The sequence below is a fragment of the Spea bombifrons genome, chromosome 11 (genome assembly GCF_027358695.1).
Source record: "Spea bombifrons isolate aSpeBom1 chromosome 11, aSpeBom1.2.pri, whole genome shotgun sequence".
Lineage (NCBI taxonomy): Eukaryota > Metazoa > Chordata > Amphibia > Anura > Pelobatidae > Spea > Spea bombifrons.
Window position 1 is genome coordinate 6,730,433 of NC_071097.1, and position 60,948 is coordinate 6,791,380.

Below are 60,948 nucleotides of genomic sequence, written 5' to 3' on the forward strand. Positions count from 1 at the left end.
TATTTACAGCGATATGCTGCCACCTAGTGGTAAATGAGGGATCGTCGAAAGCGATCACGTGGAGGTGAGGGAGGCAAAAGCATTAAGGTTTTTGATATTCCTAAATAGCCAATCGGTGGCTGAGGCACGCTTGGAAGCTTCTCCAGCCAACCAACGAGAAGCATATATTAAAAAAAGCAACGCCCCCTTGAGGCAGAATGGTGCAGTTCACCATCAGGTCCGTCCAATACGCATAAAAGAAAGCGGGCCGGCCTTAGGCGAGTATTGTGCTGTGGAACTCGTGGGGTAAACGTGAGCATGTCTGGCCGTGGCAAAGGAGGTAAGGGACTCGGGAAAGGTGGCGCAAAGAGGCACAGGAAGGTGCTTCGGGATAACATCCAGGGTATCACTAAGCCTGCTATCCGCCGTTTGGCTCGCAGAGGAGGTGTAAAGCGTATCTCTGGGCTCATCTATGAGGAGACCCGTGGTGTGCTCAAAGTGTTTTTGGAGAATGTGATTCGTGACGCAGTCACTTATACTGAGCATGCCAAGAGGAAAACCGTTACCGCTATGGACGTGGTGTATGCCTTGAAACGCCAAGGCCGTACTCTGTACGGTTTCGGAGGTTAAGCTTGTTGACTCGTCACCCTGAAACACCCAACGGCTCTTTTCAGAGCCACCCACACCCTCTCTTAGGCTATGATCATGTTGTCCCAGAGTCTGCCCGCGTTTTTCTATGCACGTCTTGAAATAACCAGCTTAACAGTGGCTGGGTCTGGCTATAGATTGGGCTACTGGCAGGATCGGAGTGCTGGGAGTTGGGCCCGTTTGCAGAACATGTGCTGGGATCAGCAGCTGGTGTCCTCCAAAGGCTGGCCCATGGCTGGCTTGAAGTGGGGCTGGCTTGAAGGGGGGCTGGCCCATGGCTGGCTTGAAGGGGGGCCGGCCCAGGGTTAGTAGGTTCCGTCTGTGGCGTAGTTCTCTTATTCTGTATGTCTCAGTATGTGTGTGATTTTTATTATGACTTTTTCGTCCCCTCATGTCTTATCCTGTCCGTGTGCCACATGTCCGCACTACCGAGTCATGTCTTAGCGGGGTAAGACTCGGCGCTGCCCTTTTCAGGGCGGTAGAGCGCTGCATTGCTATACTTCCGTATACTACAGCGCCACCGAGGTTTCTGATGAGCTGTGTCCTCTGCTAGGATCACGCATTTTCCTTTTCAGGACAATAGCCCCACTTTGTAGCTCAGCTTCGGCTAGCCGCAGTGGTAAAGCAGCCCCTTCTCTCTGCAAAGCTAGTTTTGTCTGGCGGTGAAGGGGTTAATCCCTTAGATCCCAGCAAGAGAAATCAGCGATTAGCTGGAATACCCAGTCGGGGTACAGGTCGTTGCCATCACAAGAGCCCCTTCACCTTGGGCTTCTCTTCCCAGGCAGTCTGGTCGATGGGCACAATACCCCAGCTAACCTGGAGCGCTAACAGTCCGACAAAAGGGCTAGATCATTCACATAGCTCAGAGACAGACCGTGTGGGTGGCTCTCAAAAGAGCCTTTGTTTAAAGAGAGAGAACAAAGAACTTTACTTGGCACTGGTGTACTTGGTAACAGCCTTGGTGCCCTCTGACACAGCGTGCTTGGCCAGCTCTCCAGGAAGGAGGAGGCGTACAGCAGTCTGAATCTCCCGAGAAGTGATAGTGGAGCGCTTGTTGTAATGGGCTAGGCGTGAAGCTTCCCCGGCAATGCGCTCAAAGATATCATTAACAAACGAGTTCATGATGCCCATGGCCTTGGAGGAAATGCCAGTGTCTGGATGCACCTGCTTCAGTACCTTGTACACATAGATCGCGTAGCTTTCCTTTCTGCTCTTCTTGCGTTTCTTCCCGTCTTTTTTCTGAGTCTTCGTAACAGCTTTCTTAGAGCCTTTCTTCGGAGCAGGCGCAGATTTCGCTGGATCAGGCATCGCGTCTGTTTTCCTTTCAACACGCAAGGCAGGAGAAAGTGATGAACACTGAAGCGTTACTGCGCTGGGCCCTTCCCTTTATAGGCACCGCATGCAAATAAGGCCGTTCTGCTGTCTCGCGTCCGATTCGATGAGGTTGTCACGTGTGCAGATGCGGCCGCCCATGAACCGCAGTGCCTACACCGATTGGTGTCTCAGACTATGTCCACCCGATTGGATGTTTTGAAAAGGAACCAATCAGTGACGAATAGCGTCACGGGGGGAAGCTACAAATAGCTGGGTAAGTGTGCGGCGTTTCCTTTAAACGTGCTTCTTAGTCGGTTATCAGGTTGGTGGTTTGTTGAGAGATATCATGTCTGGCAGAGGCAAACAAGGCGGAAAAGTTCGTGCTAAGGCGAAGACACGTTCTTCCCGAGCTGGTCTTCAGTTCCCTGTCGGCCGTGTGCATAGGCTTCTTCGCAAGGGTAATTATGCCGAGAGAGTAGGAGCCGGCGCACCCGTGTATCTGGCAGCGGTGTTGGAGTATCTGACTGCTGAGATATTGGAGTTGGCTGGTAACGCTGCACGCGACAACAAAAAGACCCGTATCATTCCTCGCCACCTGCAACTTGCCGTTCGTAACGACGAGGAGCTCAATAAGCTGCTCGGAGGGGTCACCATTGCTCAGGGAGGTGTTCTACCCAACATCCAGGCGGTGCTCTTGCCCAAGAAGACCGAGAGCCACAAGCCTGCCAAGAGCAAGTGAGTGCGGTAATCGGTAACCGCAGGGCAATTAACCAACACCACCAAAGGCTCTTTTCAGAGCCACCCATAATCTCTGGAACAAGCTATATCTGTCTTGCTATAAACTTGCTGCAAGCTTCCCTAAAGGCAACTGCTTTCCGCTACAGTTTTTCAGCCCGATGTTTAGTTGCTGAGCTTCACGGTGGCTAAACACCATCCATACAAACTACATCATACACCACACCCCGTTTCAGGGCTAAAATTCGAGGCAAAGCTGCCAGCAGTTACACGGATAAATATGCTTCTCCAGGAAGGTGGGTGGAGAAGTGTTACCACACGGTGGCAGCATTGCATAAGAAATTGTGGTTTACCGCAAATTAATGTGGCAGAAGCCGGGGAATCCCTCAGCTGTGTGATGATCGTGTAGCTGGCAATGGTCTGGGGAGCGTATTAATGAATTTGATAATCATTCTGAGAGAGACCCGTGAGTAGCTCCACTGTAGACATCTCCCTTGCCTCTGAAAGCTTAATTGATAAGAAGGGATTAACCCTTCCTATACCCCAAAGTAGTGATGCGAAGTTCGGATCAGTAAAGTGAATCGGATCATTTCGAGTCGGTCATTGAAATGATCCGATTCATGATCCGAATCTTTTGCCCAGTCCCTCCCTGCAGTCAAACTAACGTTTGGCCCCGCCCCTTTCATTAGCGTCAATGAACCCTCCTGCCTGCCTACTCTAGCGATGTCACTGAAGGCAGAGAATCGTTCAGAGATTCGAACCATTCAGAGAATATCACTGACACCACACTTTTATAAATAAATACATTAATAATCTTCACTGCCCCCAGGATTTAGATTCCCCTTAGATTACCCACCTTAAGATTGCTTTTAGATTGCTTTACCTCTAACTGCACCTTTAGTTAACTTTGTTAAATTAACCCTCAGTCCTCAGCATTAAATTAACCCTAAACACCCCATTAACCATTACTGCCCCTAAATTAACCCTAAAGACCCCCATTAACCATAACTGCCCCGGCGCGGCTATCGGACCCATGCCGGCTCTCGCGGTCCATCTCGGGGGAAGCTTCAACCTACTGCCGCTTGGCTCCCCTTCCCGTCCTACCTCATCCATGTATCACCTGCTCTACCCATGGACTTCGGCTCTCGTAGCCCAGACACCCTCGCAGAGACTGGGGATCCCTTGTCACTGGAGCCGCTAGAGAGGTGGCAATCAGGCGGTGCGGCTATCGTACAAACGCCGGCTGTCCCGGGGAAACTTCGATTTGCTGCCGCCTGGGGTCCCTACGGATATTGCGGGGCTCGGTTGCCTAAGCGTGGTGCCGGACCGTCTGGGCAGGGAGGGAAGATGTGTGCCTGATTTATGACCTTTTTATCACCTAACCTGTATATAAGCCTGTGTGTTTCCCCAATAAAGTCTGTTACTTCCCTGGAACGTTAGTTTCGTCTAATGCTTCAGGGACCCGCTGGATCACTAATTGTCCTTTTCAGGACATTTACGGCACTGTACTCAGCTACGCCTCGGCCGGCTGCGGTGCCGTGAAGCTAGGGTCACCGGACCAGCTCGTGAGCCCTGCTCCGCTAGTGTCGGTGTGACGGACCGACCAGGGACCTCAGGTTCTCCCTCTCCGCCAAGAGCGACTTCTCCCTTCAGGACAATAATTCCCCGCAATCTGTAGGCAATATCCCCAAGCAAAGTAAAGGGATATCGCTATCCGGTACCCAAATAACCAGGCAAGACTAGTCTTTAGGTACAACAAAAGGAATAACTGTTTATTATGGGACAGGTGTCGCCTTTTATAGGTAGGGACACCACGAGGGGAGGAGGAGCAATACAACAGGACACCGGCACCACTAAGTCTGGGAGATAAAGAGCACACATTATCTTTATTAGATTATCTCTCAGACCTTAGTGTGCCGTGTGCAAACTTTTACAAAATAAGGCAATAATATACATTTTTATTGATAACACATTAAAGAGTTTCATGTCACTGGATAACATTATCTGAGGGGTAGGGTGACTCTAGGAACCATCACATTACTCCCCCCTTTGTTTCCAGTGACAGACCCGGCTAGACCCCAACGGGTCAGCTTAGGGCTGTTTCTTTGGTTAGGTGGCTAACTCCGATTGCCGAGACAACGCGCAAGCATAGTCCTGGAGGTCATCGAGGAGTCGATCTACCATCCTCTGGAACGTCGCCGGAGCGTTCTTCATCCCAAAAGGCATAATCCTAAATTGGTATAGTCCGAATGGGGTGAAGAAGGCTGACTTCGGAATTGCCTCCGCCGCCAGTGGTGTCACAAACCTGGGTTGAAAAATGCAGTTTAATATCATTGTTGTGATAGTTATGTATATCTATCTGTGTGTCTGTCTTCTGTGCCTTTGTTCTCCCTCCCGTGCTGCCCCTGTCCATGTCCCAAATGCCCTGCCCCCATACATTAACCCCTCGTATCCCGGACGCCATCAGCCCTCACCTACCGCACTATTTACCTTGCTATTAACCCACCGGGGGTGGGGTACGGAGCAAGACCAATTCGGGGGAAAAGCCTCCCCTGGATGCCTGGTCGCCGGGACTTCCGGAGGAGAGGAAAACGGCCGGCGCGGCTGCCGAATGCGTGCCAGCTATCTCGCGGTCCGTCCCGGGGAAACTTTAAACTGTTGTCGCTCGGGACCCCGTTGACCGATCACGTCGCTTTTTGGACCAGATCTTCCTGGTCCCCGACCGCCCCCTCGGCACCCCTAAGATCGCCGCTGCGCCATCATGATCACCCCGAGAACGATGAACAAATGTATACAGACATTGCGGGGCTCGGTAGCCTAAGCACGGCGCCGGACTGTCTGGGCAGGGCGGGAAGATGTGTCCTGATTTATGACCTTTTTATCACCTAACCTGTATATAAGCCTGTGTGTTTCCCAATAAAGTGTGTCACTTCCCTGGACATTAGTCTTGTCTAATGCTTCAGGGGCTTGCTGGATCACTCACTGTCCTTCTCAGGACAGTTACAGCACCGGATTCAGCTATGCTTCGGCGAGCTACGGTGCTCCTTCACCCAAGAATCCAAGCCGCATTCCTACTCCCTTCCCTGCTAGTATAGGCTACAGCTGGAAGTGGTTAACCCTTGTGGTTCCGGGAGGAAGCAACTAAGAATTGACAGGTGTACCCAGCCGGGGTACCCGAGGCCCGTCACAAGAGGAATCTGCCAGTACCCCTTGCATAGGTCGAGGGTGGATAGGAACTTACCACGAGAGATGCGGTGTAACAAATCATCTACTCGGGACATGGGGTACGTGTCAGTCACAGTCCGGTCATTGAGCCTGCGGTAGTCTCTCTTAGGCACTAGGACTACCGGAAAAGTCAAGGGGCTCTCGGACGGCTCAATCACTCCCAGATCGAGCATCTCCCTAAACTCCCTTAACATCCCTTCTCGGACAGACTCAGGAACTCGGTACGTCTTGGCGTAACGGGGTCTGCCCTGGAGTCTCCACGCGGTGGTGCATCCCGGGAGGGCAGAGAGTAAGCCGCCTCTCTGGTCTAACAGCTGGCGAACTTGGGCCATCTGGGATTTCCCTTACTGCGCCGCTAACTGTATCGCGCCAAGTTCCCTCGTCCCTGACGCTACCTGGGCAATTCTAGCAGCGTAATACCTCAGGGTCATCTATCGCCGGGGCGCAAATAACTGCTACTTCCTCGGGACGCTCCTGGTAGGCTTTCAACATGTTCACACGGAAGGTTCGCCTGCAGCTTATCCTGACGGGATGGTTTAAGCGCTAGGACCTTCTGCCCTACTTCAAAGGCGCGGCTCCGGGGCGGTCCGGTCGTACCACCGTTTCTGCCAAGCTTGCGCCACTTGAAGGTTTTCCCGGACCATGTCCGTGTGGTCCTTCAATCTATCCCAGAAGGCCAACACGTACTCTACTATGGTCGGCCCTTCGGTCCCTGCCAGTTCTCTCTAAGCAAATCTAGGGGGTAACGGATGGCATAGTCCACGACAGTGAGGATATATTTCCCTTCTTCCTACCGGTAGCATAGGAGATAGTGCCGCCTATCCGAATAGGGCAGGGAAGATTTAAACCCCCAGAACCTCCCCTTTACCCACAGTTCTTTCCTGCCCTATCCGGGAAGGTACATCCCCCGTTTGTTGTTTTCAGAGCTCGTGGGAGAGCTCTCCTGTCCAGCGCTCAGGGCCGGACTGGGACTGAAAAGCAGCTCTGGAAAAATTTGGAGACCAGCCCCATATACTTTATCTCACGGTGAAGCTCTTATACCCACACGCACCCCTTATACACACCCGAGTCACACTATGTGCCATTATTTTTATCTCATTATTTGTATGAAAATGCCAGAAAGCAAAAGTGTTAAAAGGCCCTAATAAATGAAATACATTACACAAAATGGGATCAAAACATTTACTACTGCGAACATTTTTAGATGAAAGAGTTCCATTTTATTCAGTGGAACAAAACACTGATCACATTATTCTTCACCATATTCTGGTAAGAAACTTTTATTTCTTTATTAATTCATGTAGACTATTTTTTTCCATATTTAATAAAAGCTATGATTGAGACATGTTTGGTTTTTATTTCCTTTCATTTGACAACCTACCCCCGAGTTATGCACCTCTGCCCCCAGGCTTGCCACTCTGCCCCCCTGATATGCCTTCTAACCCCCTATTTGCCACTCTGCCTCCAGAAATGCCTTATACCCCCTATATGCCACTCTGTCCCATGATATGCCTTCTAACCCCCTATATGCCACTCTGCCATATAGGGGGTTAAAAGGCATATCATGGGGCAGAGTGGCATATACGGGGATATAAGGCATTTCTGGAGGCAGAGTGGCATATAGGGGGACACACTTACATACACACATGCCAATTTTTTTGTTTTTAACAAATACAAAAAACATTATACAGTACAAAAAATACATTATTTTACTCACCTTCTACTTCTCTTGACTTCCTGGTAGCTGCACACTGTTCTCCTCTATGCTGACAGGATGCCACTGAACTGACATCCGGTGCTGCAGCAGTCTGAGTGCGAGGGGGCGGAGCTTCCACCTCACGCTGCTCCCATCACTATGCAGCCATCAGACTGCTGGGAATGTAATCTAAACGGCCGGTGCGTGCTGATGCCGCCGGCCGGAGCTACTTTAACACTTTTTTTTTATTATTTATATGGTAAGCTGGATCGGCTTGCCATATAAAGTAAAAAAAAAAGTATTAAAGCAAAGGCGGCCGGCGCCATCAGCACGCATCGGCCGTTCAGATTACATTCCCAGCAATCTGATGGCCGCATAGTGATGGGAGCAGCGTGAGGGGTGAAAGGTCAGTGCGAGGGGGCGGAGCTTTCACCCCTCACACTGCTCCCATCACTAGACGGCCATCGCACACGGCCGCTGGGTGCTGATGCCGGCCGGCCGCATCAGCACCCAGCGGCCGCTTTGATTAGATTTCGGGCAGCCTGGGGGGCAGCCCAGTGGCTGTCTTCATGGCCGCCCAGCCCACGGACCTTCCGGCCCACCGGGAAATTTCCCGGTATCCCGGTGGGCCAGTCCGGCACTGCCAGCGCTGCAGTCCCGATTTGGGTAGTGGGCAAGGGTTTTTCGCCCGTTTTAACCCTCTCCGGTCCGGTCCTCGGTAGGAACCTGTTTACCGGAGCAGGGAAAGGCTCCTTCACGCAGGGTCCTCGGAAGGACTCTAGCCTACTTACCTTTAGCAGCCCTTGGGCGGGCTAACTGGAAGCAGAACGCCGGGACTCTGCTTCAGTCTGCCGACATCAGCCAGGAAGCGTCTGATCTTTGCGGTGGCGTGCTTCCGGTTTCATCTCAGTCTGCCAGGAGGCATCTGAGGTCAAGAAGGGGGCAGATCTGTAAGCAGCTCTCAGGTCCGAGAAGGCTTTTTGGCGGTTTTCTGGACCTTTTTCCCTCGGTTTGGTAAGGTTTTTTATTAGCTTGTACTGCTTTTAGTTTGCAGTTTTCTTCTGATGAAGAGTCCTGGCTTCCTGAGATTTTCTGTTCTGGTGTTTTCTGCCTCTTAACCCAAGTAGGTTATGAGTCTATGGGAATTTGTCTGCGTTTGTTTTTTCTTTTTGTTTTAACCGTCTCCTATCCTTTATTATTAGGATGTCGCTAGATAAGCCAGACTTCCCTGAAGAGTCACCAGCTCCTAGGAAGGCTGCATCCAAGACGAAACATTTTGCCTGTAAAAACTGCAAGGCTACAATGTCTGACGCCTCTAGGAAATTTTGCTCATCCTGCCTCAAAGCCAGAGAGGAGTCCATTTCAGAATTCAAGGAATGGATGAAAGCTGAGCTTCAGTCCACTTTTCAGCAGATTAAAACCTCTGTTATGGATTCTTTACCTCAGCCTAGATCTGTGGGCCCCGACCCTCGGCCTGGGTTCCGGCCCTCTGGTCAGGAACCTTACACTTCAGATTCTGAAAAGAAATGGCATATGGAAGATCCCGAATCCCTAGAGGATGGGGAACTATCGGAAGAATCCTTCTTCTTTCCAGCAGAAGACGTAAACAAGCTGGTTATTGCCGTAAGGGCTGCTCCGGATCTGGAAGAAGAGCAGCCAAAAGACAAACCAGGGCTCCTTTAAGAAACCTAAGGTTTTTCCTATTCATGAAACCTTAAAATCCATAATCACTGACCAGTGGAAGGCTCCGGAAAGAAGGCTAACTACCTGTAAAAGGGTGTCCAGACTCTTTCCTTTTCCAGACGATTTCTCTGAGCTCTGTTCAACTCCCAAAGTTGATGCTCCAGTGGCCAGAGCCACCGGAAGATCTGCTATACCTTTAGAAGATTCCTCTCATTTTTCGGATCCCATGGATAGGAAGGCAGAAGGGGCAGCTAAGAGATCTTTTGAAGCCTCAGCAGCTATCTTTAAGCCAGGCACTGCAGCAGCCTCAGTAGCTAGGGCTATGCGCTTATGGCTTCAACAAATTGAAGATGATATCCTAAGCGGTGCAGGAGAAGAGGATATCCTCCGTGGCATCTCAGATGGGAAGAGCGCTGCTGATTTTTTTATGTGACTCAGCTATGGAATCCGTACGCATGGCTGCTAGGGCCTCTGCATTGTCGGTTGTGTCTAGAAGGGCTCTATGGCTCAAAGCCTGGTCAGCAGACTCCGCTTCCAAGCAACATTTGTGCGGGATTCCCTTTTCTGGCAAAGATCTGTTTGGGAAAGATCTGGAAACTTTATTGGAAAAGGCTACTGGGGATAAGTACTTCTTGCCTAAACGTAAACACTTACCTCGTTTTCGTCCAAGTTGTTCGTTCAGGTCCTCCAGAGGTCAAGATTCCGACCCCAGGCTCGGTTTCGTGGTAGGGGCAGACCCTTCCCATCTAAACATGAAGATGGAGCCGCTAAGAGACCTTGACGCCAGGAGTTGTGCGGTAGGGGGCAGGCTGAGAATTTTTTTTCCACCTTTGGGCTCTTGTTTGTCCAGACCTTTGGACCCTGGGGATCATTTCCAGAGGGTACGGTCTGGAGCTTGTCAGCACTCCCCCAGAGCGTTTTATGATGTCTACACCTCCCGCGGATCCTTCCAGGAGAAAGGCGCTTTTGGATCTGGTGCAGGATTTTGTCAAGAAACAAGTACTTATCCCAGTGCCTGCTGCCCAAAGAGGAAGAGGTGTTTACTCCCACATCTTCGTGGTTCCCAAACCATCAGGAGACTTCAGGCTTATCATAGACCTCAAGTTTCTAAATCAATTAGTGAGTTCCAGGAAGTTCAGGATGGAATCTATCAAATCCACCGTGGAACTTCTTTCCGAAGAGGATTTCCTGGCTACTCTCGATCTTCAAGACGCCTATCTCCATGTTCCCAACAAGCAAGATTCTCAGAGGTTCCTTCGGGTGGCCATTCCGTCTACATCAGGGATTCGTCATTTCCAGTTCCAGACCCTTCCTTTCGGTCTCGCTTCAGCACCGAGAATTTTTATGAAACTACTATCAGGGATCGTGGCTTTCCTCAGGAAATAATCAAGGTAGTCCCATACCTAGACGACTGGCTTCTATCAGCTGAGTCTCAACAGATTCACAGGACTGTTTCCATGCTTCAGGATTTGGGATGGATTGTCAATTTTCGAAAATCCCACCGGCTTCCCAACAGAATAATTCCCTTCCTGGGGTTTATCCTGGACACTACGTGTCAAAAGAACATTATCAGCCTTACCAGCTTGATTCTTTCCAGATGTCTTTCCAGTCTACGGCTTCTCATGTGACTTCTTGGACTGATGGTTTCTACAAGGCCTGCCGTGGCATAGGCGCTTCTGCATATCCGTCCTCTACAATGTCTCATCCTGAAGTCATGGAATCGATCTGTTACGGCACTTTCAAGGAAGGTCTCTCTTCCTCCCAGCGTCCGTTCTTCCCTCAGATGGTGGCTGTGACGGCCGCGGGTTAATCGGTACCGTCTGTAATAATTATTGTTTGTGATACCTGCATTTCCCAGTATATGTTGTGATTATGGTGTGTGCTTTTGTTCCCCTTGTTTGCTACCCTGTCCAGGTGCCACATGTCCTGCCCCCTCCCTCCTTACACAGACTACAGTAGAGACCCCCTACTGGGCTGAGTGCTAATGCTCAGTCATATGCAAAGGAGGGCAGGATGTAATTCCCTTGTGTCTATTGGACGAAATTCCCTTGTGTCTATTGGACGCAATTCCCTTGTGTGTCTATTGGACGTAACTCAATCCCTTGTATTGTTTAAATGCCCCTGTGTTCCCAAATAAAGAGAGTTCCTGTTTTACCTCACTACGAGTCCTGTCTTGTTATTGAGGTAAGCCTCGGAGCTGCCCTTATTAGGGCGGTAGGGTGCTGTATTGCTATACTTCGGTATACTACAGTACGGCCGAGGTTCCTGAAGAGCTGTGTTCTCTGCTATGATCGCATATTGTCCTTTTCAGGACGATAGCCACCCTGTGTAGCTCAGTTTCGGCTAGCCACAGACAACGAAGGGGTTAATCTCTGGTGCCCCGGTGGCCATGGGGCGAAGGAAGCAACGTTCGGCGGGCGTACCCAGTCGGGGTACAGGTCGGTCCCGTCACATTGGTGGCAGCGGTGGGAAGCTTCCTCAGTACAGAGACAGCCCAACCACTACTGGGACTAACAGGCTTGCTGACCACGGAGGTACAGCCACATCGGCGGCAGCTATGGCAGAAGAACTGAGCCGGTGTCGGGAACAGGCAACGAAGAAGTTCCGCAACAGATTACAGAGGAGGATGGCATTCTACGGAGCCACTCCATCTGCAGAAACAGTCTGTAGGACGGTAATGGAAATGGATCGGCAGTTCAAAGTGGACCTGGATCTACAGAGGAATGCGTCACGAGGAGCTGATGAGTATAAGTGGGAAGCTCCGTTATGGGACTTTGAGACTCGAGTTAAGGTCGCCCTGACGATACAGGGAGGGCCGATTCCAGAAGAAGTACGGCTGGAATGGAGAGCCCTGATTCGGCTAGAGCTGTGGGAAGATGCCATGGAAAACTGGTACAACTGCAGAAGCAAGAACCTGCCTACCCCAGAACAACGCTTCGGGGAGCTGTTTAAGCTGCGGCGTCGCCGGATGAGATGGCAGCCCACCGAGGAGGAAGTAGCCACACTGGAGAAGTTGGTGGCGAAGGAGCTCGAGCTCGGGGACCTATACCGAGCATTATATTGGGCTGCAGCCCAGCAGGAGTGGGGGTCCGGAAATCACTATTCTCCGGAAGGTGAGGACCTCTATGTCCCTGGCTTCGATTGGGAAGCTTTTGAAGCAGAAGACGACTTTGGTAGTTCGGAGAGCTACAGGTTCTGGGACCTGTACAAGGACCGCGAGGAAATGCTGCCGCTTTCCCAAGAACTGACCCTGACAGCTGACTTAGAAGGGCTAGTCTACAGGGAATGGTGCCTGGAGATGGAATACTTAGGGCTGCTGGAAGGCGGCCTTTCCATGACACGGGAGTCGACGGATCCTGCAGTTCCAGCTGAAGCACTGACAACAGGGCAGAGGGACGTTGTTCTCTGCCCAGCACCATGCGCCCCCCCTACTCCGGCTGAAATGCTGGCAGCGGGGCAGAGTGCCGCTGGCCTCTGCCTGCCCCGCGGTGAAGGGTCCCCGCTTGCTAGCAGGGACCCACCAGGGCAGAGCAACGCGATCCTCTGCCCAGCACCGCAAAATGCCAGACCGGGAGAAGAGCCGGCCACAGGGCAGAGTGCTTTTGGCCTCTGCTCATCCCCCAGCACGGTGTCCCGGCCGGCTAACGAGGACCAACCAGCAGAAGCGCTGGCACCTGTAGAGAGCATCGCTGACATCTGTCCTGCATCAGCAATCCTCGCTCAGGCTGAAGCACCGGCAATAGGGCAGAATGCTGCTGGTGTCTACCTGTCCCACAGCGAAGGGTCCCCACCTGCTAGCAGGGACCCACCATCGAAAGAGCTGGCGACAGGGCAGAGTGATGCTGTCTGCTACCCAGCACTGTTCCCCACACCAGCAGAAGCGCTGGCAACTGGGCAGAAAGTTGCTGACCTCTGCCCTGCCCCGCCTACATCCCCATCATCTGGATTTCCCCAACAGCCGTCACCAATCATGGGAGGAAGGGCAACTGGCGTTCCTCCCCAGCGGCTGGCAGATATCCCGGGAGATGCGGCAGCCGGCCCATGTCCTCAGCGGCAGAAGGAGCACCACGGAGGGGGTGCAGGCGGCATTCTTTCCCAGCGGCTGAGTGAGGACCCGGGAGATGGCGCAGCTGGTCAGTCTCCCCAGCAGCAGCTCACAGACCTGGGAGCGGAGGATCCGGTCCTCGCTCCCCAGCGGCTGATCCCAATGATGGGAGCTGAAGGTATCGTCCCTCCTCCCCAGCGGCTGGCAGATATCCCGGGAGATGCGGCAGCCGGCCCATCTCCCCAGCGGCAGAAGGAGAGCCAGGGAGGGGGTACAGGCGGCATCCCTCCCCAGCGGCTGATTGCATACTCGGGAGATGGCACAGCCAGCCAGTCTCCCCAGCGACAGCCCACTATCCCGGGAGCAGAGGAACCTGCCCTCCCTCCTCAGCAGCAGATGATAGCAAGGGACACCGTTCCCTCCCCCCAGCTGCAGGCCGGACCCGAAGATCCCTTAGCCCCAGCAGAAGCGCTGGCAACAGGGCAGAGCACCTCTGGCCTCTGCCCAGCACCTACAACAGGGTTCCAGGGAGATAAGGCAGTCGGCTCATCTCCCCAGCGGCAGAGGGAGCAACAGGGAGGGGGTGCAGGCGGCATCCCTCCCCAGAGGCTGGGTACCCTCCAGGGAGTAGGGGCAGTCGGCACCTCTCTCCAGCGAATGGTATACGCACCGGGAGAGGCAGACGTTGGCCGGGTAAGCGCTACCTTTGTAGGAGCAATCGAGCTAGGGGACTGTCACAGAGGCCTCCATGCCATGGGTTTCTGGAGGGGCCTGAGTGCCAGCCTTCTCCCTACAGACTATGGGCCCGGGTGCAGAGCGCCACACTCCAAAGACTGGGGAGCAGAGACAACCTAATGCCCACCTATCTTTCCCGGACAGCCCCAAGCCGACCCGTTAGGGGTCTAGCCGGGTCTGCCGGACTATGGGGGGAGATGTGACGGCCGCGGGTTAATCGGTACCGTCTGTAATAATTATTGTTTGTGATACCTGCATTTCCCAGTATATGTTGTGATTATGGTGTGTGCTTTTGTTCCCCTTGTTTGCTACCCTGTCCAGGTGCCACATGTCCTGCCCCCTCCCTCCTTACACAGACTACAGTAGAGACCCCCTACTGGGCTGAGTGCTAATGCTCAGTCATATGCAGGATGTAATTCCCTTGTGTCTATTGGACGAAATTCCCTTGTGTCTATTGGACGCAATTCCCTTGTGTGTCTATTGGACGTAACTCAATCCCTTGTATTGTTTAAATGCCCCTGTGTTCCCAAATAAAGAGAGTTCCTGTTTTACCTCACTACGAGTCCTGTCTTGTTATTGAGGTAAGCCTCGGAGCTGCCCTTATTAGGGCGGTAGGGTGCTGTATTGCTATACTTCGGTATACTACAGTACGGCCGAGGTTCCTGAAGAGCTGTGTTCTCTGCTATGATCGCATATTGTCCTTTTCAGGACGATAGCCACCCTGTGTAGCTCAGTTTCGGCTAGCCACAGACAACGAAGGGGTTAATCTCTGGTGCCCCGGTGGCCATGGGGCGAAGGAAGCAACGTTCGGCGGGCGTACCCATTCGGGGTACAGGTCGGTCCCGTCAGAGTGGCTTCAGGCGAAAAGGCTGGGTTCAGGTCTGGTCTGGACCGAGCCCTCTTGGACAGTCGTTTCCACGGACGCCAGTTTATCCGGTTGTGGAGCTACGATGGACAAAGAATTCCGTCAAGGTTTTTGGTCCAACCACGAGCGCCATCTTCAAATCAATATGCTGGAACTTCGGGTAGTGTGGAAAGCTCTCCTCTCATGGCAGTCCAGACTACGAGGGAAAGCGGTAAGAATTCTGTCGGACAATCGCACGGTAGTGGCTTTCCTGAACAAACAAGGTGGCACGAGAAGTCTTCAGTTAGGAAGTCTTCGTCAGAAGATCGGGAAGTGGGCCAAATTTCATCTTTCTCACCTTTCGGCAGTCTTCATCCATGGAAAGGAGAACGTCACTGCAGATTTCCTAAGCAGAACTTCTGTTCTTCAAGGAGAGTGGAGCCTGAGCTATGCGACGTTTCATCAGATCACGAAGATCTGGGAAGTTCCAGAGATCGACCTCATGGCTACTACAGCCAACAAGAAACTCCCTCTGTTTTATTCTCTGTCAGCAGCAGGCCATCCCTTAGCTCTGGATGCCTTTTCTCAGGTTTGGGCCTTCGACCTGGGTTATATCTTGCCCCCTCTTCCTCTCATCGCCTGGGACATATGTCGGGTGATTCTGATAGCTCCCGACTGGCCCAAAAGGATTTGGTACCCGGAGTTGATTTGTCTGTCCATAGAGAGCCCTCTAAGGTTGGAGATCAAACCAGACCTGCTCCAGCAGGGGGCTGTCCTCCACCCAAATCCCGCCTGTTTCAGTCTTTCAGTTTGGCTCCTGAAAGGGAGACTTTAATTCAGGCAGGTCTGTGAAGAACCATGTCTCATCTTCACTGTTATTATTATTATATTTATTTGTAACCTGTTTGAATGTAGCTGCAGCTTCAACCTTCAGAGACAATCCTGTAATCCGGCTGGGGCTCTTAATCAGCCAGCACAGCCCTGTCTGCCCAGGCGGCACCCGCACTATAGGGGGGATAACACAGGTGGGGGAAACCCATTGTATCTCTTAATCTCCTCACCCGATAAATCCCCTGGAAATTGATGGGATTTGTGATGGGATGTGGCTGATGGGATTTGTGATGGGATATGGTTGATGGGATTGGGGGTTGGGTTCGGTGCTCATTGAATTGAGATTGTATATAAATTCTGTGTGTAATAAAAGGAGAGTTCTGTTTTAACCTCAAAGCATGAAGTCCTGTCTCATGATTGAGCAAAGTGCTGGTCTGTGACTGCTTTCTTCGGACAGCCACAGCGTGTCCGCTGACTGGGAGAGGGAAGGAGCTGGCTGGCGGATGTGTCCAGTTTGGGGCACAGGACGATCCGTCACAAGGTCTCTCTAAAGATGTAGCTGATACCTTGATGAAGAGCCAGAATCAAGTTTCCAACCTCGGTTGCGACGCCGGCTGATCTCTGCTCTCCTGGCAGCCCCAGCAGCCGGTAATCTATAGGAGGCCTCTTCCCCGAACCACCCCTGGTCCGTGCCCCCACCACCCGTGGGGTATCTCACGGTCCGTCACGGGGAAACTTTGAACTGCTGCCGCTCGGGGTCCCAAGCTATCGGCACCCGGGGATCGCCGCCGCTCCTTCAGGATCACCCCTGAAAACACCGGTTTAATGTGGTACGGCCATTGCGGGGCTCGGAGGCCCTGATAAGGGCAGCACCGAGGCTTAACTAAATAGGAAGACGAGACTCGTAGTGAGGCAAAACGGGGACTCTTTATTTGGGAAACACACGGGCTTATAAACAGGTTAGGTACACCCGCCAGACGTTGCTTCCCTCTGCCCATAGCCACCGGACATACAAGACTTCGATTAACAGGAAATACAGCCTATCAGGAACCCCGTCAGCACTGTAGTATACGGAAGTGTAGTTGTCATGATTAACTCATATAATGTAGTGGATACATGGAAGGATAATCCAGCAGAGGTGGTTAATTCTTTTGTGTTAGCAATGTTGATCTAAATCAGTTTCTTTGTACATGCCCTCCATATCTGATCTGGCAAGAGGTGTCATCTTCCCAGGACCCCTGTGGTGATTCATGGCCTAACTGATAAGGATCCTTAGTTGTAGGAATTCCATTCCTATCTTAAGTGGAGGGGTTTTCCATCACCTTTACCCCACCATAATTTATTGGCACATCAAAGATGGGAACCAATTCTTGGAAAAGGTGTCATATAATTGGCCATGTGGTCAAAGGAATGTTTTCTTGAAACAGAATCTGATTTAGGGGCAATGCAGCGACCTCAAAGCAACATCATAAAAAAACGTCTGGATTTAAGGAGTTCCCACAGGCCAGCTTATTGAAGAAACTCGTGAGTGAGGGTCCTGTGTTTAAGTCCCATCGTTTTAAGAACTGTTTGCCATTTTGGTTTTCTTTTGTACGTCTTGTTTTTTTTGTAATTGTGGCACTGTGTAATCTTTCTCTTTTTGTTATTAAAATATTCATAATCCAAGTCTGTCTTTGGGCTCTAGTCAGGGCCGGCCTTAGGGGTGTGCGACCTGTGTGGCCGGGACTTAAATTAAACCATTGTTTTTTTAGTTTGTTTGTTTTTTTTTAACTTTATTTAACATCCTCCATGTTAAATACACTTTTTAACTTTATTTAACCCCTTAAGGACAATGGGCGGTCCCTAAACCCATTGAAAACAATGCATTTTGAGCCCGTACATGTACGGGCTTTGTCATTAAGGGGTTAACATATTTAACAACAAAAAAAAAACCCCAATGTTTTAATTTAAGTCCTGGGCAGGGGCGCCGAGCGACTCTTGTGAAGTTTTCAGCAACCGCTCGGTGCCCCTCACTCTCCGTGACTCCGTCAGGTGCCGGCGTTTCATGCTGAGCACCAAAATATGATGTCATATTCCAGCGCTCAGCTGTGAACATGCACCGCGGCAGATGGACGCCTCCCGCTCCCACCGCAGGACTCAACAAGGTAAGTAAGGATAATGAGAAATAGTGAGATGGGGGGGAGGGGAAGGCAGTGAGATGGGGCGGGGGGGAGGCCGTGAGAAGGGGCAGAGGTGGTAGATAGTGAGAAGGGGCAGAGGTGGTTGATAGTGAGAAGGGGCAGAGGTGGTAGATAGTGATAAAGGGGGAGAGGGGATGGATAGTGAGAAAGGGGAGATTTGTGACAAGATTTTTTTTCCTTTCTTTTTGGGGGATGGGGGGGCGTCAGAGGAGTAGTCCGCACAGGGCGCCAGAACACCTAAGGCCGGCTCTGGCTCTACTATAGATATCCACAAACCCTAAGAGAGGATAACACGTTACCGTATTGTTATTAAGTTCTAGAGGATATATACCGTATTGGCGCGAATATAGGCCGCACCCGAATATAGGTCGCACCCTAAAAATTAGGTGCTTTTTTAAAGGAAAAAATTCTGCCACCCCCGAGATATGCTGCCACTCTATCCCCCCCCCTTCCCGAGATTTGCTGCCACTCTACCCCCTCCGCCGTGGGAAGTACCGGAAAGGAAGATTGTTAAAGTACATCACGCAGATGTTCACCGGATGCGGCGACGCGAGCATAAACAACCTCCGGCAGGGGAGGCTGTCTGAGCGTATCAGAGAGTAGGATGCAGGTCCCCTGCACCGCTGGGGGGAATCTGTATCATAACGGGACGGGCATGTCCCGGGCGTCGGGCGCTAGACCCCGAATATAGGCCGCACCCCCACTTTAAAGACTTAAAGTGGGGGGGGGAAGTGCGGCCTATATTCGGGCAAATACGTGGTGGGTTGTTATATACATAGAGAGATAAATGTTCTAGTTCGGATTTCTCACAAATCCAGTATTAAAATCGTGAGTGGTGGCAGACTACCTGAGGGGATAAAGGCAGGATTTGGGGGTTCATTTGGTATAACTGATGCCTTGTTAAGTGGTGAAGATAGTAAATACAGAGGCCTGGTGCTATTAACCACTTCATGCCCAGGGCCGGCCTTTGGGGTGTGTGACTGCACAGGGCGCCACACTCCAGGGGGCGCCACACTCCAGGGGGCGCCACACTCCAGGGGGCGCCACACTCCAGGGGGCGCCGCTGCGGGGTCCGCCGCCGCCGCGGAGTCCTCATCCGCCACCGCGGGGTCCTCCTCCGCCGCCGCCGCGGGGTCCGCTGCCGCCCCCTCTGCACCTAAATGAAAACGTTGTTTTTTTTTGTTGTTGTTTTTTTTTAACTTTATTTAACATCCTCCATGTTAAATAAAGTTTTTTCTTACTTTATTTAACATGGAGGATGTTAAATAAAGTTAAAAAAAACAACAACAAAAAAAAACAACAATGTTTTCATTTATGTCCCGGGCAGGGGCGCCAAGCGGTTGCTCGGGAAGTTCTCAGCAACGGCTCGACGCCCCTTACTCTCCGTGACTCCGTCGCGGTACCGGCATCTCATGTTGAGCGCCGGACTATTCCGGCGCTCAGCATGAAATGCCGGCAGGACTCCTCAAGGTAAGTTAGGATAAGGAGAAGTAGGGAGGGGGGGGGGATAGTTTGAAGGAAGGGGCAGGGGGGTTTGTTTGAAGGGGCAGGGGGGGTAGTTTGAATGGGCAAGGGGGGTAGTTTGAAGGGGCAGAGGGGGGTGGTAGTTTGAAGGGGCAGAGGGGGGGTAGTTTGAAGGGGCAGAGGGGGTAGTTTGAAGGGACGGGGGGGTAGTTTGAAGGGGCAGAGGGGGGTAGTTTGAAGGGGCAGAAGGGGGTAGTGTGACGGGACCGACCTGTACCCCGACTGGGTACGCCCGCCGAACGTTGCTTCCTTCGCCCCATGGCCACCGGGGCACCAGAGATTAACCCCTTCACTGTCTGTGGCTAGCCGAAACTGAGCTACACAGGGTGGCTATCGTCCTGAAAAGGACAATACGCGATCATAGCAGAGAACACAGCTCTTCAGGAACCTCAGCCGTACTGTAGTATACTGAAGTATAGCAATACAGCACCCTACCGCCCTAATAAGGGCAGCACCGAGGCTTACCTCAATAACAAGACAGGACTCGTAGTGAGGTAAAACAGGAACTCTCTTTATTTGGGAACACAGGGGCATTTAAACAATACAAGGGATTGAGTTACGTCCAATAGACACACAAGGGAATTGCGTCCAATAGACACAAGGGAATTTCGTCCTATAGACACAAGGGAATTACATCCTGCCCTCCTTTGCATATGACTGAGCATTAGCACTCAGCCCAGTAGGGGGTCTCTACTGTAGTCTGTGTAAGGAGGGAGGGGGCAGGACATGTGGCACCTGGACAGGGTAGCAAACAAGGGGAACAAAAGCACACACCATAATCACAACATATACTGGGAAATGCAGATATCACAAACAATAATTATTACAGACGGTACCGATTAACCCGCGGCCGTCACATCTCCCCCCCCATAGTCCGGCAGACCCGGCTAGACCCCTAACGGGTCGGCTTGGGGCTGTCCGGGAAAGATAGGTGGGCATTAGGTTGTCTCTGCTCCCCAGTCTTTGGAGTGTGGCGCTCTGCACCCGGGCCCATAGTCTGTAGGGAGAAGGCTGGCACTCAGGCCCCTCCAGAAACCCATGGCATGGAGGCCTCTGTGACAGTCCCCTAGCTCGATTGCTCCTACAAAGGTAGCGCTTACCCGGCCAACGTCTGCCTCTCCCGGTGCGTATACCATTCGCTGGAGAGAAGTGCCGACTGCCCCTTCTCCCTGGAGGGTACCCAGCCTCTGGGGAGGGATGCCGCCTGCACCCCCTCCCTGTTGCTCCCTCTGCCGCTGGGGAGATGAGCCGACTGCCTTATCTCCCTGGAACCCTGTTGTAGGTGCTGGGCAGAGGCCAGAGGTGCTCTGCCCTGTTGCCAGCGCTTCTGTTGGGGCTAAGGGATCTTCGGGTCCGGCCTGCAGCTGGGGGGAGGGAACGGTGTCCCTTGCTATCATCTGCTGCTGAGGAGGGAGGGCAGGTTCCTCTGCTCCCGGGATAGTGGGCTGTCGCTGGGGAGACTGGCTGGCTGTGCCATCTCCCGAGTATGCAATCAGCCGCTGGGGAGGGATGCCGCCTGTACCCCCTCCCTGGCTCTCCTTCTGCCGCTGGGGAGATGGGCCGGCTGCCGCATCTCCCGGGATATCTGCCAGCCGCTGGGGAGGAGGGACGATACCTTCAGCTCCCGTCATTGGGATCAGCCGCTGCGGAGCGAGGACCGGTTCCTCCGCTCCCGGGTCTGTGATGTGCTGCTGGGGAGAGTGACCAGCTGCGCCATCTCCCGGGTCCTCACTCAGCCGCTGGGAAAGAATGCCGCCTGCACCCCCTCCGTGGTGCTCCTTCTGCCGCTGGGGAGATGGGCCGGCTGCCGCATCTCCCGGGATATCTGCCAGCCGCTGGGGAGGAGGGACAATACCCTCAGCTCCAATCATTGGGATCAGCCGCTGGGGAGCGAGGACCGGTTCCTCCGCTCCCGGGTCTGTGAGCTGCCGCTGGGAAGACTGACCAGCTGCGCCATCTCCCGGGTCCTCACTCAGCCGCTGGGGAGGAATGCCACCTGCACCCCCTCCCTGGTGCTCGTTCTGCCGCTGGGGAGATGGGCCTGCTGCCGCATCTCCCGGGATATCTGCCAGCTGCTGGGGAGGAGGGACGATACCTTCAGCTCCCATCATTGGCATCAGCCGCTGGGGAGCGAGGACCGGTTCCTCCGCTCCCGGGTCTGTGAGCTGCTGCTGGGGAGACTGACCAGCTGCGCCATCTCCCGGGTCCTCACTCAGCCGCTGGGGAAGAATGCCGCCTGCACCCCCTCCGTGGTGCTCCTTCTGCCGCTGGGGATATGGGCCGGCTGCCGCATCTCCCGGGATATCTGCCAGCCGCTGGGGAGGAGGGACAATACCCTCAGCTCCCATCATTGGGATCAGCCGCTGGGGAGCGAGGACCGGTTCCTCCGCTCCCGGGTCTGTGAGCTGCCGCTGGGGAGACTGACCAGCTGCGCCATCTCCCGGGTCCTCACTCAGCCGCTGAGGAGGAATGCCACCTGCACCCCCTCCCTGGTGCTCCTTCTGCCGCTGGGGAGATGGGCCGGCTGCCGCATCTCCCTGGATATCTGTCAGCCGCTGGGGAGGAACGCCAGTTGCCCTTCCTCCCATGATTGGTGACGGCTGTTGGGGAAATCCAGATGATGGGGATGTAGGCGGGGCAGGGCAGAGGTCAGCAACTTTCTGCCCAGTTGCCAGCGCTTCTGCTGGTGTGGGGAACAGTGCTGGGTAGCAGACAGCATCACTCTGCCCTGTCGCCAGCTCTTTCGATGGTGGGTCCCTGCTAGCAGGTGGGGACCCTTCGCTGTGGGACAGGTAGACACCAGCAGCATTCTGCCCTATTGCCGGTGCTTCAGCCTGAGCGAGGATTGCTGATGCAGGACAGATGTCAGCGATGCTCTCTACAGGTGCCAGCGCTTCTGCTGGTTGGTCCTCGTTAGCCGGCCGGGACACCGTGCTGGGAGATGAGCAGAGGCCAAAAGCACTCTGTCCTGTGGCCGGCTCTTCTGCCGGTCTGGCATTTTGCGGTGCTGGGCAGAGGATCGCGTTGCTCTGCCCTGGTGGGTCCCTGCTAGCAAGCGGGGACCCTTCACCGTGGGGCAGGCAGAGGCCAGCGGCACTCTGCCCCGCTGCCAGCATTTCAGCCGGAGTAGGGGGGGCGCATGGTGCTGGGCAGAGAACAACGTCCCTCTGCCCTGTTGTCAGTGCTTCAGCTGGAACTGCAGGATCCGTCGACTCCCGTGTCATGGAAAGGCCGCCTTCCAGCAGCCCTAAGTATTCCATCTCCAGGCACCATTCCCTGTAGACTAGCCCTTCTAAGTCAGCTGTCAGGGTCAGTTCTTGGGAAAGCGGCAGCATTTCCTCGCGGTCCTTGTACAGGTCCCAGAACCTGTAGCTCTCCGAACTACCAAAGTCGTCTTCTGCTTCAAAAGCTTCCCAATCGAAGCCAGGGACATAGAGGTCCTCACCTTCCGGAGAATAGTGATTTCCGGACCCCCACTCCTGCTGGGCTGCAGCCCAATATAATGCTCGGTATAGGTCCCCGAGCTCGAGCTCCTTCGCCACCAACTTCTCCAGTGTGGCTACTTCCTCCTCGGTGGGCTGCCATCTCATCCGGCGACGCCGCAGCTTAAACAGCTCCCCGAAGCGTTGTTCTGGGGTAGGCAGGTTCTTGCTTCTGCAGTTGTACCAGTTTTCCATGGCATCTTCCCACAGCTCTAGCCGAATCAGGGCTCTCCATTCCAGCCGTACTTCTTCTGGAATCGGCCCTCCCTGTATCGTCAGGGCGACCTTAACTCGAGTCTCAAAGTCCCATAACGGAGCTTCCCACTTATACTCATCAGCTCCTCGTGACGCATTCCTCTGTAGATCCAGGTCCACTTTGAACTGCCGATCCATTTCCATTACCGTCCTACAGACTGTTTCTGCAGATGGAGTGGCTCCGTAGAATGCCATCCTCCTCTGTAATCTGTTGCGGAACTTCTTCGTTGCCTGTTCCCGACACCGGCTCAGTTCTTCTGCCATAGCTGCCGCCGATGTGGCTGTACCTCCGTGGTCAGCAAGCCTGTTAGTCCCAGTAGTGGTTGGGCTGTCTCTGTACTGAGGAAGCTTCCCACCGCTGCCACCAATGTGACGGGACCGACCTGTACCCCGACTGGGTACGCCCGCCGAACGTTGCTTCCTTCGCCCCATGGCCACCGGGGCACCAGAGATTAACCCCTTCACTGTCTGTGGCTAGCCGAAACTGAGCTACACAGGGTGGCTATCGTCCTGAAAAGGACAATACGCGATCATAGCAGAGAACACAGCTCTTCAGGAACCTCAGCCGTACTGTAGTATACTGAAGTATAGCAATACAGCACCCTACCGCCCTAATAAGGGCAGCACCGAGGCTTACCTCAATAACAAGACAGGACTCGTAGTGAGGTAAAACAGGAACTCTCTTTATTTGGGAACACAGGGGCATTTAAACAATACAAGGGATTGAGTTACGTCCAATAGACACACAAGGGAATTGCGTCCAATAGACACAAGGGAATTTCGTCCAATAGACACAAGGGAATTACATCCTGCCCTCCTTTGCATATGACTGAGCATTAGCACTCAGCCCAGTAGGGGGTCTCTACTGTAGTCTGTGTAAGGAGGGAGGGGGCAGGACATGTGGCACCTGGACAGGGTAGCAAACAAGGGGAACAAAAGCACACACCATAATCACAACATATACTGGGAAATGCAGATATCACAAACAATAATTATTACAGACGGTACCGATTAACCCGCGGCCGTCACAGGTAGTTTGAAGGCACAGGGGGGGTAGTGAGGGGGGGCGCCAGAGGAGTAGTTTGCACAGGGCGCCGGAACACCTAAGGCCGGCTCTGTTCATGCCCACACCCTCCACACCGTCACAGCTTGGCAAGCAGTCCTGACCGTGACAAATGTGGTGTCAGTGGTGGGATAACTAAAAGATTTTCCATCTTTTTCTGTACCAGATTTCAGTGTTGCCCGATGTGACGGGACCGACCTGTACCCCGACTGGGTACTCCCGCCTAACGTTGCTTCCTCCTGCCGGGACACCAACAATTAGCCCCTTCAGCGCCAGGCAGAACCAGCGTTGTAGATAGAAGGGGGGCTTCGCTGCACCGGAGCTACCTTGGCACTGTGGCTAGCCGAAGCTTAGCTACACAGCGTGGTTATTGTCCTGAAAAGGACAATACAGGATCATATCAGCCCACCCCAAGCATCAGGCAACACTCATGTTGAGGTGAAAACAGGAACTCCCTTTATTTGGGAACACAGGGGTATTTAAACAGTACAAAGGATTGAGTTACGTCCAATCGACACACAAGGGAATTGCGTCCAATAGACACAAGGGAATTGCGTCCAATAGACACAAGGGAATTACATCCTGCCCTCCTTTGCATATGACTGAGTATTAGCACTCAGCCCAGTAGGGGGTCTCTACTGTAGTCTGTGTAAGGAGGGAGGGGGCAGGACATGTGGCACCTGGACAGGGTAGCAAACAAGGGGAACAAAAGCACACACCATAATCACAACATATACTGGGAAATGCAGGTATCACAAACAAGAACTATCACAGACGGCACCGATTAACCCGGGGCCGTCACACCCGATTTGCTAGTTAATCCAGGCACTAAAAAGAAATTGTTTCTCAATTTCCAAAGGCTGAACTCAGTGCATACTTAGTATATTTACACCTCAACAGTGTGATGGAGTGCTACCCACAGATTATGGACCCTGCCTTCCTGCCCTGGCGAGTGGGACTGTTGTCCTCGTCTGGGGTGTTAAAAGGCCACATTTGAGAGGTGTGCATTTTTCATATTGGAAATGTGACGTGTGGTCCCTGCCCCCCGTGTTATCTGGGACATTGTTGAACCCGGCCAATTCAATTTACCCATCGAATCATACGTTTAAAAAAAACACTAGAGAACCCATGGACATTTAACATGCTAGCATTTTAACTCTTTCCACGCAATAATTGTCTGACACCGGCCAAACCATTCTTTTCCCTGGAAATGTTGGCCAGTAATATGTAGTGGAGGTGGGGACCCCATTGTATTGTTAATCACTTTAATGGCCGTATTGCCCCTGGGAGTCCAAATTACCCAGATTAAGGGGGCGGTTCTGTAGCCGTTGTAATCCAATACCTGACTGTTTATGTTAATGTTCGCTTTGTTGGCTATATCTAGCCATGTGTGTAAAAAATAAAGTGTTCTTCATTTTTATATACCCTACACTGCTAGTGACTGGGGAATCTGGGAAGGGCGTGTTGTCCAAGGCTAAGGGAGCACAAGTCAGCGGAGGTAGTCGGTCGTACTAGCCAGCTCTGTGACATTACTGACATGGAACGACAAAATATTTTCACAGGAATGCAGGGGTAACTGGGGCCTGATCAGAGAATTAAAGAAGAGTCTGGGCATCTATCTGCCTTTACTAACTGTTACGGAGCTGGCTAGTCCGACCGACTACCTCCGCTGTCTTGTGCTCCCTTAGCCTGGGACAACACTCTTTCCCCGGTTCCCCAGTCACTCGCCGAGACTCAGTGTAGGGTAAAACCAAACGAAGACTGATTTATTTCTCACACACAGGACTGGATGTATCCAGCAAAACACACATTTACATAAAACAAGATATTGGGAAGCAAACCGCCCTCTTAATCTGCCTCCCAGAGACAACAGGGGCAGTAACGGGATTAACAATACAATAGGTGGGGGGGGGGACTGATTTATACAACATTAAACATCAAAGAATGGAGGCCTCTCCCTGGTGGCAGATCCTGGCTGTCTGCTGGAGATAATCCCCTCAGCCAGTGATGGATGATACTGCTGGGGGTAGCCACAGAAGTCTCTACAAACCCAGGGCCCATAGTCAATAGGGAGGAGGCTGGCAGTCAGGCTTCTCCAGTGGCCCCAGTGATGGAGGCTTCCATCACACTAACTATGGCATAACTTTTACAGTAAATCAAAGAAATACCATTGGGAAGCGACAATGAATATATATATGACAAACATGCCACAATTATATAATACTGTAACAGAATACATTAACATACTCTGCAGCACTGTATATAGTATGTCAGTGTTATTTATTATCCATTATTTAGTTGTCGAACAATACTACTACTCTGAGCCATCACATATAAATGGAACTAAGTCCGGATGCTTTGGGAGGGGGGGCCCGAGTGGCAGTCCGGAATCCTTGGGTGGGGGGCCCCCGAGGGGCAGTCTGGAGTCCTTGGGAGGGGGGATCCCAAGTGGCAGTCTGGAATCCTTGGGAGGGGGGCCCCTGAGAGGCAGTCTGGAAGCTGTGGGAGGGGGGACCCCAAGTGGCAGTCCGGAATCCTTGGGAGGGGGCCTCCCGAGTGGCAGTCTGGAAGCTGTGGGAGGGGGGCCCCGAGTGACAGTCTGGAATCCTTGGGAGGGGGCCCCCGAGTGGCCGTTCAGAAGCTGTGGGACGGGGTCCCTGAGTGGCAGTCCGGAAGCTGTGGGAGGGGGGCCCCCAAGTGGCAGTCTGGAATCCTTGGGAGGGGGGCCCCGAGTGGCAGTCCGAAAGCAGTTTGAGGGGGTCCCCCCATTGGCCGTTTGGAGGGGGCCCCGGGTGGCCCCCTGGAATCCTTGGGATGTGGGCCCCCAAATGGCAGTCTGGAAGCTGTGGGTGGGGGCCCCGAGTGGCCTTCTGGAGGGGGGGGGGGGCGAGTGGCCGTCAGGAAGCTGTGGGAGAGTGGCCCCCGCGTGGCAGTCAATCATCCGAGTCGCAGTCAGGGAGCTGTGTGAGCTTTCTCAATCCGCACGGAGAAGCATCCCCTCCTGTTACTGACAATTAAAGGAACGTTCGGCACCCTCTCCTCGCCGGCATTCATTTATCACAACACCAAGTCAATGAACGCCTGGACAGCTGCCAAACCGCAACCAATCAATACACCGGGACTGCTGCCAAACCGCAACAAGAACACCGGGACTGCTGCCAAACCGCAACAAGAAACCGGGACTGCTGCCAAACCGCAACAAGAACACTGGGACTGCTGCCAAAAAACTAAATACCTAAGGAGCGGGACTCGGCTCCCTATTCAAGGCAGGAATCCATTTAAAATGTTATTTAAAAAATATATTAAAAATGTAACTTCACGTCCATCCGCTCTCTCCCTCCTCCCAACTTTTTCTTGCCTTGAGCAGATCTGGGATCTCCAGAAGACACAAGAAAGGAAGGGGTTGATCCAAACAGACATTCGGGGGAGGGGCTAGGAGAATGAGAGAGGTAGTAGACGGCTAGATAGTCCCTCCCCTGTCTCTGTATTGGTGCCGGCTGCTGAAGAGGAAGCCCCGCCCTGTTAAGTAAGTCTGGTGCCGGCTCCCCCTTTCACAAATATACAGGCTTCGAAGGGCTGATTACAGGGCAGGGGGAGGGGGGCACGCTAGTCCTTGTCAACTCTGCTGCTCTGGGCCCCCAATATTAACGTATAGTCATAAGTCAGTCTGTGTGTTACTATACAGAGGTCCTGGTGTGTGTTTTATACAGAGGTCAGGGGGTTTTGTATAGAAGTCAGGCTGTGTGTTATTATACAGAGGTCAGTCTATATGATCGTAGATGTAAAGCTGTGTTTTACAGAGTTCACACACACAAACAATTCACAAGGATCTTTCCTGTTATTTTCCCTTTCTAGTTCTATACACTCGCACTCACGTTAAAGAAATAGTATATACATCATTAATACACAGTGGTGCATGCACACAAACACATTCTCACGCTTAACCCTTTCCTCACTAACGTATGCTCACGCGCTAATACACACAAACACACTCTCGCACATAAAACGTCCTGATAAGACAAAACCTAATCTTAATAATTACTTTTATTATTTTGAATAATAAATAAATAATATAATACGTTAATAATAAATAACCCCTAAGTAAACTCTTGTCAGCTACGAGTCCTAAGACAATCATCAGACCGGCAGGCAGCCAGGCACTAGCAGTAGATTTTATTTTAAATTATTTAATTGATTATTATTAGTTAAAAATATCCATCATTTTTAATGTTATTCTTTAATGTATAAATATTAGGCGATTCTTAAATAATAATAAATGATTGGGTTATATAAATTTATAGATTAAGTTTAAGGGTAAATTAATCTTTAATAGGTGATACCGTATTAAAGAATTTATTTTATTATCTGTATTCATTATTTTATTTATTTATTATTTCACACCTCTTGGGTGCTGTTCCCTGGCAGTTTTTTTTTTTCTTTCTTTTTTTTTTGGGGGGGGGGCTGCACGGTGTAGGACATCCAACTGCTTTGGAGTTAGGATCTTACCGCAAACGATAAATATATTTTCCTTTCAAACCCCCCTTCAGGGGGAATGTAAATCCAGCGATGCCCCGGCGATCGGCAGCATGGGGAGGTTTCAGAAACGGCGTCCAATCATAGGCTCGCAGGCTACCGCTCATGAACCAATGAATGTGCGGCAGCTCGTCTATAAAAGCCAAACTTCTGGCGGTTTAACCCCTTGTTTACGTGCGATTTGAACTGTTTTCTGGAGGGATCCAGGCATTGAGATGGCCGAGACAGCTCCTTCCCCTGCGCCTCTGCCGGCAGAAACCTCTTCCAAGAAGAAACAGCCGAAAAAGCCGGCAGCTGCAAAAAGCCGTCCTGTGAAGTCCGGTCCCAGTGTCTCCGAGCTGATTGTGAAAGCGGTCTCTGCGTCCAAGGAGCGCAGCGGAGTGTCTCTCGCAGCTCTTAAAAAAGCACTCGCTGCTGGCGGCTACGACGTAGAAAAGAATAACAGCCGCCTGAAGCTCGCTCTCAAGGGTCTGGTGTCTAAAGAGACCCTGATCCAGCTGAAAGGAAGCGGTGCCTCTGGCTCTTTCAAGCTGAACAAAAAGCAGCTGGAGAGCAGAGAGAAGACATCAAAGAAGAAGGAAATTCCCGTAAAGCCTAAAAAAGTAGCCCCTAAGAAGGTTGTGAAGTCGCCCAAGAAAGCCCCTGCAGGAGTGAAGAAAAGCCCGAAAAAGATCAAGAAACCGTCGGCCGCTGCCAAGAGTCCCAAGAAGCCTAAGGTTGTTAAAGCGAAGAAAGCTGGCAAGAGCCCAGCTAAGAAGGCCACAAAGCCCAAGGCAGCCAAAAGCCCCGCTAAGCCCAAGGCAGCCAAAAGCCCCACTAAGCCCAAGCCAGCCAAAAGCCCCGCTAAGCCCAAGGCTACCAAAAGCCCAGCTAAACCCAAGGCAGCCAAAAGCCCCGCTAAGCCCAAGGCTAAAAAGGCAGCCTCCAAAAAGTGAGAAGGGGGGGCGTGGGTTTTGCAGCGCCTCTGGTGTGTGCCGTCCCACTTAATTCCTCACACAAAAGGTTCTTTTCAGAACCATCATATCCTCCGAAAAAAGAAAAAGCGTTGAATCACCCGGCCGCGGCTATGTGGGCCACCCGCTGAAAGCCTAGCCCCATACTTGAGTGTTGTGCATGGATTCACATATTCGGCCAGCGCTCTCGCTCGGAGCTCTGTCCGTAACATAAGATAAGGGGCGGGCTTAAAGATTGTGCTTTGCCGTTACTCGTTATGCCCAGCCGGAGACTCGGCCGCTTAACGGCTCGCTCGGTAATGGGATAACGGTGTGAGATGTTTCAAGCTTGGGCGCGAGCAACAGGGTTAACTTCATGCATGCGAAGGGAAACACAAAACACAAGCTCATTTGAGTGATAATGTGGTGGCTCTTAAAAGAGGCTTTGTGGGAGGGTGAGGGGAAAATCGCGTTCGCCAACATCACGTTTATTTAAGCACGTTCTCCTCTGATCCTACGAGCCAGCTGAATGTCTTTTGGCATGATAGTAACCCGCTTAGCGTGAATAGCGCACAAATTGGTGTCTTCGAAAAGCCCCACGAGGTAAGCCTCGCTGGCTTCCTGGAGAGCCATAACAGCAGAACTCTGGAAACGTAGATCGGTTTTGAAATCTTGAGCAATCTCACGGACCAGCCGCTGGAAAGGCAGCTTTCTGATAAGCAACTCCGTAGACTTCTGGTAACGGCGGATTTCCCTAAGAGCTACGGTGCCCGGGCGGTAGCGATGTGGCTTCTTCACGCCGCCGGTAGCTGGAGCGCTTTTCCTCGCAGCTTTGGTCGCCAGCTGCTTCCGAGGAGCTTTTCCTCCGGTGGACTTACGGGCTGTCTGTTTGGTGCGAGCCATGCTGGTGCGTGCAGATCTGATTCAACGAGGAATACAACGTAATTGTAACGATTCTGTGGCCAACTCAAGCCCTTTATAGAGTAGCGGTGAATGTGATTGGATACGCTTAATCACGCCCCTCTTTTTCATAGGCTAGGATGATGGTTTGAAAAAGCCAGCCTTTGATCAAGAGACTTCGGTGTGGAGCGTTATCTTTTTATATATTTATTTTAATTACATGCTCGAATCGTTCATTTATTCGTTAGCTGCGGTTCTTTTTTTATTTATTTCTTCTCCTCTCTTTTGGTCAGCCTCCTACCTAGTGAACCTGTGTACTGGCTGACCGTTAACAGCGATACGGCAAAAGCTAAAAGCCCGCCTTTATCTTGGTCTCCGTTTGGCGTTTATTTACAGCGAAATGCTGCCACCTAGTGGTAAATGAGGGATCGTCGAAAGCAATCACGTGGCGGTGAGGGAGGCAAAAGCATTAAGGTTTCCCGCGGGCGGGCTTTTGATATTCCTAAATAGCCAATCGGTGGCTGAGGCACGTTTGGAAGCTTCTCCAGCCAACCAACGATAAGCATATATTCAAAAAGCAACACCCCCTTGAGGCAGCATGGTGCGGTTCCCCATCAGGTCCGTCCAGTACGCATAAAAGAAAGCGGGCCGGCCGTAGGCGAGTATTGTGCTGTGGAACTGGTGGAATAAACGCGATCATGTCTGGCCGTGGCAAAGGAGGTAAGGGACTCGGGAAAGGTGGCGCAAAGAGGCACAGGAAGGTGCTTCGGGATAACATCCAGGGGATCACCAAGCCTGCTATCCGCCGTTTGGCTCGCAGAGGAGGTGTAAAGCGTATTTCTGGGCTGATCTATGAGGAGACCCGTGGTGTGCTCAAAGTGTTTTTGGAAAATGTGATTCGTGATGCAGTCACTTATACTGAGCATGCCAAGAGGAAAACCGTTACCGCTATGGACGTGGTGTATGCCTTGAAACGCCAAGGCCGTACTCTGTACGGTTTCGGAGGTTAAGCTTGTTGACTCGTGACCCTGAAACACCCAACGGCTCTTTTCAGAGCCACCCACACACTCTCTTAGGCGATGATCATGCTGTCCCAGAGTCTGCCCGCGCTTTTCTATGCACACCTTGAAATAACCAGCTTAACAGTGGCTGGGTCTGGCTATAGATTGAGCTACTGGCAGAACATGTGCTGAGATCGGCAGCTGGTGTCCTCCAAAGGCTGGCCTCGCTTGAATGGGGGCTGACACGTCCTGGGGTTAATAGGCGCCGTCTGTGGTAGTTATCTGAATTCTGTATGTCCCAGTATGTGTGATTTTTATTATGACTTTGTCGTCCCCTCATGTCTTATCCTGTTTTCAGTACAATAGACCCACGATGTAGCTCAGCTTCGGCTAGCCGCAGTGGTAAAGCAGCCCCTTCTCTCTGCAACGCTGGTTCTGTCTGACGGTGAAGGGGTTAATCTCTTGGGTCCCAGCAGGAGAAATCAGCGATTAGCTGGAATACCCAATCAGAGTACAGATCGTTGCCATTACAGGAGCCCCTTCACCTTGGGCTCCTCTTGCCAAGCAGTCTGATCGATGGGCACAATACCCCAGCTGATCTGGAGGAGTGAGGAGCACATTTCAATGCTCACAAATGCTCTTCCCAGAGCTAGAAGTACAACAAAAGAGGCTACATAATTCACATAGCTCTGAGACAGACCGTGTGGGTGGCTCTCAAAAGAGCCTTTGTTTAAAGAGAGAGAACAAAAAGAACTTTACTTGGCGCTGGTGTACTTGGTAACAGCCTTGGTGCCCTCTGACACAGCGTGCTTGGCCAGCTCTCCAGGAAGGAGGAGGCGTACAGCAGTCTGAATCTCCCGAGAAGTGATAGTGGAGCGCTTGTTGTAATGGGCTAGGCGTGAAGCTTCCCCGGCAATGCGCTCAAAGATATCACTGACAAACGAGTTCATGATGCCCATGGCCTTGGAGGAAATGCCAGTGTCAGGGTGCACCTGCTTCAGTACCTTGTAGACATAAATCGCGTAGCTTTCCTTTCTGCTCTTCTTGCGTTTCTTCCCATCTTTTTTCTGGGTCTTCGTAACAGCTTTCTTAGAGCCTTTCTTCGGAGCAGGGGCAGATTTCGCTGGATCAGGCATCGCGTCTACTTTCCTTTCAACACGGAACACATGAAAACGTGACGAATATTGAAGTGTTACTGCGCCGGGCCCTTCCTTTTATAGGCACCGCATGCAAATAAGGCCGTTCTGCTGTCTCGCGTCCGATTCGATGATGTTGTCATGTGTGCAGATGCGGCCGCCCATGAACCGCATTGCCTACACCGATTGGTGTCTCAGACTATGTCCACCCGATTGGATGTTTTGAAAAGGAACCAATCAGTGACGAATAGCGTCACGGGGGGAAGCTACAAATAGCTGGGTAAGTGTGCGGCGTTTCATTTTAACGTGCTTCTTAGTCGGTTATCAGGTTGGTGGTTTGTCGAGAGGTATCATGTCTGGCAGAGGAAAACAAGGTGGAAAAGTTCGTGCTAAGGCGAAGACACGTTCTTCCCGAGCTGGTCTGCAGTTCCCTGTCGGCCGTGTGCATAGGCTTCTTCGCAAGGGTAATTATGCCGAGAGAGTAGGAGCCGGCGCACCCGTGTATCTGGCAGCGGTGTTGGAGTATCTGACTGCTGAGATATTGGAGTTGGCTGGTAACGCTGCACGCGACAACAAAAAGACCCGTATCATTCCACGCCACCTGCAACTTGCCGTTCGTAACGACGAGGAGCTCAATAAGCTGCTCGGAGGGGTCACCATTGCTCAGGGAGGTGTTCTACCCAACATCCAGGCGGTGCTCTTGCCCAAGAAGACCGAGAGCCACAAGCCTGCCAAGAGCAAGTGAGTGCGGTAATCGGTAACGGCAGGGCAATTAGCCAACACAACCAAAGGCTCTTTTCAGAGCCACCCATAATCTCTGGAACAAGCTATATCTGTTTTGCTATAAATTTGCTGCAAACTTCTTTATAGGCAACTGCTTTCCACTGCAGTTTTTCAGCCCGATGTTTAGTTGCTGAGCTTAACGGTGGCTAAACACCATTCATACAAGCTACATCATACACCATACCGCTCCCCCTCCCCCTCCGTCCGTTTCTGGGTTACAATTCGAGGCAAAGCTGCCAGCACTTACACGGATAAATATGGTTCTCAAGAAAGGTGGGTGGGCAAGTGTTACCACACGGTGGCAGCATTGCATAGGAAATTGTGGTTTACCGCAAATTAATGTGGCAGAAGCCGGGGAATCCCTCAGCTGTGTGATGATCGTGTAGCTGGCAATGGTCTGGGGAGCGCATTAATGAATTTGATAATCATTCTGAGAGAGAGCCGTGAGTAGCTCCACTGTAGACATCTCCCTTGCCTCTGAAAGCTTAATTGCTAAGAAGGAATTAACCCTTCATATACCCCAAAGCAGTGATGCGAAGTTCGGATCAGTAAAGTGAATCGGATCATTTCGAGTCGGTCATTGAAATGATCCGATTCATGATCCGAATCTTTTGCCCAGTCCCTCCCTGCAGTCAAACTAACGATTGGCCCCGCCCCTTTCATTAGGGTCAATGAACCCTCCTGCCTGGCTGCCTACTCTAGCGATGTCACTGAAGGAAGAGAATCGTTCAGAGATTCAAACCATTCAGAGAATATCACTGACACCACACTTTTATAAATAAATACATTAATAATCTTCACTGCCCCCAGGATTTAGATTCCCCTTAGATTGTCCACCTTTAGATTGCTTTACCTCTAACTGCACCTTTAGTTAACTTTATTAAATTAACCCTCAGTCATGGGCGTAGGAACCCCTAAAAATCTGGGGGGGATAGCAGTTTTACTGGTAGGGTATATTCTTGTTCAGTAAACTGGGAATTGTTCATGGCAAATTTTATATAAATGTATGTGTGTGTGTATGTACAATTTCCGCACAAAAAAAGTATCATGTTCAGTTTTCACAGAGAAGCTCTTTATTAAACAAACAGGTCAAAGAAAATTAACCAAAAGTTTGGCCTATATTTCAGTTATTTCACTTAGAACAACTGATAATAATACTTTAAGTAATGCACAATTGCCAACATTTTAACAAAAGATCCTACAGAAATACAATGATGCAATTAACCCTTTCCGCATTTGTGGTCTGGGAGCAGACAACACTTAAATACTCTTATAGAAATATTTTAGTAACTGCAGGCAGAGTAAGACCCTACAACCAACGCACTGTAGTGGTTATGGTGCAAAGTAGCTGTTTTGCACACTGGGGCACAGTCATGATCCCCAAAACTGTTCCCACAAAGTTAGAAGCATAGTGTTGTCCAAAATGTCTTGGTTTATCACCTTCAGCTCATAAAACGTTCTACTGGATGAATGGGAGAAAATTCCCACAGAAACTCACAAAAAAAGACAAATCTTACAACCACAGATGGACCCCACTGGACACGGCCACAGAGACTACTATGATGTATTGAAGGAACCATCTAAGACTCCTAACACGACATGCACACAGGAACATATCCACACACTTAAACACTTGAATAACATGCACACGCATGCACACACTTACGTACACAAACACAATGGGTTAAACATGTGTTACAGGGAATCATAATCTTCCCTTTAAGTACGACATGCCTGCTCATACACACATATGCACTGCTATTACGCATGCCTGCCCACAAAAACACACATATACGCTGCAATTGCCTGCACATACACACTTGCCAGTACTCACACATATGCACTACCCTTATACACGCCTGCCCAAACATACATAATCTGCTCACACACACACACACACACGCCTCCCCATAAATATACACTGCCCTTGCACATACTTACAAAGACGTATACTCTATAAGACAAATACACTCCTTATATACACACATATACACTGCCCATACAGACGTACACATATACACTGCCCATACAGACATACACATTTACACTGCCCATACACATATACACATATACACTGCCTATACACACATACACATATACACTGCCCATACAGACATACACATATACACTGCCTATGCAGACATACACATATACACTGCCCATACACACGTACACATATACACTGCCCATACACACGTACACATATACACTGCCCATACAGACATACACATATACACTGCCCATACAGACATACACATTTACACTGCCCATACACACGTACACATATACACTGCCCATACAGACATACACATATACACTGCCCGTACAGACATACACATATACACTGCCTATACACACGTACACATATACACTGCCCATACACACACATATAAACTGCCCATACAGACATACACATATACACTGCCCATACAGACATACACATATACACTGCCCATACAGACAGATGCACATACACGCACATATACACAGCTGCCCTATACACATATGCCTGCCCAAGTGCCCATACACATGCCTTACCACATGTATATGCACACACAAATCTACCATCAGACCCCCCCACCTTCGTTCTCCACATCAGACCCCCCACCCCCAACTTTGTTCTCCACATCAGACCCCCCCAAACCCACCTTTGTTCTCCACATCAGACCCCCCCACAACCTTTGTTCTCCACATCAGACCCCCCCACCACCTTCGTTCTCCACATCAGACCCCCTCCCACCCACCTTCATTCTCCACATCAGACCCCCCTAACCCACCTTTGTGTTCCACATCAGACCCCCCCCCCACAACCTTCGTTCTCTACATCAGACCCCCCAATAATCAACCACCCACCCACCTTGGTTCTCCACAAATCTTACCTTTTCTTCCTTCTTCCTCCTTCCTGCTTCCTGCTTTCTGCTTCCTCCTTTGCCGCTTGCAGTCTGTGCAGTGCGGCTGCGGACAGCTGCTTCTGCTGAGCGCCGGGGCTGGATATAATCGTCATATCCCGTCGCCCAGTGCTCAGTTAAAGACAGCTGGTGAGTGTGACCTTAATACAGCTGTAGGACTGGTTGGGGAGATCACGGATTTCCCTAACCAGTCCTGCAGGCTGCAGCTGCCGATCGGGCAGCTGTGAGCACCCTCACAGCAGCACCCGAGTGCACTCACCCTTGGGGGGATTATCGGTCCCCCCCGCATGATTTCCTGGGGGGGATCCGTCCCCCCCGGTTCCTACGCCCGTGCCCTCAGTCCTCAGCATTAAATTAACCCTAAACACCCCATTAACCATTACTGCCCCTAAATTAACCCTAAAGACCCTCATTAACCATAACTGCCCCAGCGCGGCTATCGGACCCACGCCGGCTGTCCCGCGGTCCATCCCGGGGGAAGCTTCAACCTACTGCCGCTTGGCTCCCCTTCCCGTCCTACCTCATCCCTGTATCACCTGCCCTACCCATGGACTTCGGCTCTCGTAGCCCAGACACCCCCGCAGAGACTGGGGATCCCTTGTCACTGGAGCCGCTAGAGAGGTGGCGATCAGGCCGTGCGGCTATCGTACAAACGCCGGCTGTCCCGGGGAAACTTCGATTTGCTGCCGCTCGGGGTCCCTACGGATATTGCGGGGCTCGGTTGCCTAAGCGTGGCGCCGGACCGTCTGGGCAGGGAGGGAAGATGTGTGCCTGATTTATGACCTTTTTATCACCTAACCTGTATATAAGCCTGTGTGTTTCCCCAATAAAGTCTGTTACTTCCCTGGAACATTAGTTTCTGTGACAGAACCCTCCATCACTGGGGTCCCTGGAGAGGCCTGAGAGCCAGCCTCCTCCCTATCGACTATGGGCCCGGGCCTTGTAGAGACTTCTGTGTGTGGATACAGGGGTTCAGTCTGCTGATGTACCCCATGTTTTAGCACTCAGAGTCTAAGAACTGTAACGTCTGCTGGACATCCTGTGGTAGGAAGAAGGCTGATTATCTGTACATTGTTAATTGTATAGGTGTGAAGTGTTTCCCCTGTTATTGTGTGTTAGCCCTTGTATTAAGGCCCCCTGTAGGTATGACTTGGTGTCACTGCTGCATACCTAATTATCCATTACATAACAGGTAGCTGTTAATCCTGTGAGCTCCTGTTATCCCTGTGTCCTGGCCATTGTCTGTCTTAAGCCAATTATATGTCTATCGTCATTCCACGTCTACATCCCCAGTTAATGTCATTATTTATGTCTCGTGTCATCCTGTCCTTCCCCCGGATATTGTGTTGCAGGATTTGATCTAATTACTTCCTTCCTGCCATGGTAATTAGATCATGTGATATTTGTCTTGCCCCTTTTCTTACTTGTGTATATATAGCTCTGTCTTTGGTTTTAATAAGAGAGTCCTGTTTTCACCTCAACATGAGTGTTGCCTGATGTTTGGGGTGGGCTGTAGACTCGCTGTGTAGCTAAGCTTCGGATAGCCACAGTGCCAATGCAGCTACGGTGCAGCGACGTCCCCCCTTCTATCTACAACGCTGGTTCTGCCCGGCGCTGAAGGGGTTACTTGTTGGTGTCCCGTCAGGAGGAAGCAACGTTTGGCGGGAGTACCCAGTCGGGGTATAGGTCGGTCCCGTCACAGTTTCGTCTAATGCTTCAGGGACCCGCTGGATCACTAATTGTCCTTTTCAGGACATTTACGGCACTGTACTCAGCTACGCCTCGGCGGGCTGCGGTGCCGTGAAGCTAGGGTCACCGGACCAGCTCGTGAGCCCTGCTCCGCTAGTGTCGGTGTGACGGACCGACCCGGGACCTCAGGTTGTCCCTCTCCACCAAGAGCGACTTCTCCCTTCAGGACAATAATTCCCCGCAATCTGTAGGCAATATCCCCAAGCAAAGTAAAGGGATATCGCTATCCGGTACCCAAATAACCAGGCAAGACTAGTCTTTAGGTACAACAAAAGGAATAACTGTTTATTATGGGACAGGTGTCGCCTTTTATAGGTAGGGACACCACGAGGGGAGGAGGAGCAATACAACAGGACACCGGGACCACTAAGTCTGGGAGATAAAGAGCACACATTATCTTAATTAGATTATCTCTCAGACCTTAGTGTGCCGTGTGCAAACTTTTGCAAAATAAGGCACTAATATACATTTTTATTAATAACACATTAAAGAGTTTCATGTCACTGGATAACATTAACTGAGGGGTAGGGTGACTCTTGGAACCATCACATTACTCCCCCCTTTGTTTCCAGTGACAGACCCGGCTAGACCCCAACGGGTCAGCTTAGGGCTGTTTCTTTGGTTAGGTGGCTAACTCCGATTGCAACGCGCAAGCATAGTCCTGGAGGCCATCGACAAGTCGATCTACCATCCTTTGGAACGTCGCCGGAGCGTTCTTCATCCCAAACTGCATTACCCTAAATTGGTATAGTCCCAATGGGGTGATGAAGGCCGATCTCTCTTACCACGAGAGATGCGGTGTAACAAATCATCTACTCGGGGCATGGGGTACGTGTCAGTCACAGTCCGGTCATTGAGCCTGCGGTAGACTACACAGAACCGGGTCGTCCCATCTCTCTTAGGCACTAGGACTACCAGAAAAGCCAAGGGGCTCTCGGACGTCTCAATCACTCTCAGATCGAGCATCTCCCGAATCTCCATTAACATCCCTTCTCGGACAGACTCAGGAACTCGGTACGCCGCTTGGCGTAACGGGGTCTGCCCTGGAGTCTCCACGCGGTGGTGCATCCGGGGAGGGCAGAGAGAAAGCTGCCTCTCTGATCTAACAGCTGGAGAACTTGGGCCTTCTGGGATTCCCCTAACTGCACCGCTAACTATATCGCGCCAAGTTCCCTCGTCCCTGACGCTACCTGGGGCAACGGTAATCCCTCAGGGTCATCTATCGCCGGGGTGCAAATAACTGCTACTTCCTCGGGACGCTCCTGGTAGGCTTTCAACATGTTCACACGAAAGGTTCGCTGGATCCTTCCGTCTGCACATTTAGCTACCATGTAGGTGGTTTTGCACAGTTGCTTCACCACCCGATACGGTCCCTGCCACACCACCTGCAGCTTATCCTGACGGGATCGTTTAAGCGCTAGGACCTTCTGCCCTACTTCAAAGGCACGGCTCCGGGGCGGTCCGGTCGTACCACCGTTTCTGCCAACCTTGCGCCACTTGAAGGTTTTCCCGGACCATGTCCGTGTGGTTCTTCAATCTATCCCAGAAGGCCAACACGTACTCTACTATTGTCGGCCCTTCGGTCCCTGCCAGTGCTCTCTAAGCAAATCTAGGGGGGTAACGGGTGGCATAGTCCACGAGAGTGAGGATACATTTCCCTTCTTACTCCCGGTAGCATATGAGATAGGTCCGCCTATCCGAATAGGGCAGGGAAGATTTAAACCCCCAGAACCTCCCCTTTACCCACAGTTCTTTCCTGCCCTATCCGGGTAGGTACATCCCCCATTTGTTGTTTTCAGAGCTCGTGGCAGAGCTCTCCTGTCCAGCGCTGCAGTCCCGCTTTGGGTAGCGGGCAAGCGTTTCTCGGCCATTTTAGCCCTCTCCGGTCCGGTCCTCGGTAGGAACCTGTTTACCGGAGCAGGGAAAGGCTCCTTCACTCAGGGTCCTTGGTAGGACTGTAGCCTACTTACCTTTAGCAGCCCTTGGGCGGGCTAACTGGAAGCAGAACGCCGGGACTCTGCTTCAGTCTGCCGACGATTTCAGCCAGGAAGCGTCTGATCTTTGCGGTGGCGTGCTTCCGGTTTCATCTCAGTCTGCCAGGAGGCATCTGAGGTCAGGAAGGGGGCAGATCTGTAAGCAGCTCTCAGGTTTTTTGGCGGTTTTCTGGACCTTTTTCCCTCGGTTTGGTAAGGTTTTTTTTATTAGCTTGTACTGCTTTTAGTTTGCAGTTTTCTTCTGATGAAGAGTACTGGCTTCCTGAGATTTTCTGTTCTGGTGTTTTCTGCCTCTTAACCCAAGTAGGTTATGAGTCTATGGGAATTTGTCTGCGTTTGTTTTTTCTTTTTGTTTTAACCGTCTCCTATCCTTTATTATTAGGATGTCACTAGATAAGCCAGACCTCCCTGAAGAATCACCAGCTCCTAGGAAGGCTGCATCCAAGACGAAACATTTTGCCTGTAAAAACTGCAAGGCTACAATGTCTGACGCCTCTAGGAAATTTTGCTCATCCTGCCTCAAAGCCAGAGAGGAGTCCATTTCAGAATTCAAGGAATCGATGAAGGCTGAGCTTCAGTCCACTTTTCAGCAGATTAAAACCTCTGTTATGTTTTCTTTACCTCAGCCTAGATCGGTGGGCCCCGACCCTCGGCCTGGGTTCCGGCCCTCTGGTCAGGAACCTTACACTTCAGATTCTGAAAAGGATTGGCAGATGTAAGATCCCGAATCCCTAGAGGAGGGGGAACTATCGGAAGAATCCTTCTTCTTTCCAGCAGAAGAAGTAAACAAGCTGGTTACTAGACTTGGGCATTCGTCTTCGGGCGAACATGAAAACGAGCACGAAGAGGCCGTTTTTTTGTTCGTTCCGAAGACACGCCGAAGAGAATACAGTGCCGGCAAAACGTAGGAGAAGACGAAGACTCACAACCACGAAGAATCGAAGATTCTTCGTGATCGTCTTCGTTTTTGCCGCGCAGCCGCCAAAATTTCAAACAGGAGTGAGCTGATCTCGTCTGTCCAATCAGCTCACTCTTGTGACGTCACGCTAAGGGTCTCGTCCAATGCCTGTGCTGCTGATTTTTGAATTCTGAAGGCGCCTTTATAAGACCAGAGCTTGCCTGAGAGATCCATTCATTTTTCGCTGTGACTGCTTTGGCAACACTGTTGTGCTGCATCCGAGCGTTACAGAGAGATTGTTCTGTTCTGTGTGAGACTGGTAAGCCTTAGCCTGCCATTTCTCACAGTGTACTTCATCCTCACTTCAGTGCTACTTAATATAATTAATAATAATAATTTGATTAATTTAATTTTTTTTATTTAATTTGTCATCAACTGTAGTGTAAGTGCTGTTGAGTTGACAGTGCACCCAGTGCCTTAGTGGCACTGGGGTGCCCTTGCCCTGGGCTGGCACTAGTGCCTATTGCCTGTCCTGCTTAAATAAATTAAATAGCATTTAGAAATAATAATTTAATAGAATCTATAATTTAATAGTTCATTATTATATATATATATATTTGTCAGTCATATATATATATACTATAGTATACTAGTGTAGCGTGTACTGTAGACATTCATCTACTAGTGTCTAATTTAAAATCAGTAATATTAATTAATATAATTAATAATTGAATTCATTATAAACTTATATATATATTTGTCAGTTATAGTTAGTAATAGTATACTAGTGTAGAGTGTACTGTAGACATTCAAGACATCTACTAGTGTCTAATCTAAAATCATTAATATCAATAATTCTCTAATTCTTTCTTATCTTAATAGTTAATTAAATTAGCTATAAATAAAAGTAATAATATTAATTAATTACTACTAGCGTATAGTTCAGCTAATCTTATTAGTACTGGTGCTGCAGCTCTATAGTTTGTGCTTTGTTTTAGCAACAGTAAGAGACCAAGTCAATTTTTCTTAATTAATCTTTCATTTTATTTCATTTGTTTTGCTCACCTCAGTCCATCAGTGAAGTGAACTTGTTGGGCTAGTGAGTGCAGCCGCATAAGTGCTGTGTTTTTTTTTGATCAGCAAGCAGTGACGTTAACTGTTTTGCAAAGATTTTCTCATTTATTTTACATTTTATTTCAATTTTATTAAAAGTACCCTTAGTGTTTTGCTCACCTCAGTCCATCAGTGAAGTGAACTTGTTGGGCTAGTGAGTGCAGCAAGCAGTGAAGCTAACTGTTTTGCTGTGACATTTTATTTTATTTCTAATTATTTTCAAGAAAAATTGACTGTGACGAGCTGTACTAAGCAAAGCTTCAAGCTACTAGCTGTAGTACTAAAATAATTCTAATCTTCTTTAATCTTAATCTATAATATATTATAAATAATAATATTCTAATTCATAATCTATAATATAAGTAATTCTAAATTCTAATTCATAATCTATATTCTTCTATCTATAATACATAATATATAAGTAAATTAGTTCTAATCTATTAATATTATATAACTTAATATTAATTAATAAATCATACACTGAATCTGATTTAACCTCACTTTAGCTTAGTGGGTTTGAGAGCGTCTGCCTAGAGGTAGACTTATAGTAAGGAAATATAGCTTTAGGCTAGCATAGTAGTAGGCTAAGCTCTTAGGCCCGTGTAAATTCAAATTAAAAATAAAATACTGCTAGTTCTTAAATAGTTAATCTTGAGTTAATAATTTAAATAACTTTAGGACTTTGGCAGATTGCACACAGCACAGTGCAGTAGTGCATAGTTTTACTTTTTAAGCAGTAGCACTGAAGAGAACTTCCTCTAATTTTTTTGTCTTTAATTCGTTTTTCCTTTTTTTTATTTTTTTATTTTTTTTTTATAGTTTTTTAAACACTACACTACACTACACTACACTACACACACAACACAAAATTTGAAATGGATCCTCCTTTTGGGACTAAGGAGGGACAAGCTCCATCTACCACCACCAGCACCACCACCAGTTCTAAGATGCAGCCTTTGCGTCAGTCTAGTCGGCCAAGTAGGCCAAGCTCTCTCTTATCATTTGGGGAAGCATTGCTTGAAGGATCATCAAGTAAAGGAAAGGCACCAAAAGCAGGCAGTAGTAGTGCGGCTAGGCCCACGAGCTCTATGGTTTTTTACGGAAAGCCTAAAGCACCAGAAGCACGTTCAAAGTTAAAGGGTAGCACAAGTAGTACCAGCCCAGTGACTAAAAAGAAGTGCCTTTTGCCCCAAGCAGCATCTTCCCCATCCACAAGCAGCATGCAAGGTACCAAGCAGAGCCAAATTAGCAGCAAGACTCAGAGGGGTCCCAAACCAAAGCGATCTCATTCCTTTGTGGGGAGCAGTGTCCAAATGACTAGTGCACAATTTTCCCCTGAGCCTCCACCTTCTCCGCTACGATCATCACCATCACCACCACCAGCAGCAGCAGCAAAACCTAGCAAATCTAAAGCAATTAGCAGTCCCACTATGGCCAGTACTGTTACCACCAGTCCCACCACCACTAGTTCTGCCTCTGTTCATCCACCCCGAGCAGTAAGAGCAGCACCCAAGGCACACTCCAAGGCTATGCGCGCCCCAATTTGGGAGCACTTTGAAAATGTTGAAGAAGGGCGCTATGGAAAGTGCAAACATTGTGGGAAGCTAATAAGCAGAGGGAAAGTGTCTGGCCATTTTACCAGTGCTAGCATGAAGCATCACCTCAGCACTCAACACAACGCTGTGCTATTGGGGAAAGATGCAGAGGTAAAACTTAGTGCAGGCAGCATAGCTGGTGGCCGTGGAAAAACCCCAACAGCTTCTTCTTCTGAGCCAATAGCAGCAGCAGCAGCAGCAACTAGTGCTGGCAGCCAGAGACCAAGGCAGGTTGGAGCACTGCATGTCCAGCCCACCCTGGAACAATTTGTGGCATTCCAATCCAAAAGGTCAATGCCCAAACAGCAGGCCAATAAAGTAACGTGACTGATTGGTCAGTTCATTGCTGTTGGAGGGGCATCCTTCTCTATGATCGAAGGGGAGCCTTTCAAACAATTGATGGCGGCTGTGGCTCCACAATATACAGTTCCGTCACGTTCCACTTTCAGCAGGAACATTGTCCCCTCGCTGTATCGGTCCTGTGTTGCAGCAGTGAAAGAGGAGCTTTCCAAGGCTGCTGGTCAGTCTGTTCATTTCACTACAGATTTGTGGAGTGCACCTAGCGGCCAGCATGCCTTTCTTTCTTTGACAGCACACTGGTGGCAGCCCGGTGTGTCTAAGGAAGCTGATGCAGCAGGCTACCGATCTTTCCTTCTCCTTGCAGAAGTGATGGATGAAAAGCACACTTCCCAAAATATTCTGCATGCAATGAGGAAAATGTTTAGCCTTTGGGTGGGAGCAGAGGCGGGCACCAATGTTGAAGTTGGTTTTGTGGTAACTGACGGAGGTGCCAATATGGTGAAAGCGCTGTGAGATGGTCATATTGTTGGTGTGCGCTGTGCAGCCCACATCATCCATCTTGTAGTGAAGGCAGCAATGTCAGAAGGAACTAATGTGGCAGCAGTAGTTCTGTCCCGCTGCAGAAAGATCGCTGGGCACTTTCACCATAGTGTTAAGGCTAGCCAACTTTTGAGGGAAGAGCAAGAGAGGTCAGGTCTTCCCGTACACTGCCTACGTCAGGATGTCAGTACACGGTGGAACTCCACGTTAGACATGCTGGAGAGGATTTTGGAGCAACAGAGGGCAATCCATAATCTTGCCTCAGAGCACAATATTGGGATTACCTCTCCATTGAATAGGGAGGATTGGACAGTGATCACCCAGCTAGTGGCAGTCCTTAAACCATTCAGGGATGCCACCGAAAATTTAAGATCAAACACTGCCAGTCTGGCCCAGGTAATCCCAGTGTTCTCCCATCTAGGCAGCAAGATGGATGTGTTCCTTGGAAACCGTGATGCTGTTCAAGGTGGCACTCTACATCCTGACGTAGCAGCCATAGTCAGGAAGCTGAAGGATCTGCTAAAAGTACACCTTCACAAACGAATGGAAGAGAGTCCCGAAATGATGCTAGCGTGCCTTTGCGATCCAAGAATTAAGGGAAAGCTAGCTTTGAAATGTAATGTTCTCAGTAGCTACCGGGAGCAATTGGTCAACAAGGTGCGTGACTGGCAGCGTAAAATGGGAATGCTGTCCGAGGAGGGAGAGGTGCAGGAGGAGGAGGAGATGATGTGGTCTGCTACTCCTAGCAGCAGCATCAGCAGCAGTGCCACAAGCAGCACAATACAGCTGAGTGGAGCAGCTGCGTTTTGGGAAGAGGCACTTGGGAGTATAGTTGGACCATCTGACAGAGCTAGCAGCAGAAAGGAGAGTAGTGCTGCTGAAATGGTCAAACTTTACCTCTGTGAAGTTCCTTCTGCGCCTAATGTTGATCCTCTTAGCTACTGGGATGAAAAGAAGAGTGTGTGGCCTGCACTCTCATGGGTTGCGCAGCAGCTACTATCATGTCCGCCAACCACTGTTCACAGTGAGCGCGTGTTTTCTATGACTGGAAACATACTGAGTCCACAGCGCTCACGCATGGCACCTCATCTGATGGAGCAGATTGCCTTTCTTATATTCAATCTGCCCAAGTTGGGTTACCCAGCTCTTAGCTTGGAAAGTTAATTTTTTTCTCTGTAATGTTTAAGGTAGTTTCTCCCCCTGGTTGCACGTGTTTGTGGTGTGGCAACGTCTGCTACCTCCGCCGGTGAAGCCAATTTACGCTAGGGCCTAGTGTCTGAGTTCTGGAAGTCCGCTCCCAAACGCCATGGACTGACAGACTTTCATGCTTTGCCCTGGGGTGAAACAGGTGAGCGGGTCATCAATTGCCCACTCATTCACCTTTTGCCTTTTCCAACGCTGCTGCTGGTGGTGGTGCCAGCATCTTTTGCCAGTTCTCTTCCTGGCTGAAATCATGCCTCAAATGTCCCTAATTGAGAGGGTAGTTTCTCCCCCTGGTTGCACTTGCTGCGGTGTGGCAATGCCTGCTACCTCCGCCGGTGTAGCCAATTTACGCTAGGGCCTAGTGTCTGAGTTCTGGAAGTCCGCTCCCAAACGCCAAGGACTGACAGTCTTTGGATGCTTTGCCCTGGGGTGGAACAGGTGAGCGGGTCGTCAATTGCCCACTCATTCGCCTTTTCCAATGCTGCTGCTGCTGCTGGTGGTGGTGCCAGCGTCTCTCCTCTGGCAGTTCGCTTCCTGGCTAGTGTCATGCCTGAAATGTCCCTAATGGAGAGGGCAGTTTCTCCCCCCTGGTTGCACTTGCTGCGGTGTGGCAACTCCTGCTACCTCCGCCAATGTAGCCAGCTTACGCTAGGGCCTTGTGTCTGAGTTCTGGAAGTCCGCTCCCAAACGCCAAGGACTGACAGTCTTTGGATGCTTTGCCCTGGGGTGAAACAGGTGAGTGGGTCGCCAATTGCCCACTCATTCGCCTTTCCCAATTCTGCTGCTGCTGCTGGTGGTGGTGCCAGTGTCTCTTCTCTGCCAGTTCGCTTCCTGGCTAGAGTCATGCCTCAAATGTCCCTAGTGGTAAGGGCAGTTTCTCCCCTCTGGCTGCGTCTGTTTGCGGTGTGGCAGCGCCTGCTACCTCCGCCGGAGTGGCCAGCTTACGCTAGGGCCTTGTGTTTGAGTTCTGGAAGTCCGCTGCCAAACGTCTAAGACTGACAGTGTTTGGGTGCTTTGCCCTGGGGTGAAACAGGTGAGTGGGTCGCCAATTGCCCACTCATTCGCCTTTCCCATTTCCTTTTCCATTTCCATTTCATTATTTTCCTTCTGATACATAACCAACCAACCAAACATAACACACACAATAACACAAATAACACAGTGACAACACACATAACACATATAACACAGTGACAAGTGACAACACACATAACACACATAACACATATAACACAGTGACAACACACATAACACACATAACACATACACGTAGAATGCACAAATCACAAGGACCTTTCCTCCTGTTATTTGTCCTGGCCTTCACTTCTACACTCACTAGCATTAACGCTATAACTCACACTTCATACTACAACATTTTTCCATCCACATACCTGCCAACAGACCCAACTTTTTCAGGGACAGTCCTGCTTTTTTCCAGTCCTGTCCCATCTAATTTAGCTAAACTAGGTATGCAAATACACGTTGGTAGTTGTAGCTCGGTAGGTAGCACTAGTATAAACATTAAATAAATATAATAAAGTACTAAATAATAAATCTAACTTTAAAATACATTTAAATAAACCCCTATTTTTTTTTTTAAAACCCATTAAAATTAAAATTAAATTATTATTTAGACATAATACATCTTTAACCAAAGCAGTGCACTGCTACTAATCTTAAACATAACCGTACATTAACCCTAAGCTATTTTTTAGTTCTTGTCCAACATTTTTCCATCCGCATACCTGCCAACACACCCAAGATTTTGGTGGACAGTCCTGCTTTTTTCCAGTCCTGTCCAGTAAAAGTTGGGTTGTTGCAAAGTATGCCATTGTAAATAGGTAGCAAATGTTAGGCATGTATTACAAGTGGTCCAAAATCAATTTAAAAATGTAAAATAATCCCTATTCTCTTATTAAACATCTATGGATGTGTGATTGTGTATGATAAACGGAGGCCAAGTTCCTTGGAGCATTTGTCTCTAGGTCATTTTGTGTACAGTACACCTCAGTACGTGTGTGCAACTCTATTGGTCGTTTCGGCAGGGGGCTCGCCTGCCATCAACGAATGAAGTGCGTTCTGCAATTCACTCGTTGATGCCAGACCAGCCCCCTGCCGAAACGACCAATAGAGTTGCACACACGTTCCTTCACGGCAGCTGCTGCTGCTCCGATGTGTTGTTTACCCCGTATTAACCCCTGCTAGGCAACCGGGAAGGAAACGAAGATTAAACGAGCACGAAGAATGTCCGCGAATATTCGCCCGAAGAGAAGACAGGAACGGGCGAATATTCGCGGAATACGAAAGCACGAAGACGAACACGAAGAGCCCCCTGGTGCCCAAGTCTACATTTTACCACCGCTCCCATCCTCATTCAACCCAAGGTGGCTGAACCTTTCCATTTGGAGGTGGATGCTTCGGATCTAGCGGTAGGAGCAGTCCTGTCCCAGAGACATGGGGAGAAACAAAGATTGCATCCGGTGGCTTACTACTCGCGTAAACTCACTCCAGCTGAGATGAACTATAGCGTGGGGGACAGAGAATTACTGGCCATAAAACAGGCTCTGGACACCTGGCGTCATCTGCTAGAAGGGACTCAACATCCAGTAACGGTATATACCGACCACCGGAATCTTGAATATCTTCGCTCCGCACGGCGACTCTGTCCTAGACAAGCTCGGTGGGCTCTCTTCTTCACAAGATTCAATCTACATATCACGTACCGCCCTGGGTCTCGCAATACCAAAGCAGATGCATTGTCTCGGTTACCTCCTGTATCGAGTTGTCCAGAGACCCAACCGGACACTATTCTTCCCTCCAGCCTCTTCCTCACCCTTCAACCATCTCTTATGGACTTTATTCGCTCTTTATCCCGCAGAGCCATAGTCCCAAGAACAAACCCCCCTATTCGTCGTACCCAAAACCTATTATACTACCGTGATCAGATATTCGTTCTGACTCCGGCTCGTTTAAAAGTTCTACAAACCTGCCATGATTCTCTCCTCTCCGGACATGGGGGCATTAAGAAGACCACAGACCTTGTTCGTCGCCAATTCTGGTGGCCTTTGCTGGATCAAGATGTGACCTCATTTGTCCGTTCATGTACCACCTGCGCTCGTACCAAGACCTTACGCAGAAGGCCAATGGGCCTTCTCCGCCCATTACCCACTCCTTCGGTTCCCTGGTCTGAAATCTCTATGGACTTTATTGTAGATTTACCACCCTCAAAGAAACACGACACAATCATGGTGGTGATTGATAGATTCACCAAAATGGCACATTTTATTCCCACCATTGGCATCCCTTCCGCTTCCACCACGGCCACCTTGTTCCTGGATGCTGTGTTCCGGCTTCATGGATTACCACACACCATCACTTCAGACCGTGGAGTACAATTCACGTCTCGTTTCTGGAAGGTGTTCTGCCGCAATCTACACATTTGTCCCACCTTGTCCACAGCGTTTCATCCACAAACCAACGGTCAGACTGAACGTCTAAATCAAATATTAGAACATTATCTAAGATGTTACACCACGCACCTTCAGAATGATTGGCTCCAGTTCCTCCCTTCCGCAGAATTTACCTACAACAATCAAAAACAACGATCTATAAAGATGTCACCATTCTATGCGAACTATGGGTACCATCCCATTATGATTCCAGGTCTGCCAACCGCACCCACGATTTCCGGAATTTCAGATCGAGTCACCACTTTAACAAGGCAATTTCGAGTCCTGAAGCAAAATTTAATCAAAGCCCGTAAAGCCTACAAATTATATGCGGATCGCCATCGTTCCAGTCCCCCTACTTACCACTGCGGCGATAAAGTCTGGCTATCCACAAGTCATTTGCGCTTGCAGATCCTGCATTTCGGATTCCTCCTGGTAAGACGAACCTCACACCCAGCCATCGGGACCATATCGAGGAAGGCCCCGGTGCAAAGTGGTTCAAGGTGTTGGTCAGGAAGAAGACTGGGAAATTTTACACGAGGCTGACATCGTACAAGCCATTGCGGGGGTCAACCGCCATCATCACTGCCAGCCTGTGTTACTCAATGGAAAAGCGGCCAGGGGGCTCCGTGATTCCGGAGCCACCTTAACCATGGTGGATCCCCAGAGGGTACCAGTACCCGGTAACAACTGGAAAATTTGTGGCAGTACAAGTCGCAGGGGGCAAAGTATATCAAATCCCCACGGCTCAGGTGCATCTGGACTCATGACTGGGCTTCCAGAGGAAATTCTACTGGGCAACGACTTAGGCCATCTCACCTCCACATTTGGCCCCTCCAAGCCTGCGGAAGCGCACCCTGTAACCACCCGGCTACAAGCCCAACAAACCAAGCCACCTCCCTCCGAAGAGACCCAGGTAAGACCCACTGACCTTGACTCTGGCCCCGACCTCCTCACCTGGGACTCCAGTAAGGAAGTACAACAGGACGACACCCTAGCAGTATACCGACAGAAGGCTCAGGGGGGATGGACGACTACTGGTTCCATTGGGAAGGGGACAGACTCTATCGTAGTGCCGCGGATGGGGGGAAACAGACTGGTAAAGCGCCCAGGCCGCAGCTAGTGATACCCCAGAAATATAGGGCAGACATACTACGCATCGAACATGTCATTCCCTTGGCCGGACATTTAGGACAGAGAAAAACGAGGTATAGAATCACCCAGAACTTTTTTTGGCCTGGTATCTCCGGGGACATTAGGGACTACTGGCGCACTTGCGAGATCTGCCAGCGGGTAGGCAAGAGAGGGGATCATCTGAAAGCTAAATTAAGACCCCTGCCCATAGTGCAAGAACCCTTCAGCCGGGTTGCAGTCGATCTTATTGGCCCGTTAGCTAAGCCAAGCCCCACGGGGAAGAAATATATACTTACCGTGGTGGACTATGCCACCCGGTACCCTGAGGCTGTAGCATTAAGCAACATCCAAGCCAAAACCATAGCGGAGGCGCTGTTGCAAATATTCTCCCGGGTGGGGGTTCCCCAGGAGCTGCTGTCCGATCAAGGGACACAGTTCACCGCAGAGGTAACCCAACAGCTCTGGAAGTTGTGTGGCATTAAACCCCTTTATTGCTCCGCAAACCAATGGGTTATGCGAGAGATTTAATGGCACTCTGAAGCAGATACTTCGGACCTTTGCCTGCAGAGCACAAGAACTGGGAGCGCCACCTGCCCCATCTCTTGTTTGCCTACTGGGAAGTCCCACAGGAATCCACAGGGTTCTCCCCCTTTGAGCTGTTATACGGCCGGAGGGTTCGAGGCCCCTTAGACCTCCTACGGGAACACTGGGAAGGCACGGTACCAACAGACGACCCGTCCGTAGTTACCTATGTATTGGGGCTCCGAGATAGGCTCCAGAGATACACGACCCCAGTGAAGGACAATCTCCAGAGAGCTCAGGGCAGACAGAAGAGGTGGTATGACAGGACAGCTAGGGATCGCACCTTCCAGATAGGGCAAAAAGTATTGGCTCTCCGTCCGGTCAAGCAAAACAAACTGCAGGCAGCCTGGCAGGGTGAAGGAAGCAACGTTCGGCGGGCGTACCCAGCCTGGGTACAGGTCGGTCCCGTCACATTGCTGGTAGCGGTGGGATGCTTCCTCAGTACCGAGACAGCCCAACCACTACCGGGACTAACAGGCTTGGGGAGGGAGATGTGACGTCCCCGGCACGGAAAGAGTGCGTTGTCCCAGCCTAAGGGAGCACAAGTCAGCGGAGGTAGTCGGTCGGACTAGCCAGATCCGTGACACATATGCATCTACTTTTTCTTTTCCTACTTCTTTACAAATCTTGCTTTTTCCTAATCTTTCTTCTTTTTGCCTTATGGTTCTTCTTTATGATTCTCTTTTTCCTTTTGATTCTTTTTCCTTGCTCCTTCCTATTCTTTCTTTTTCCTCTTATGATTCAATCAACCAACCCAACAAAAACACACACAAACACACACAAACAATTCACAAGGATCTTTCCTGTTATTTTCCCTTTCTAGTTCTATACACTCGCACTCACGTTAAAGAAATAGTATATACATCATTAATACACAGTGGTGCATGCACACAAACACATTCTCACGCTTAACCCTTTCCTCACTAACGTATGCTCACGCGCTAATACACACAAACACACTCTCGCACATAAAACGTCCTGATAAGACAAAACCTAATTGTGACGGGACCGACCTGTACCCCGACTGGGTACGCCCGCCGAACGTTGCTTCCTTCGCCCCATGGCCACCGGGGCACCAGAGATTAACCCCTTCACTGTCTGTGGCTAGCCGAAACTGAGCTACACAGGGTGGCTATCGTCCTGAAAAGGACAATACGCGATCATAGCAGAGAACACAGCTCTTCAGGAACCTCGGCCGCACTGTAGTATACTGAAGTATAGCAATACAGCACCCTACCGCCCTAATAAGGGCAGCACCGAGGCTTACCTCAATAACAAGACAGGACTCGTAGTGAGGTAAAACAGGAACTCTCTTTATTTGGGAACAAAGGGGCATTTAAACAGTACAAGGGATTGAGTTACGTCCAATAGACACACAAGGGAATTGCGTCCAATAGACACAAGGGAATTACATCCTGCCCTCCTTTGCATATGACTGAGCATTAGCACTCAGCACAGTAGGGGGTCTCTACTGTAGTCTGTGTAAGGAGGGAGGGGGCAGGACATGTGGCACCTGGACAGGGTAGCAAACAAGGGGAAAAAAAGCACACACCATAATCACAACATATACTGGGAAATGCAGGTATCACAAACAATAATTATTACAGACGGTACCGATTAACCCGGGGCCGTCACACTAATCTTAATAATTACTTTTATTATTTTGAATAATAAATAAATAATATAATACGTTAATAATAAATAACCCCTAAGTAAACTCTTGTCAGCTACGAGTCCTAAGACAATCATCAGACCGGCAGGCAGCCAGGCACTAGCAGTAGAAATACAATTTATTTTAAATTATTTAATTGATTATTATTAGTTAAAAATAATCATAATTTTTAATGTTATTCTTTAATGTATAAATATTAGGCTATTCTTAAATAATAATTAATGATTGGGTTATATAAATTTATAGATTAAGTTTAAGGGTAAATTAATCTTTAATAGGTGATATTAAAGAATTTATTTTATTAATTATCTGTATTCATTATTTTATTTATTTATTATTTCACACCTCTTGGGTGCTGTTCCCTGGCAGTTTTTTGTTTGTTTGTTTGTTTTTTTGGGGGGGGCTGCACGGTGAAAGAAATTCAGCTGCTTTGAATTAGAAGTGTGATGAGACGTTTACGCGCAAACGGTAAGTATATTTTCCTTTCAACCCCCCCCCTCTCCCCTGACTGCAAATCCAGCGATGCCCCGGCGATCGGCAGCATGGGGAGGTTTCAGAAACGGCGTCCAATCATAGACTCGCAGACTACCGCTCATGAACCAATGAATGTGCGGCAGCTCGTCTATAAAAGCCAAACTTCTGGCGGTTTAACCCCGTGTTTACGTGCGATTGCAACTCTTTCGTGGCGGGATCCAGGCAGTGAGATGACCGAGACAGCTCCTTCCCCGGCGACTCCGCCGGCAGAAACCTCTGCCAAGAAGAAACAGCCGAAGAAGCCGGCAGCTGCAAAAAACCGTCCTGTGAAGTCCGGTCCCAGTGTCTCCGAGCTGATTGTGAAAGCGGTCTCTGCGTCCAAGGAGCGCAGCGGAGTGTCTCTCGCAGCTCTTAAAAAAGCACTCGCTGCTGGCGGCTACGACGTAGAAAAGAATAACAGCCGCCTGAAGCTCGCTCTGAAGGGTCTGGTGTCTAAAGAGACCCTGATCCAGCTGAAAGGAAGCGGTGCTTCTGGTTCTTTCAAGCTGAACAAGAAGCAGCTGGAGAGCAAAGAGAAGACATCAAAGAAGAAGGAAATTCCCGTAAAGCCTAAAAAAGTAGCCCCCTAAGAAGGTTGTGAAGTCGCCCAAGAAAGCCCCTGCAGGAGTGAAGAAAAGCCCAAAAAAGATTAAGAAACCGTCGGCCGCTGCCAAGAGTCCCAGGAAGCCTAAGGTTGTTAAGGTGAAGAAAGCTGGCAAGAGCCCAGCTAAAAAGGTCACAAAGCCCAAGGCAGTCAAAAGCCCCGCAAAGCCCAAGGCTGCCAAAAGCCCCGCAAAGCCCAAGGCTCCCAAAAGCCCCGCAAAGCCCAAGGCTGCCAAAAGCCCCGCTAAGCCACAGGCTAAAAAGGCAGCCCCCAAAAAGCGAGAAGGGGGGGCGTGGGTTTTGGAGCACCTCTGGTGTGTGCTTTCCAACTTAATTCTTCACACAGAAGGTTCTTTTCAGAACCATCATATCCTCCGAAAAAGAGAAAATAGGCGTTGAATCACCCGGCCGCTGCTATGTGGGCCACCCGCTGAAAGCCTAGCCCCATACTTGTGTGTTATGCATGGATTGACATATTCGGCCAGTGCTCTCGCTCGGAGCTCTGTCCGTAACAAAATAGAGATAAGGGGCGGGCTTAAAGATTGTGCTTTGCCGTTACTCGTTATGCCAAGCCGCGGACTCGGCCGCTCAAGGGCTTGCTCGGTAGCGGGATAACGGTGTGAGATATTTCAAGTTTGGGCGCGAGCAACAGGGTTAATTTCGTGCATGCGAAGGGAGACACAAAACACAAGCTCGTTTGAGTGACAATGGGGTGGCTCTTAAAAGAGCCTTTGTGGGAGGGGTGAGGGGGAAACAGTGTTCGCCCACACCACGTTTACTTAGGCACGTTCACCTCTGATCCTACGAGCCAGCTGAATGTCTTTTGGCATGATAGTAACCCGCTTAGCGTGAATAGCGCACAAGTTGGTGTCTTCGAAAAGCCCCACGAGGTAAGCCTCGCTGGCTTCCTGGAGAGCCATAACAGCAGAACTCTGGAAACGTAGATCGGTCTTGAAGTCTTGAGCAATCTCACGCACCAGCCGTTGGAAAGGCAGTTTTCGGATAAGCAACTCCGTAGACTTCTGGTAACGGCGGATTTCCCTAAGAGCTACGGTGCCCGGGCGGTAGCGATGTGGCTTCTTCACGCCACCGGTAGCCGGAGCGCTTTTCCTCGCAGCTTTGGTCGCCAGCTGCTTCCGAGGAGCTTTTCCTCCGGTGGACTTACGGGCTGTCTGCTTGGTGCGAGCCATGCTGGTGCGTGCAGATCTGATTCACTGACGAATACAACAGAACTATAACGATTCTGTGGCCAACTCAACCCCTTTATAGAGTAGCCGTAAATGTGATTGGATACGCTTAATCACGCCCCTCTTTTTCATAGGCTAGGACGATGGTTTGAAAAAGCCCGCCTTTGATCAAGAGACTTCGGTGTGGAGCGTTATCTTTTTATATATTTATTTTAATTACATGCTCGAATCGTTCATTTATTCGTTAGCTGCGGTTCTTTTTTTATTTCTTCTCCTCTCTTTTGGTCAGCCTCCTACCTAGTGAACCTGTGTACTGGCTGACCGTTAACAGAGATACGGCAAAAGCTAAAAGCTAGTGATGTCCGGATCATGAACGAATCGTTCATTTGATCCGGTTCTTTTTAGTGATCCGGATGAGTCGGTTCACTAGACTGAACGATTCGTTTGTAGCGGTTCAGTCTGTGAATCATCATGCAGCTGTAACCTGATCCTAGAGCTGTGAGTCATCTGCAGAGCACTCTGGGGTCAGGTTACAGCTCATTAATTCTCACAGGAACGATGACTCATAGAGTCAGAGAGTCGTTCAAAGAGTCGAATGATCCGAAGAGTCGAATGAACCGAAGAGTCGAATGAACCGAAGAGTCGAATGAACCGAAGAGTCGAATGAACCGAAGAGTCGAATGAACCGAAGAGTCGAATGATTCGAATCTTACAGGGATCCGGATCTTACAAGGATCCGAATCTTACAGAGATTCGAATCATTCAGAGAATATCACTGATACCATACTTTTATAAATAAATACATTAATAATGTTCACTGCCCCCAGGATTTAGATTCCCCTGAGTTTGCCCCCCTTTACCTATAACTGCACCTACAGTTAACTTTATTAAATTAATTAAATTAACCCTCAGTCATCAGCATAAAATTAACCCTTATACCCCATCAACCATAACTGCCCCTGAAATTAACCGTAAAGATCCCATTAACCATAACGGCCCCTGAAATTAACCCTAAAGACCCCATTAACCATGCTTAATGGGTCTTTAGTGTTAATTTAGGGGCAGTTATGCTTAATGAGGTGTTTAGGGTTAATTTGGGCGCAGTTATGCTTAATGGGGTCTTTAGTGTTAATTTAGGGGCATTTATGCTTAATGAGGTGTTTAGGGTTAATTTGGGGCAGTTCTGCTTAATGGGGTGTTTAGGGTTAATTTGGGGGCAGTTATGCTTAATGGGGTCTTTAGTGTTAATTTAGGGGCAGTTATGCTTAATGGGGTCTTTAGTGTTAATTTGGGGGCAGTTATGCTTAATGGGGTCTTTAGTGTTAATTTGTGGGCAGTTATGCTTAATGGGGTGTTTAGGGTTAATTTGGGGGCAGTTATGCTTAACGAGGTGTTTAGGGTTAATTTAGGGGCAGTTATGCTTAATGGGGTGTTTAGGGTTAATTTGGGGGCAGTTATGGTTGATGGGGTGTTAAGGGTTAATTTTAGGGCAGTCATGGTTGATGGGGTGTTTAGGTTTAATTTAATGGTGAGGGTTAATTTAATTAATTTAATAAAGTTAGCTTAAGGTGCAGTTGCAGGTAAAGGGGAATGTAAATCCTGGGGGCAGTGATTATTAATGAATTTATTTATAACAGTATGGTGACATTCTCTTAATGATTAGAATGCCATTGAAGGCAGAGAGTCGTTCAAAGATCCGGATCTTACAATGATCCGGATCTTACAATGATCCGGATCTTACAATGATCCGGATCTTACAATGATCCGGATCTTACAGTGATCCGGATCACTGTAAGATTCGGATCCCTGTAAGATCCGAATCTTTGAACGACTCTCTGCCTTCATTGACATCACTGGAGGCAGGGGGGAGGATTCATAATGAAAGGGGCGGGGCCAATCGTTAGTGTGCCTGCACGGAGTTACTGGAAAACAGTAACTCCGTGCAGGCACACTGAGTGATCCCAAGATCCGGATCATGAATCGGATCATTTCAGTGAACGAATCGAAATGATCCGATTCACTTTAATGATCCGAACTTCCCATCACTACTAAAAGCCCGCCTTTATCTTGGTCTCCGTTTGGCGTTTATTTACAGCGACATGCTGCCACCTAGTGGTAAATGAGGGATCGTCGAAAGCGATCACGTGGAGGTGAGGGAGGCAAAAGCATTAAGGTTTTTGATATTCCTAAATAGCCAATCGGTGGCTGAGGCACGCTTGGAAGCTTCTCCAGCCAACCAACGAGAAACATATATTAAAAAAAGCAACGCCCCCTTGAGGCAGAATGGTGCAGTTCCCCATCAGGTCCGTCCAGTACGCATAAAAGAAAGCGGGCCGGCCGTAGGCGAGTATTGTGCTGTGGAACTCGTGGAGTAAACGTGAGCATGTCTGGCCGTGGCAAAGGAGGTAAGGGACTCGGGAAAGGTGGCGCAAAGAGGCACAGGAAGGTGCTTCGGGATAACATCCAGGGTATTACCAAGCCTGCTATCCGCCGTTTGGCTCGCAGAGGAGGTGTAAAGCGTATCTCTGGGCTGATCTATGAGGAGACCCGTGGTGTGCTCAAAGTGTTTTTGGAGAACGTGATTCGCGACGCAGTCACTTATACTGAGCATGCCAAGAGGAAAACCGTTACCGCTATGGACGTGGTGTATGCCTTGAAACGCCAAGGCCGTACTCTGTACGGTTTCGGAGGTTAAGCTTGTTGACTCGTCACCCTGAAACACTCAACGGCTCTTTTCAGAGCCACCCACACCCTCTCTTAGGCTATGATCATGTTGTCCCAGAGTCTGCCCGCGCTTTTCTATGCACACCTTGAAATAACCAGCTTAACAGTGGCTGGGTCTGGCTATAGATTGAGCTGCTGGCAGGATCGGGGTGCTGGGAGTTGGGCCCGTTTGCAGAACATGTGCTGGGATCAGCAGCTGGTGTCCTCCAAAGGCTGGCCCAGGGCTGGCTTGAAGGGGGGCCGGCCCAGGGTTCGTAGGTTCCGTCTGTGGTGTAGTGTTCTTATTCTGTATGTCTCAGTATGTGTGTGATTTTTATTATGCCTTTTTCGTCCCCTCGTGTCTTATCCTGTCCGTGTGCCACATGTCCTACCCACGACACTACCGAGTCATGTCTTAGTGGGGTAAGACTCGGCGCTGCCCTTTTCAGGGCGGTAGAGCGCTGCATTGCTATACTTCCGTATACTACAGCGCCACCGAGGTTTCTGAAGAGCTGTGTCCTCTGCTAGGATCACGGATTGTCCTTTTCAGGACAATAGACCCACAATGTAGCTCAGCTTCGGCTAGCCGCAGTGGTAAAGCAGCCCCTTCTCTCTGCAAAGCTAGTTCTGTCTGGCGGTGAAGGGGTTAATCCCTTGGGTCCCAGCAGGAGAAATCAGCGATTAGCTGGAATACCCAGTCGGGATACAGGTCGTTGCCATCACAGGAGCCCCTTCACCTTGGGCTTCTCTTCCCAGGCAGTCTGGTCGATGGGCACAATACCCCAGCTAACCTGGAGAGCTAGCAGTCCGATAAAAGGGCTAGATCATTCACATAGCTCTGAGACAGACCTTGTAGGTGGCTCTCAAAAGAGCCTTTGTTTAAAGAGAGAACAAAGAGAACTTTACTTGGCGCTGGTGTACTTGGTAACAGCCTTGGTGCCCTCTGACACAGCGTGCTTGGCCAGCTCTCCAGGAAGGAGGAGGCGTACAGCAGTCTGAATCTCCCGAGAAGTGATAGTGGAGCGCTTGTTGTAATGGGCTAGGCGTGAAGCTTCCCCGGCAATGCGCTCAAAGATATCATTGACAAACGAGTTCATGATGCCCATGGCCTTGGAGGAAATGCCAGTGTCTGGATGCACCTGCTTCAGTACCTTGTACACATAGATCGCGTAGCTTTCCTTTCTGCTCTTCTTGCGCTTCTTCCCGTCTTTTTTCTGAGTCTTCGTAACAGCTTTCTTAGAGCCTTTTTTCGGAGCAGGCGCAGATTTCGCTGGATCAGGCATCGCGTCTGTTTTTCTTTCAACACGCAACGCAGGAGAAAGCGAGGAATACTGAAGTCTTACTGCGCTGGGCCCTTCCCTTTATAGGCACCGCATGCAAATAAGGCCGTTCTGCTGTCTCGCGTCCGATTCGATGAGGTTGTCACGTGTGCAGATGCGGCCGCCCATGAACCGCAGTGCCTACACCGATTGGTGTCTCAGACTATGTCCACCCGATTGGATGTTTTGAAAAGGAACCAATCAGTGACGAATAACGTCACGAGGGGAAGCTACAAATAGCTGGGTAAGTGTGCGGCGTTTCATTTTAACGTACTTCTTAGCCGGTCAGCAGTGTGGTGGTTTGTCGAGAGATATCATGTCTGGCAGAGGTAAACAAGGTGGAAAGGTTCGTGCTAAGGCGAAGACACGTTCTTCCCGAGCTGGTCTGCAGTTCCCTGTCGGCCGTGTGCATAGGCTTCTTCGCAAAGGTAATTATGCCGAGAGAGTAGGAGCCGGCGCACCCGTGTATCTGGCAGCGGTGTTGGAGTATCTGACTGCTGAGATATTGGAGTTGGCTGGTAACGCTGCACGCGACAACAAAAAGACCCGTATCATTCCTCGCCACCTGCAACTCGCTGTTCGTAACGACGAAGAGCTCAATAAGCTGCTCGGAGGGGTCACCATTGCTCAGGGAGGTGTTCTACCCAACATCCAGGCGGTGCTCTTGCCCAAGAAGACCGAGAGCCACAAGCCTGCCAAGAGCAAGTGAGTGCGGTAATCGGTAACCGCAGGGCAATTGGCCAACACCACCAAAGGCTCTTTTCAGAGCCACCCACAATCTCTGGAACAAGCTACATCTGTCTTGCTATAAACTTGCTGCAAGCTTCCCTAAAGGCAACTGCTTTCCACTGCAGTTTTTCAGCCCGATGTTTAGTTGCTGAGCTTCACGGTGGCTAAACACCATTCATACAAACTACATTATACACCATACCCCGTTTCAGGGCTAAAATTCGAGGCAAAGCTGCCAGCACTTACACGGATAAATACGGTTCTCAAGAAAGGTGGGTGGGCAAGTGCTACCACACGGTGGCAGCATTGCATAGGAAATTGTGGTTTACCGCAAATTAATGTGACAGAAGCCGGGGAATCCCTCAGCTGTGTGATGATCGTGTAGCTGGCAATGGTCTGGGGAGCGTATTAATGAATTTGATAATCATTCTGAGAGAGATCCGTGAGTAGCTCCACTGTAGACATCTCCCTTGCCTCTGAAAGCTTAATTGCTAAGAAGGGATTAACCCTTCCTATACCCCAAAGTAGTGATGCAAAGTTCGGATCAGTACAGTGAATCGGATCATTTCGAGTCGGTCATTGAAATGATACGATTCATGATCCGAATCTTCGGATCACTCAGTGTGACTCATAGGAGTTACTGTTTCCCCAGTCCCTCCCTGCAGTCAAACTAACGATTGGCCCCGCCCCTTTCATTAGCGTCAATGAACCCTCCTGCCTGGCTGCCTACTCTAGCGATGTCACTGAAGGCAGAGAATCGTTCAGAGATTCGAACCATTCAGAGAATATCACTGACACCACACTTTTATAAATAAATTCATTAATAATCTTCACTGCCCCCAGGATTTATATTCCTCTTAGATTACCCACCTTAAGATTGCTTTTAGATTGCTTTACCTCTAACTGCACCTTTAGTTAACTTTATAAAATTAACCCTCAGTCCTCAGCATTAAATTAACCCTAAAGACCCCATTAACCATAACTGCCCCGGCGCGGCTATCGGACCCACGCCGACTGTCCCGCGGTCCATCTCGTGGGAAGCTTCAACCTACTGCCGCTCGGCTCCCCTTCCCGTCCTACCTCATCCATGTATCACCTACTCTACCCATGGTCTTCGGCTCTCGTAACCCAGACACCCTCGCAGAGACTGGGGATCCCTTGTCACTGGAGCGGCTATCGTACAAACGCCGCCTGTCCCGGGGAAACTTCGATTTGCTGCTGTGACGGGACCG

At 50.1% G+C, this 60,948-nt stretch overlaps 13 protein-coding genes across 13 annotated transcripts; 8 read left to right on the top strand and 5 right to left on the bottom strand.

The window, feature by feature from the left end:
- The first annotated feature begins 33 nt into the window (after positions 1-33).
- Positions 34-618, top strand: LOC128468206 (histone H4-like). The gene is made up of 2 exons (XM_053449899.1): positions 34-64; positions 197-618. The coding sequence occupies exons 1-2, from the start codon at positions 34-36 to the stop codon at positions 607-609; spliced, it is 444 nt and encodes a 147-aa protein (XP_053305874.1). The 3' UTR covers positions 610-618.
- A 936-nt stretch (positions 619-1,554) lies between these two features.
- Positions 1,555-2,031, bottom strand: LOC128468953 (histone H2B 1.1-like). Its single transcript, XM_053450761.1, has one exon. The coding sequence runs from the start codon at positions 1,933-1,935 to the stop codon at positions 1,555-1,557; it is 381 nt and encodes a 126-aa protein (XP_053306736.1). The 5' UTR covers positions 1,936-2,031.
- Positions 2,032-2,284: 253 nt separating this feature from the next.
- LOC128469057 (histone H2A type 2-B-like) lies at positions 2,285-2,725 on the top strand. The gene has a single exon (XM_053450852.1). The coding sequence runs from the start codon at positions 2,288-2,290 to the stop codon at positions 2,678-2,680; it is 393 nt and encodes a 130-aa protein (XP_053306827.1). The 5' UTR covers positions 2,285-2,287; the 3' UTR covers positions 2,681-2,725.
- Positions 2,726-28,948: 26,223 nt separating this feature from the next.
- Positions 28,949-29,722, top strand: LOC128468848 (histone H1B-like). Its single transcript, XM_053450671.1, has one exon. The coding sequence runs from the start codon at positions 28,988-28,990 to the stop codon at positions 29,705-29,707; it is 720 nt and encodes a 239-aa protein (XP_053306646.1). The 5' UTR covers positions 28,949-28,987; the 3' UTR covers positions 29,708-29,722.
- A 474-nt stretch (positions 29,723-30,196) lies between these two features.
- On the bottom strand, positions 30,197-30,607 carry LOC128468907 (histone H3). The gene has a single exon (XM_053450722.1). The coding sequence runs from the start codon at positions 30,605-30,607 to the stop codon at positions 30,197-30,199; it is 411 nt and encodes a 136-aa protein (XP_053306697.1).
- A 677-nt stretch (positions 30,608-31,284) lies between these two features.
- Positions 31,285-31,657, top strand: LOC128469027 (histone H4). Its single transcript, XM_053450826.1, has one exon. It carries the CDS (start codon positions 31,303-31,305, stop codon positions 31,612-31,614), a length of 312 nt encoding a protein of 103 aa, XP_053306801.1. The 5' UTR covers positions 31,285-31,302; the 3' UTR covers positions 31,615-31,657.
- Positions 31,658-32,360: 703 nt separating this feature from the next.
- LOC128468978 (histone H2B 1.1-like) lies at positions 32,361-32,786 on the bottom strand. The gene has a single exon (XM_053450783.1). It carries the CDS (start codon positions 32,739-32,741, stop codon positions 32,361-32,363), a length of 381 nt encoding a protein of 126 aa, XP_053306758.1. The 5' UTR covers positions 32,742-32,786.
- Positions 32,787-33,074: 288 nt separating this feature from the next.
- On the top strand, positions 33,075-33,486 carry LOC128468925 (histone H2A type 2-B-like). Its single transcript, XM_053450738.1, has one exon. The coding sequence runs from the start codon at positions 33,094-33,096 to the stop codon at positions 33,484-33,486; it is 393 nt and encodes a 130-aa protein (XP_053306713.1). The 5' UTR covers positions 33,075-33,093.
- Positions 33,487-53,193: 19,707 nt separating this feature from the next.
- Positions 53,194-54,177, top strand: LOC128468207 (histone H1A-like). Its single transcript, XM_053449900.1, has 2 exons — positions 53,194-53,753; positions 54,043-54,177. Exons 1-2 carry the CDS (start codon positions 53,205-53,207, stop codon positions 54,175-54,177), a joined length of 684 nt encoding a protein of 227 aa, XP_053305875.1. The 5' UTR covers positions 53,194-53,204.
- A 297-nt stretch (positions 54,178-54,474) lies between these two features.
- On the bottom strand, positions 54,475-54,972 carry LOC128468885 (histone H3). Its single transcript, XM_053450702.1, has one exon. It carries the CDS (start codon positions 54,966-54,968, stop codon positions 54,558-54,560), a length of 411 nt encoding a protein of 136 aa, XP_053306677.1. The 5' UTR covers positions 54,969-54,972; the 3' UTR covers positions 54,475-54,557.
- Positions 54,973-57,084: 2,112 nt separating this feature from the next.
- Positions 57,085-57,669, top strand: LOC128468208 (histone H4-like). Its single transcript, XM_053449901.1, has 2 exons — positions 57,085-57,115; positions 57,269-57,669. The coding sequence occupies exons 1-2, from the start codon at positions 57,085-57,087 to the stop codon at positions 57,658-57,660; spliced, it is 423 nt and encodes a 140-aa protein (XP_053305876.1). The 3' UTR covers positions 57,661-57,669.
- Positions 57,670-58,550: 881 nt separating this feature from the next.
- On the bottom strand, positions 58,551-59,024 carry LOC128468980 (histone H2B 1.1-like). The gene has a single exon (XM_053450785.1). It carries the CDS (start codon positions 58,949-58,951, stop codon positions 58,571-58,573), a length of 381 nt encoding a protein of 126 aa, XP_053306760.1. The 5' UTR covers positions 58,952-59,024; the 3' UTR covers positions 58,551-58,570.
- Positions 59,025-59,297: 273 nt separating this feature from the next.
- LOC128469055 (histone H2A type 2-B-like) lies at positions 59,298-59,696 on the top strand. The gene has a single exon (XM_053450850.1). It carries the CDS (start codon positions 59,304-59,306, stop codon positions 59,694-59,696), a length of 393 nt encoding a protein of 130 aa, XP_053306825.1. The 5' UTR covers positions 59,298-59,303.
- The last annotated feature ends 1,252 nt before the right edge of the window (positions 59,697-60,948 follow it).

Coding starts and splice junctions, on each gene's coding strand:
- LOC128468206 (XM_053449899.1), top strand. CDS start 34: ATGAGGGATCGTCGAAAGCGATCACGTGGAG. Junction 65..196: donor TCGAAAGCGATCACGTGGAG/GTGAGGGAGGCA, acceptor CCCTTGAGGCAG/AATGGTGCAGTTCACCATCA.
- LOC128468953 (XM_053450761.1), bottom strand. CDS start 1,935: ATGCCTGATCCAGCGAAATCTGCGCCTGCTCCGAAGAAAGGCTCTAAG.
- LOC128469057 (XM_053450852.1), top strand. CDS start 2,288: ATGTCTGGCAGAGGCAAACAAGGCGGAAAAGTTCGTGCTAAGGCGAAG.
- LOC128468848 (XM_053450671.1), top strand. CDS start 28,988: ATGGCCGAGACAGCTCCTTCCCCTGCGCCTCTGCCGGCAGAAACCTCT.
- LOC128468907 (XM_053450722.1), bottom strand. CDS start 30,607: ATGGCTCGCACCAAACAGACAGCCCGTAAGTCCACCGGAGGAAAAGCT.
- LOC128469027 (XM_053450826.1), top strand. CDS start 31,303: ATGTCTGGCCGTGGCAAAGGAGGTAAGGGACTCGGGAAAGGTGGCGCA.
- LOC128468978 (XM_053450783.1), bottom strand. CDS start 32,741: ATGCCTGATCCAGCGAAATCTGCCCCTGCTCCGAAGAAAGGCTCTAAG.
- LOC128468925 (XM_053450738.1), top strand. CDS start 33,094: ATGTCTGGCAGAGGAAAACAAGGTGGAAAAGTTCGTGCTAAGGCGAAG.
- LOC128468207 (XM_053449900.1), top strand. CDS start 53,205: ATGGGGAGGTTTCAGAAACGGCGTCCAATCATAGACTCGCAGACTACC. Junction 53,754..54,042: donor TTCCCGTAAAGCCTAAAAAA/GTAGCCCCCTAA, acceptor CAGGCTAAAAAG/GCAGCCCCCAAAAAGCGAGA.
- LOC128468885 (XM_053450702.1), bottom strand. CDS start 54,968: ATGGCTCGCACCAAGCAGACAGCCCGTAAGTCCACCGGAGGAAAAGCT.
- LOC128468208 (XM_053449901.1), top strand. CDS start 57,085: ATGAGGGATCGTCGAAAGCGATCACGTGGAG. Junction 57,116..57,268: donor TCGAAAGCGATCACGTGGAG/GTGAGGGAGGCA, acceptor GTTCCCCATCAG/GTCCGTCCAGTACGCATAAA.
- LOC128468980 (XM_053450785.1), bottom strand. CDS start 58,951: ATGCCTGATCCAGCGAAATCTGCGCCTGCTCCGAAAAAAGGCTCTAAG.
- LOC128469055 (XM_053450850.1), top strand. CDS start 59,304: ATGTCTGGCAGAGGTAAACAAGGTGGAAAGGTTCGTGCTAAGGCGAAG.